At 36.6% G+C, this 72,089-nt stretch overlaps 2 protein-coding genes, 2 long non-coding RNA genes and 1 pseudogene across 4 annotated transcripts in view; 2 read left to right on the top strand and 3 right to left on the bottom strand.

Annotated features, from left to right (window-relative positions):
• Window positions 1–19,978: 19,978 nt before the first annotated feature.
• Window positions 19,979–20,374, bottom strand: LOC110887313. Its single transcript, XR_002563222.2, has 2 exons — window positions 20,296–20,374; window positions 19,979–20,213 (listed from the first exon to the last, which is right to left on the bottom strand). It is a non-coding gene; the product is annotated as an uncharacterized LOC110887313 (long non-coding RNA).
• A 13,725-nt stretch (window positions 20,375–34,099) lies between these two features.
• LOC110891053 lies at window positions 34,100–35,890 on the bottom strand. Its single transcript, XR_002564973.2, has 3 exons — window positions 35,729–35,890; window positions 34,855–35,041; window positions 34,100–34,605 (listed from the first exon to the last, which is right to left on the bottom strand). It is a non-coding gene; the product is annotated as an uncharacterized LOC110891053 (long non-coding RNA).
• A 19,259-nt stretch (window positions 35,891–55,149) lies between these two features.
• LOC110888755 (adenylate kinase 4) lies at window positions 55,150–55,784 on the bottom strand. The gene is made up of 3 exons (XM_022136263.1): window positions 55,599–55,784; window positions 55,387–55,506; window positions 55,150–55,287 (listed from the first exon to the last, which is right to left on the bottom strand). The coding sequence occupies exons 1-3, from the start codon at window positions 55,782–55,784 to the stop codon at window positions 55,165–55,167; spliced, it is 429 nt and encodes a 142-aa protein (XP_021991955.1). The 3' UTR covers window positions 55,150–55,164.
• Window positions 55,785–64,164: 8,380 nt separating this feature from the next.
• On the top strand, window positions 64,165–65,428 carry LOC110887312 (annotated as a pseudogene).
• Window positions 65,429–71,199: 5,771 nt separating this feature from the next.
• Window positions 71,200–72,089, top strand: part of LOC110887311 (E3 ubiquitin-protein ligase PUB23) — a 1,326-nt gene continuing 436 nt past the window's right edge. Inside the window, exon 1 of the mRNA XM_022135022.2 lies at window positions 71,200–72,089. This exon is cut by the window's right edge and continues 436 nt beyond it. Within this exon, the coding sequence (XP_021990714.1) occupies window positions 71,200–72,089 (890 nt within the window).

The following is a 72,089-nucleotide window of genomic DNA, read 5'->3' as shown; positions in this document are numbered from 1 at the left end:
TCGACCCATCGCCGTTGACGCATGTTCAAATCCTTCTGCTTAAGGATATGCTCGAGACTCCTGTGATCGGTGTAAATCGTGCACCTGGTACCGTACAGGTAGTGTCGCCATATCTTAAGCGCGAAAACAACAGCTCCCAGCTCTAAATCGTGCGTCGTGTAGTTGCGTTCATGAATCTTGAGTTGACGAGAGGCGTAAGCGATAACCTTGTCGCGCTGCATTAACACACATCCAAGTCCCCGAATGGATGCATCACAATAAACCACGAAGTCATCTGTGCCCTCTGGCAATGAGAGGATAGGTGCACTGCAAAGTCTATCCTTTAGGTGCTGAAAAGCAGTCTCCTGGGGCTCTCCCCAGCGATAGGTAACACCCTTCTGTGTCAGTAGCGTAAGCGGCTGAGCAATCTTCGAGAAGTCTCTAATAAACCGTCTGTAGTAACCTGCCAGACCCAAGAATTGGCGTATTTCTGTCGGTGTACGCGGTGCAGGCCAGTTCCTGATCGAATCTACCTTGGATGGATCGACATGGATCCCATCCTTGTTTACCACGTGGCCTAAGAAGTGGACTTCACGAAGCCAGAAGTCGCATTTAGAAAACTTAGCGTACAGCTGTTCCTTCCGAAGGAGTTCCAAAATCAGGCGAAGATGCTGCTCGTGCTCCTCCTGACTCTTGGAGTAAATCAGGATGTCGTCGATGAACACAATGACGAACTTGTCGAGATAGGGTTTGCACACCCTGTTCATAAGATCCATAAATACCGCAGGCGCGTTCGTTAACCCGAATGGCATGACGAGAAACTCGTAGTGACCGTAACGAGTTCTGAATGCAGTCTTGGAGACGTCCTCATCCCGGACTCTCAGCTGATGATAACCAGACCTCAAGTCTATCTTCGAGTAGTAGCACGACCCTTGCAACTGGTCGAATAAGTCGTCTATGCGTGGAAGAGGATAACGGTTCTTCACCGTCACCTTGTTCAGTTCCCTGTAGTCTATACACATCCTGAACGTACCATCCTTCTTCTTCACGAAAAGCACTGGAGCTCCCCAAGGCGAAGAGCTTGGTCGTATGAAACCCTTTTCCAAGAGTTCCTGCAGTTGCTTTGACAATTCCTCCAATTCTGATGGAGCCAGACGATATGGTGCGCGAGCTATGGGTGCTGCTCCTGGAGTGAGCTCGATCTGAAATTCGACCTGACGATGAGGCGGTAAGCCAGGTAAGTCTTCAGGAAACACCTGAGGGTAATCGCGTACAATTGGAATATCCTCCAATTTCTTTTCCTTTGCTGATGCGTCTGTAACGAGAGCCAGAATGGCTGCGTGACCTTTTCGTAAGCACTTCTGAGCCTTCAAGAAAGAGATGACGCCAACCACAGCACCACTCTTGTCGCCTTGAACTTCTAGAGGTTCCTGACCCGAACGAGGAATGCGAATAACCTTTTCGCTGCATAAGATTTCTGCCTGGTGTTGGGACAACCAATCCATCCCAATCACGACGTCGAAGCTACCCAAAACTATGGGAATGAGATCAATAGAGAAGGCTTGACCAGCTAAGATAAGATTACAACCTTGAACTACGTGCGTGGCTTCTAGACTTTTACCGTTAGCTAACTCTACTACGTGTTTGGTGGGTAAAAGTGTTGGTGCACGTTTTAGCAGTTGACACATTTTCACAGACATATAGCTTGTATCCACACCCGAATCAAACAAAACAATAACGTAAATATTGTCGAGGAGAAACTTACCCATAACAACGTTGGGATCGTTCACTGCGTCGCCCCGACCTAGTACGAATGCACGACCACGAGCTTCATTGCCGTTATTGTTGTTGTTCCCGCCGTTGTTATTCCCATTGCCCTGGTTATTGTTGTTGCGATTCTGGTTCAACTGAGGGCAATCGCGTTTGAAGTGACCTTCAGCCCCACACTGGAAACATCCTCGGTTCCCACGCTGTGGCTGCTGCCGCTGCTGCTGGTTTTGTGGAGCTGGTTGCTGAGGCTGCTGATTCTGATTCGCAGGACGAGGGCTCCTACAATCTTTGGCCTCGTGACCCATCTTGAGACACCTTTGACAGCGACCCTTGTTACATGGGCCGTGGTGATGCCTGTTGCAGTTGTGGCACCTGGGTTGACTACCCTGATATCTCCTCTGTCTGTGACCACTAGAGGATTGCTGACTGGGACTCTGATAGTGATCGATCTTCTGCTGCTGAGATTGTGGCTGAACAGATGCTGAACCTTTGCTGGAATCCCCATCCCATTTCCTTTTACTGTCACCAGATGTAGCAGGAGTAACTGAGGTGGTGACGTTAGCAGTAGCGTTAACACGCTTGGGCAGTTTATTCTGATCAACTGCCTGATCGGTGATACGGTGAGCGAGACGTTGAATTTCCTGTATGTTTTCGAGGTTAGCCGACGTCACGTGGCTCTGAATTTCTGGCGCCAATCCCTTGAGATACAACTCAATGCGCTTGTATGGAGGGTCCACCATAGTTGGACACAGAACGGCCAGCTCATTAGACCGTTTAGTATACGCCTCGATTTCCGATCCAACCATTTTCAGGTTATACAGCTCGTCTTCCAGTTTGTGAATATCTTCACGCGTGCAATACTCACGCTTGATGAGTTCCTTAAAATCGTTCCATGGGGTGGCGTTAGCAGCTGCCAACCCTAAGATCTGAACTTGGGCGTTCCACCAAGTCAGTGCTATTCCTTCCAAAGTACCGGTAGCAAACTTGACCTTGCGAGCCTCAGGGCACTCGCACATTTCGAATACTGATTCTAGCTTCTCGAACCAGTGGAGGAGTCCAACCGCTCCTTCTGTGCCGCTGAAAGAGTTCGGACGACAGTCCATGAAGTTCTTGAACGTGCAGACAGGCTGCTGCGCGTGTTGACCTATTGTGTACGAATAGGACGAGAGTTAAATACGAGCGTTAATGTAGGATCTAAAGATCCTAGTGTGTGCCTATACTGCAGGATATACTACCTGCTTGAGCTGCTGCAACTGCCGCAGCAACTTGAGCTTGAACAAGAGCCTCTAGCTGGGCTTGTGTCATATTGATTCGTCCAGACATGATCTTCATAGTAACAAGTAGCATACGTAAGAATGGTTCGCGAGGATGGCGATGACAGAAAAGCGTAGGCATATAGGTGTTCTCATGTAATCAAAGCATGTGTATCTAAGCGTAATGCGAGCAAAGTTCTAAGCAGTTCTAGCAAACAGGCAATAAACATAAACCTTATTACCTAAGATGTCGAGTCTTGCACGTGGGGCGAAGCGTCGTTGTGGATCGTTGAGAGCACTGTTCTGGTTATAGTCCGGTTTTAATAAAACGTTTTCCCCATATTAAAACCAAGTTCTCTATAACCAATGGCTCTGATACCAATCTGTCACACCCCCAAAATCCACCCGCGGAATACCACCACTCGGGAGCGTGACTGACCAGGATCAAGCCATCAATCATATCAAACCATAGCAATTAATAATAGAAGTAGTTAATATAAGTCACCATGACATGATTGATGTTTCAAAAAACCAAACATCGTTTAAATAGCGGAAGCATAGTATGAAATCTCAAAATAGTTATAAGTTCAAATATCGTTCATGATCCGTATCCCACAACGACCTGCTCCTCCCTGTGCAAGCTCCATAATGTACCTAAGGTCCTGCAAGGCATGCAGCAAATAATCAACAAACTAGTTGAGCGAGTTCACAGAAAGTAAGTTCATAATGTAATGCATAAGTATAGCTAGTGGGGGCTTCCCATACTAGTGTGTACTAAAGGTGGGGGTTTCCCATGTTCATCCTGGCTAATGAGGGCTTCTCATTAACGGTACTTACTAGACTAACTTCCGACCATGTGTTCTTCTTTACCGAGAACAGGAAAACGTACAGGGTCACGTAGGCTTTACGTGACGTGCCCTTCCCCGAGGACAGTGGTACGCGTGGGGGCTACGTAGGCTTTACGCAGCGTGGCCTTCCGACCTGGAAGCCAGTAGATGGTATTGGGTTACGTAGGCTTTACGTAACGTGTCCTCCCGACCCGGGAGACATATGGCAAATATACTGGGTTACGTAGGCTTTACGTAACGTGTCCTGACTAACCTGAGGACGATGGTCTATAGTCTGGTATATGCGTAAGTACGAGTAATCATTCCATATCCAACATATCCAACCCAATTCCCAACCCGGGAATCCCATGCCTTGGCTGTGTGAACTCACCTTGGTTTGCTCGGCAGATACACAAGGAATATAAGTAGCAAGTAAATGGTCACTCACGTCCTATCATGGTTATTATACGAGTCAGGTTCGTATATAGTACGTATATAGCAATCACGTATAGTCATGGCAAACATGTACGCACGTAAGCAGATAAGACATAGCATGTGAGGATCCAATTGTCTAAGTCCAACCATACCCGGCCCAATGACATAAGCAGCCCAATAACAAAACAGTCCAGATTCTCAATCGGCCCAAACAGTAAACGTATATCGGTCCAATAGCAAACAGTCCACAATTCAAATCGTTGGGCTCAATAGATTGGGCCCATGACAGTGAAGGCCCAACAGTGTGCGTGCAACGGTGGTCTCGAGTCGCAACGGAGATCTCGAGTCGTAACCAGAGATTACGAGTCGCAACAGCTGGTTGCGAGTCGCAATGATGGTCTCGGTTCATCATGGTCTGGTTACGAGTGGTCATGTGCTGGTTGCGAGTCGCAACGGGACTCGCAATCGTGGTCTCGGCTGGTGCTGTTGTGGTTTCGAGTCGTGACCACGAGGTTTCGACTCGCAATCTGAGTCGCAACCGTGTGACGTGTGTGTGTAACCGGTTTCCATAAATCCTGCATTGACTTATCCGTGATTTCAGCTAACAGTTTGGTCAGTTTGGTAACCAGATCAATTAACAAAATTCTCAACAAATCAATAGCATGATATCGATCAAACAGAACAATTGCAACACAAATTCATAAGAACCCTAATTATAACATGCATGAACAACCAACAATTCATCGACAAACCAACATTCAAGTTAACCCGATGCATACTATAGCCGATTACTTGTTCATTCGGTAATACTACCAGATCATCGATCCTTATGCAATTCATACATTCGCACATATATCCGGTTCATATCTAAGCCAATTACATGATCATCAAAACAGCCGATTTCTATATATCAATACATTCGGTTCTAAACTAATCACAACTACAAACTGATTATATAACAATACATTCAAGGACCAACATAACCACATAATCTAACCGGCCCTAGATCATCATCATGCAAATTCTAATCGGTTCGATTTAAGCATGTAATCAAAGCATCACTTAACACACAAGCATAAAACATCATACTAACCGATTACAAGAAGGAGAGTGTGATCCGAGCAAGGGTGTTCCTTGGTGCCGTCGGGTTCCAAACGAACGAGAGAGAGAGAGCAAAGCTTCTAGGGTTTGTGTGTGTGTTTGTGATTTGCAAAAGTGGTAAAACAAAACCCCTAAACTCAGTTTTGTGTGTTGCGAGTGGGGAGTGGGCCGAGCCCATACGGTTTTCTTCTAAGGATCCGTGAACAAAGATGTGGCCCAAAGGGCTCGTGTACTCGGTCCACAAACATACGACATACTTACACACATAATGCATAAAACATAACATATATCATGAAATCAATTAATCATTCGGGTTTATAAAATCACATATCGTGCACAAACGTTACATCAAAGTAAGCCTAAAGTTCGAGTTGTCACACCAGTATAGGTTTCTATTGGTGGGGGCTTCCCATGTCACTAATCCACTAGACTATGTGTAACCATAAGTGTTCTTCACAACCGAGAACAGTAATACGTACAAGTTTACGCAGGATTTACGTAAGTATCCTTCTCAACCGAGGATAGGGTACGTGGGGGTTTACGTAGGTTTTACGTAAGTGCCTGACACAACCGAGGCAGTAGTGAATATCCGTTCACGCAGGTTTTACGTGAGTATCCTTCACAACCGAGGACAGCGAGTAGCATATGTGTACATAGGTTTTACGTACGTGTCCTGCACAACCGAGGACGATGGTATGGTAGTCTAGTAATGGTATCCGAATGAATCTATTCAACCTTAATAATCCAACCCAATTCCCAACCCGGGAATCCCATGCCTTGGCTGTGTGAACTCACCTTGGGTTGCTTGGCAGATACACAAAGAGTACAGATAAGCTAATAAATGGTCAACCACGTCCTATCATGGTTATAATACAAGTCAGGTCTTGACTTAGATAATACACGTTTGTTTCACATAGTCTAGCACGTTACTAATCACGTATAAATCATGGCAACATTTGACAGTTAAGCAATACATACAACTTGTACGGTTTTTAAACAAGTAAGCCCAATACTAACCGGCCCAACCTGTTGTGCGAATTCCTATAAAGCCCGGTCCAAATAAGTATAGCAGTCCAATTAGCAGATATGTGAACAAGTCCAATTACTTGGCCCAATCAATTGGGCCCGTGACAATGTGAGTCCAAAACAGTGTGTGCGAAGTGGCGGGTTTCGAGTCGCAACTAACGATCTCGAGTCGCAACAGGGGGTTACGAGTCGCAACGGTGGTTTCGGCTCGTCATGGTCCAGTTACGAGTCGCAACCTGACTCGCAACCGTGTTTGCGGCTCGTGCTGCTGGGTGGTGTGAGGTTTCGAGTCGCAACGATCACCGGTCTCGACTCGCAACCGTGTGGTTAGTCAATGCAACAAACTTCCTGATTTCATGCAGAATTCTTTCAATCCGTTTCAAGGTTTCCAAACATAACCAAATCAATTAACAATTAACAATTAACAGTTTCACAATCCTGTTTCTAATCGATCAAACCAACATAATTAAGCAATTCATAGGAACCCTAATATGAATAACAAGAACATTCAAACTACCCGATTTACATGAACAACAACAACAGTCAAACATCATATCCGATTAGGCTAGAATATTATCAAATGACTACGATCTAAAACACATATCATGGCAGTCGATTAACACTAGTAAATAGCCGATTACTAGATCATGCATTCAAGAATCATATAAACATTATTTAGTTCATATTTACATCAAACCAATTACCCTAATCGTTCTAGTTTAAGCATAAGATTATGTGATCATCAATAAGCAAAACAATACAAGCACTAACCGGTTGAATTGAGACAAAGGAAAAGTGAGCCGAAGATGGTGGTTGTTCGCCGTCGGGTTCTAAGCAAGCCGAGAGAGAGAAAGGAAATCTAGGGTTCTTGTGTGTTGTGTGTTTTGTGACCAACTAACCATGAAATCAAAACCCTATACTTGGTTTTGTGTTTGCGAGTGGGGAGTGGGCCGAGCCCAACTCGGCTGCCCAATGGTATCCGATTTCAAGAAGTGGCCCGAATGGGCCTTGTGTGACCGGTTAAGCCTTGTGCGATCGGTTATGGTGTGTGATTTAGGCTCGTGCAACACATAACATACATACACACATAATGCACATAAACATAACATATCAAGTATTCATTCAATTAATAACGTTCTCGTAAACACGTATCGTTACACAAAGTAAGTCTAAGGTTCGAGTTGTCACACGATTCACTGGTTATACCGCATACAGATATACACATAGACGAGAGTCTGAAATTTGTGGAAAAACCTTTGTCGATTGAGGATCGACAGGTAAAGAAGCTTCGAAGGAAGCACGTGCCTATTGTTAAGGTCAAATGGGATGCCCGTAGAGGTCCCGAATACACGTGGGAAGTGGAATCCACGATGCAAGAGAAATATCCCCATTTGTTTCAGTAAATCTCGAGGTCGAGATTTCTTTTAAGGGGGTGAGGATGTAACACCTCGAAAAATTTCGTCCAATAATGTCTTGACACGTGTCATAAGGTTCCGGTATGTGAAAACAAACTTTAGAGGGACTAAAAGTGACAAACGGTGAAAACTATGGAACCTAAGGGTCCAAAGTGTCAACAATGGATAAATAGACTCTATGATAGCCCTACATAATGTTCATAACCTTAAACGGATGGTTCATGGATCATACGACGCGGAAATTGCACAAAAGTGAGGAATTACAAACTATAGGGGCCAAAAGTGTCAACATGTTGAATTTATACCTCTGAGTGAACTTTTGGCAGACCCGAAGCTTTTTAATGCTAAAATATACTCACTAGAATATGTGGTTAAAATTTCGTGAAGTTTCGATAACGTATGAGAAAGTTATGGCCAAAACCGTACTTGAGGGGTTAAAAGCGTCAACGTCGAATTTCATGGCTTTTCGGTTGAGCGCAAAGTTATCCGAGGACATTACCATGATGGTAAATGTCCCAAGATTCTTAAAAACCAGATTCGAGGGTTTACGAGTCAAGATTCATGGCCAAATCATCGCAACCAAAGTACAGGGACCAAAACTGCAACAAATGGGCAAAGTTTGGAACTGCAGACCCCAGGCGCCCGCCTGAGGCCCTACGCGGGCCGCGACCCAGCGCCCAGCTCCGGTTCTCGCGAACAGCAGCGATTTGGGTCCGAATTTGTGTGCATTCCAGCTGTTTTTCACCTCCTTTTGCTCCAATTAAATGTCTTGCATGGCTATGGTAACAGTGGCCTCTCTAAAACCTCTGAATCGCTCCTTAAATCAGATCCAAAGCTCATTTTACTAAACACTTGTGTTGTGAACAAGAACTTCCAAATTTGCAAAAGCTCTCAAGGACTTCTGGAGCATTTCTGGACATCAAGGCCGACTCCAAGTGTTAGCTAAGCATCAATAGGACCTTTGTAAGCTTCTAATTTAGTCCTTAATTCGTTCTTGCATCGATTATTAGTAAAAGTCAAACTGATTGTTCATATACTTTGACCTTCTGATTAAACGAGTTTCACTCAGTCATTTCTCAAATTGAAACCAGATATATGTTGGTATTTATGTGGGAAACAAACCCTCAAAAGGGTAATCTCTGATTCCCACTACATGCATGCTAATTGTCGAGTCAAACTTGTTTCTAAAAAGTCAACAGAAGTTGTTTTTGTGAAAAATAGCTTAAATGGTAATGTAAATGACATGCAATCTGTTTGATCATCATATATAGCTTTATAATGAATATAAGAATGTGTTTTACCACGATCAACTTGACAATCTTTAGTATAAATACGAATCGGAACCGAAAGTCTTGTAAAACGACTAGTTCGTAGACTATCGATTCGGATTCGTACATGCATGTTTGAGATCTGTATTTGAGAGTATTTTTTGACCATTTTTATTCTGGTAAAACTCTCTGGAATTTTGTTGCTTGAGTCTATACTTAGCCGATTCATTTGCATGTTTCCGATTATGCTTAAAAGTTGACTATTTTGCCCTTTTTGATATAAAACGTGATTTTTGGAAAAGTGAAAGAGTAGAAATCTTTATTTCTAATATATAAACTTGCACCGAAAATTTCGGATCAGTTGGTGGTCCAGATTTTGAGTTATGGCCATTAGCGTAAAACTATATTCTTAAGTTACATAAACGGCCCTTTTCGCGTATAACCCATTTCTGGCCACGTTTTGATACAAAACTTTTTACCCACTGATGTTATATAATATTTTGGGATTTTAGATGATTTTTATTTAATTTTTGGCTGATCGGATCTTAGAACGCTAAGCTATTTCGGTTTATATCGGTTTTGACCGTTTAGGCCATAAAATGAGTTTTATGCATTCTTTTGACCCGAAACCTTTTCCTACTGATTTTATATGTTAAATAAATTATTTTAAGTATTCTGGAAATATAAAAATCCCAGATTTATTTTGAAAACCCGGAAACGGCGTTAAATCGCATTTTAAGCATTTTTAGCGCATAGGAAGCGTTATACTCATTTTAAACATATAGGACTTATACCTACTGATGTAATTAGCATATTTTCACATAATAACAGTAAGTATAACTATATGAACTCAGATTTCCAGTTTTAGCCCTCGTGAAATTACTAAAATACCCCTACGGTGCATAGTTTGATTTTTAAATGTTAGGTTTGGTATATGGGTCATACCCTACTGATATAATATATTAAATGGAGTATATTTACTGTATAAACCAGACCCGAAACTCAGATTTCTAATTTGACTCTTTTATAATCTTTTAAATGACCAAAATGCCCTTCTAAGGCATAAATTGAGTTTAAAACTATTCGGGGCATAATAGAACATGACTTACTGATATTATATCATATTTAAAGCATATTATCTCAGGAAACTTGCATTTGACTCTTTTGGCTACCCGTAACGCCCTTTTTGCGTTCGGTTCGGTTTACGTAACTAGTTTGCGTAAATTGACCGAAACGGGTCAAACGTTATCATTTTTATCTCAAAATCCAGAATGTATTTAGTATACCCATATTATACAAGTATTCAGACTTGTCGGGTCTAAATCACATTCTATCCGGTCTTTCGCTTAATCGTGCGCTTGTACCGTATCGTCCTTAAACTAACCGGTCAAGCTTAGGCTTAAATAAAAGACCCGTTAGAAATCTAATAGGTTATTATAAACCTTTGTTCCAGATTAGGAGGCCCAGTAAAAGCTACCACACTTACCGTTTGTGTTACATACTTGCTCAGGTAAATACATTTTGACTTATTTTCCCTATACGGGCTTGGGGTACGGTATTTAAAATACCGCTTGATCGGGCGCACAAGTCCTGCACCTTATGGGTGTACAGTCTTGAATAGCTTGTGCGACTCGTTTAAACAGTCTTGTCTTACTTTAGGCTTTGGGGGGTTATTGACCGTGTCCCGGATATCCTTGGCATTATCTTACGAGATGGCCACGACCAGAGCACGGGGTGTAGGCGTACACCCAGCGTGTATAACTCTTTAATGTGGTGTGTCATTTAATCTTTAGCCCGGACAGCAGATCCCGGGCCACCATAAGTACGGGTACATGTAAATCGTTCACAAGTTTATATTGCATAATTATCCCAAGTTAATAAAAATATTTATGCCTTGTGCATTTAAATAAATTTTCAATCATTTTCAAAATGAGTCAGTCGATTTGTATTTACCAGTGTAAACTGACGTATTTTTCCCAAAAAGGTTAAGTGCAGGTACTATACGAAATAGGCTGGCTGTTTCCTAAGAGCGTCCACTATAGTCTCGCAAGCTCGGACGACAAATAACTGTTGAACAATTTATTCTTATTTTTATTTGATCCGCCTGTGGATCCGTTTCAACTACTTATGATGTTTATTATGTCATTTTAATTAAAGTTGAAATGTATCTATTCTGCTTCCGCGGTGCATTATTATATTGTGTTGATTGTCTATGACGATGCCAACTACGTCACTGTACCCCACACCGGGCCCACCGGTGACACGTGGAAATCGGGGTGTGACAGGTTGGTATCAGAGCCAACGCTGAGTGAATTAAACACTAGTCCCTTGTGTTTAATCTCAGTTACACAATTGCACAATCCTCGAATTTTCGAGTCTAGACAAAGAACTTAGGAAATGTTCGACATTTCGTTTATTTTATCATTTTTTTTTATTTAGCTTTGTCTTATATATTTTGTTGTGCAACTTGTTTAATTTTGACAGGTTCATCATGCCGCCACGTATGCGAGGACGAGGAGGATTCGCCACATCGCACGATCATGAGGCAGGACCCTCACACAGGCGAGCTTCATCAGCGTCGCACAACACCGCAGCCAACGATCTTTGGAGATCATTTGCCGAGCCAGCCAGGCACTCGGTATCTGCGAGCACTTCGCCATCACTACCCCAATCATTTGGGCCCCACTCGGAAAATGGGACCCATGGTTCCCATGGATCTTATATACCTCTTCATCAGTCACCTCACCACTACCCAGCACCAGCTTATCAGGGCCTATACAACCCCGACGCTTTCTTGGATGAGCCAGTGGGTCATAACCCACTAGGACCTGAAGACCACTTCTCTGGTGGTCACGAGATGGAAGTTGACGAGGACACGGACCCTTCACTGCCACCGTCAGGTACGCCCAACCATCCCATCGAGATATCGGATGGGTCACCATTTAGGGGATCACCCTACAATGGTGTTGATAGCTTTGAGGAGAAGTTCAGGCAGCACGATTGGTATTACACCCCCAGCCACCACAACTCTCCGATGCTCCAGTCTCGCCATGGTTCGCCGGTGCACTCGCAGCACCACTCTCAGAAGCAGCAGCTTCAGCAGCCGCCCTTGCAGCAGGACCTATCTGAGGCCCTCTGGCGCGACGTGATCACTCCGTCGCCACCGCCACCACCAGTTTTGCCTCCTCCGCCTCAGAAGCCACGGAGGAATGCGCGTATGTCTACGCGAGGAGGGATTCGCATTGGTACCCCTCCGCACATTGGTAGCAGCCGCTACTCACCTCTTCATGAGGAGTCCGAGATAGGGGAGTCTCCGCATCCCGTTTCGGAGGTCACTTCTGCGCCGATTCCGCCTCTGCCGCCGCAGAACTTCGGAGAGCCGATTCCGGCTTACGCCAGCGCAGCGCAGTTCAACCCGTTTGAGCCGACTTTCCCTCCCGGTTATGATTATACGGGAGATCCCTATTGGTTAGCCTCAGGCTACAACCCTCTCAACCAGGAGAGTACATTTGGAGGTCCCTGGGCTACGGGACCATCAGCTTTTGGTTTCCCACCGCAGGGCTACCAGCAGCCATCGCAGCCACAACAGTACCAGCCACCACCGCCGGCACCTATGATGTCGCCGCCGCAGGTTCAGGAAATCCTGCAAGGAATAAACAATGTACGACGTGATTTGCAACATGAGATGCGAGCTGATCGCCGACGCAACGATGGCATGTTCAAGAAGATGTTTGATTTGCTCAAGGGTAAGAGTAAGAAGGATCGTTGAATCCTTTGTTGTTAGCTCTTTTACTCATGTCCCTGCGTGGACATCTATTCCTGTATTCTACCCCTGCGTGGGTATATTTCTCTTATTCTACCCCTGCGTGGGTATGTTGTTCTGTTAACCCCTGCGTGGGTTTGTTTTATTTTATTTGTTGTTGTTGTTATTTGTTTAGCCCCTGCGCGGGCATGTTATTCATGTTATTTGAATTAAAGTCCCGTTTAGGGCAAAGATGTACTAGTTACTCTATTTAAAATTTGAAATGGTTAATTTGAATTTCTCATTTTATTTATGTGCATGAATATAATATTAAAATAAATGGAAAATATCAATTTTTATTGATTTGCTATTTTAATAAGAATCTTAGTAAGGTAGAACCTAGCTTGAATGCCTTATTTACAGGCCTAGCCAATATGGTAAAACCTGGTTGAAAGGATTCAAATCTCTGTTGACATCTGAAAACATGTTAACATTCCTGGCTAAGCGTGATCTGTAAAATCACACAAGCCACCCTTTTTAATAAATTATCTACAGATTATATCTGTACACAAGTCTGTTATGACTTGATACCTACGGGTTATGACTATGTCATATAGTGGCAGTTGTGATTTATGACTCCCTGCCTAGTAAAGGATTATTTGTATAATTATACAATGCTAATCCTATAAAAATCTAAATTTATAATTTAGTAATTGTCCGAAGTGACTAGGCCTATTGTGCCAATATACATTTCATTCCATAATATAGTTGCTATTAAAAGTGCTGAATGAAATTTAAATAAATTAACTATTATGGTTCTTAATACCATGGTTAATAAATCGTCTAAGAACGATAATACTGTTAGGTTTCTAAATAAGACCTTGTCCTTTTATGTAGCTTAAAGCTACAATGGCCAAATCGGAGGAGACCAACAGTCATTCTGGAGAACACCCAGATAATACCAGGATTCACGTCACTGGTGAAGAATTGCAAGCACTGATAGATAACGCTGTTGCCAAAGCTATGGATAGGCAATTCAGGGAATCTAGCGGTACTCGGAGTAGGACCCGAACAGTAACGCACGTAAAGCCCAAGACTCATTCTGAGGCTCATAGTAAGCCACCTTCTAAAAAAAGTGAGCCGAAGAAGGATGAGGATGATAATCACTCCTCCAACCACAGCAGTATTCCTAAGCAAGAAGTCAAGCTGAAGCATGATACGCACAGCAAGTCCTGTACGTACAAATATTTCGTATCTTGCAAACCCAGAGATTTTACTGGGGAAAAAGGAGCAGTTGATTGCATGACATGGATTGATGAGATGGATACTGTAGTTGATATCAGCGGGTGTGCTGATAGGGACGTCGTGAAGTACGTGTCCCAGTCGTTCAAGGGAGATGCGTTAGCATGGTGGAAGTCACTCCTACAAGCTGTCGGTAAGGCCACACTGTACGGGTTGTCATGGGAACAGTTTGTGGCCCTGATCAAGGAGAACTTCTGCCCGCAGCATGAGGTTGAAAGAATTGAATTGGATTTTGTATCTCTGGTTATGAAGAACCTCGATTGTCAAGCGTATCTTACTACGTTCAACACTTTATCCCGGTTAGTGCCTTATCTGGTGACCCCGGAGCCGCGAAGGATTGCTCGATTTATTGGGGGTCTGGCACCGGAGATAAAGGCAAGCGTCAAGGCTTCAAGGCCTACGACATTTAGATCCGTAGCTGATCTATCCCTCTCCCTCACTCAAGATGTAGTCAGACTGAGAGCTATGAAGAGCTCAGAGGAGAACAAGAGGAAACGTGAGGATGACACCTCATGAAGATCTGAGAAACGACACAAAGGAAACAACGACCATAGGAAAGGGTCGGGATCTAAGAAAGGAGATCATCAATCGGGTGATAGACCCAGATGCAAGACCTGCAAGAGACACCACTTTGGGAAGTGTCGTTTGGAAGCAAAATCCCAGTCTTCCGAAAAACGTTGTGGAATCTGCAAGTCCACAGATCATAAAGCTGTGGATTGCAAGAAAATGAAGGATGCAACTTGTTTTGGTTCCAACGAGAAAGGGCACATTCGGCCAAACTGCCCAAAGAATGCGAAGAAAGCTGATGATGGGAAGAAGACTAATGCGAGAGTCTTCAGAATGGACGCCAAGGAAGCAGTTCTAGACGACAACGTCATTAAGGGTACGTTTCTTGTAAATGATGTTTTTGCTAGAGTCTTGTTTGATTCAGGGGCTGATAAGTCGTTTGTAGATGATAAGTTTTGTAAATTGTTGAACCTTCCTGTTAAAACCTTAAGCATGAAATATGAGGTGGAATTAGCCGATGGAACCATAGAAACCGCCTCGACTGTTCTAGATGGATGTGTTATATCCATTAGGAATCATTCTTTCCCGTTATCCTTGCTTCCCTTTAAGTTAGCTGGATTCGACATAGTAATAGGCATGGATTGGTTGTCAAGTAACCAAGCCCAGATTCTGTGCAACAGAAAGCAAGTAATAGTGAAGACTCCGTCTGGTGAGTCACTTACTATCCAAGGAGATACTCAGCATGGATTGCCTGAGCAAGTGTCCATGCTCAAGGCATCCAGATGCATGCAGAAGGGATGTGTCATTTACATGGTACAAGTTACCATTGATGAGCCGAAGCCGAAGATTGAGGATATCCCTGTTATTTCGGAATATCCTGAGGTATTCCCTGAAGAACTACCCGGTTTGCCACCAGATAGGCAAGTGGAGTTTCGGATAGACATCATTCCAGGCGCTGCGCCTGTAGCAAGAGCACCATACAGATTGGCACCAACGGAGATGAAGGAGTTGAGGACGCAGTTGGATGATTTGTTAGCTAAAGGTTTTATTAGACCTAGCTCGTCTCCTTGGGGAGCACCAATCTTGTTCGTTAAAAAGAAGGATGGATCGATGCGTCTGTGCATCGATTACCGTGAGCTTAACAAAGTCACTATTAAGAATAGATATCCGTTACCCAGGATCGACGATCTGTTCGATCAGTTGCAAAGAGCAAGCTATTTCTCCAAGATCGACCTGAGGTCAGGTTATCATCAGTTGAAGGTCAAGGATGAAGACGTACACAAGACCGCGTTTAGGACTCGTTATGGACATTACGAGTTCCTAGTGATGCCGTTTGGGCTCACCAACGCACCAGCCGCATTCATGGATCTCATGAATCGCGTCTGCAAGCCTTATCTAGATAAGTTCGTCATCGTCTTTATTGACGACATCCTTATCTACTCGAAGAGCCAAGCTGACCATGAGAAACACCTTCGTTGTATTCTCAAACTTCTGCATCAAGAGAAGCTTTACTCGCAAAATTTTGAACGAAACGTAAAACAAAAAACTTTGAACCCCGCACGCACGTTGCGGCGTGTTTAATCGCAAAATTTTGAACGAAACGTAAAACAAAAAAACTTTCGATATGGGGGTCAAAGTTGAAAGTAAAAAAGTATTAGGGTTAAATTGCAAAAGATGAAAAGCTTTGTATTAAAAAGTAAAAAAAAAACCAAAGGGGTTAAATTGCAAAGATAAGATGTTTTGGGTTAGAAGTGAAAAATATTAAAATCTTTTTTGAAATACCTCCTAAACCTAGGGTACAACAACATAAAGCACATACATGTTGTTAATTTATAATATGGAAATATAGATTGAAATATTAATAAAAAGAAGAAATTACTTTACTAGGGGTTAGTTCTGGTACAAACCATATTTATCCTACAAACCGTAAGAACAGATCCTAGCACTTAAAAAAAGTTAAATTAGCACATACCAAACAATACATACTGAAGAGGTATGGTCCCAAATCCTTGCCTACATGGCAAGGACCATACCACTTTTACATCTTACGCGCACACATCAGCAAGCGAATCCAGAAACTTCTAGAAGCTTCTGGAATATAGCAAGGTGGCACCAAAGATGCTCCCTCCGACCAAAAGGACAAAACGTGTCACAATTCATCAAGCGCCATGTAAGCCTGTAACAAATCAAGGAGCAGACCGACATCAACAGTACGACGTTCCTAGCATGAGCAAATACAGGCGCGCCACGTGTACCACTACCTTGACCACGGCAGAGGAGACCAAGTGGATATTCCCCTTGGTCGGACAGCTGGCGCCCTATAACAGCTGGCAACACTGCTCCTCCTTCTTCCAGCATCCGGCTATAAATAGGACCCTTCATCATTCAGGTTGAATCTTCTTACCCTCTATACTCTCACACTCAACACACACTGTTTATTCCCCTCAGAACAGTACTTATTCTCACGCCGGAGCCTGGTTAAGAGAGAAACCCCCATATTCCCCTTTTAACGAGACTGACGGTGTTGCTGTTTTGCAGGATCGTAGCCAATTTCACGAGTAAAGAAGGAGATTGAACCCACAAAAGAGACAATCCCACAGATTAGCCTCAGTGTTAACCTGTGTTTCATCACATACACAAAAGTAGCACTTTTAAATTATATTAGCACATGAAAATTAATCAAGATAATTGATTTTAACACATATTTGAATGATATCAGCACTTTTCTTAATCAGCACATTGAAAAGAAAGGAAGATCCAAATAAAGAATTAATTACTTGTTAGCATATTTAGAGGGAATTCAACATAATTGATATTATTTAGGATATTATTTTATCATTTTTCTATAATTGGTTAGATGTCACGTGACACTTTTTAAATGGTTCTTACAGTTTGTATATGAAATGTGGTTTGTGTCTCTCGTCATAATCAAAAGGTCTGCAGGCTGGGAGAGGAACGATCATGTTAATGCTCTGGCTTCATTTATTCCATAGATGAATTTACTCTTCTACCCTTATGGTGTCTTAAAATATTATTATGCTATTTACTACTCTACCCTTTGTAAATACCTTGTACTCATTTGTACATGTTGCTTCAGAAGTTATACGCCATGTAAAATTACGTTTGTGTACGTCACTTTTCCTTTATATAGTATTATAGATAGTAAGTGTACTGTACAATATCCTTTAACAACAATGGTACGCGATGAGAATTCCGCATGTTGTAAACCCAAAGCTGGATGTTTGGTAAACCAATCCGCAAGTTGTAAAAACAATCTGCATATTGAAAACAAATTCGTATGTTGTAAACCTAAAGCCGCATGTTGTAAAACTAAATCAGCATGTTATATTTCTTATCGCGTACGTATCATACGTTAATGTCAATTGTACATTAACTAACTCCTATATATATACTAGGGGGAACACCCGTGCGATGCACGACATGCATAATAGTTATTGTTTTTTCCTGGAACGACGACTGATATAGATAGTGCGTGACACGGTACGAAAGTGCGAATATAGTATAGATTTTTAAAACAAAAACCGGTTTTTTTTAAAGTTAGCCGTTTGACCATGGTTATTTTGACCAAAGTCCACTCCTCGTTCGGCGCTTTGTGGTAGCACTACCAGTCAAAAAAAGGCCCAAAACGCCCGAGGGTACAGTGTTCCCCCGCGTTTTTAAGACGCTTTGAGAGAGGTTTGCGCCCCACCACATGTGGTCTCACAAAACTTCAATTCTATGGACGTGTGGTTTCTCAACCCTCTTCAAAAGACGTCACAGTTTTCAAATTTTTTTATTTTTATTTTTTCTTTTTCATTGTTTTAGATGGTGTAAAATAGATGTTAAATATATATATATTATACTACATACACATATACATATAAATTCAGTTTGACATCTAAAAGTCAAATTGCAGGTTTTGTTCCCTTTTATAGATAAGAAAGCAGTTTATTATTTATTACTAAAATGTTGTATTAACTTTATTCTGCAACATATTCTTTATAAACTATGCTTACCTTGACATAACCTAATAGCTATATTTCCTTATTAGAAGTCTCTTATAATTGAAAATTAGTACATATTATTACCTTGCTGGTGAACACATTTACTCTATGTTTAGGGAACAATTTGATTAGGTTGCTGATATTGAATTGAATATCACACCAAATTACAATAGCAGTTTATATTGCTACTATTCACCCAAATCAAGCACCTTAAATAAGTCAGTGTTTCTCTATATTCAAAAAACGAACTATAACTGACGATTATTAAATTGCAACAGTCAATTCAATCCAAATACTGCAATAGAAACATAAAATCTACCACAATTCGTTGGTTAATCACGTATAGTTCTTAATCGATTAGAATCAGAAAAAAGGAAATTGACTCACCGTAACTTAAAATCAGGAAGAAGCCGAACAAAGGGGCGGAGTTTTTCGAAATCAATGACCCCTGTCTTTCATTGTTATTCCTTGAATGAGGTAAGCAAGACCCCATACTACACACTACATACACATACATAAAAATTGGGTTCTATATTATTTGTATAAACACCGATTGGAAACCCTCACATTGCATTTGATGAAACCCTAATCAATATAAACACACACACTAACACTCACGAATCGAATCGAATTTATAAAAGGAAAAATTCGGGCTGTTTTTACCTCTTGCTGCTCCAAATCTTCATTACCATACATTATCTTTATCTTAGAGATATAGATATTGCACTTAAAGGTGTCAACCATCAAAATACGATCCAAGGGCTAAAAAGTGGTTCCTAATTATGCAATGGTTATCATTTGAACCTTATTCCATGAGACTTGAGGTAAGATGCAAAGAACATTCTTTTGAGTTTTAAACCATCTGTAATTAAGTTCATTATTTAATCATTATTGTTGCAATTATTAGGTATTATAGATAATAATACCCCATGAAATTACCTTTTAGTAATTTTCGTTTCTAATTGGTTAGTATCTTTTAAGTTTTAAAACCATTTATAGTTATAATTAAATTCATAATAACGTTGATTAAGTTTTTTTATATTTAATTATTATTATTATTATTATTATTTTTATTTCATATGATGTTCATCAACTATCTGATAAAATTGCAAAAAAGGTTGTAACCTTATTTGTATGATGTTTAGCAATTACTAAACCAAATAATAATGACTTAATTATAAAATTCAATCAAGTAATCGGTTACGGAGAACTTGAAATGGAAAAGCAATGTAAATATGAGGAAGGTGATGATGTTCAACTAAGTCAAATGATTTAATTCTTTATCAAGTATTTAACAATACTTAATTTATAAAGTTATCAATTTAATTGTATTTATCAATTTATACTCATGTAGAAAGACTAATTCCCTTTACTAACTTCATTGAGTTGTTGTACTATAAGCATAATATGTTGCAATTATTTAAATTTGGTTGGAACCCTTGTGAAATGCTTTATACGATAGTATAGATAAACGCAATCAATTTAAATCTTTTGCGCGGGTTGAAAACATCCGAGCCCTTAAAGTTTGCTGCCCAATCCTGTCAAACAATACCTCCTCAAATATTTCCTCTGCATCTATATTGCCTATATATAGTATCAATTAAATCACACAAAAGCATCATATGTTTAAAAAAAATAGTAAAGTAGAAATTAAAAAAGGAAATACCAATAGGCCAAATAAATGTCTATCTCCAAATGAATAACTTTTCTCGTACCCACCCTTTTACACCTCCATATACATGAAGCTGCAAAAAGGAAAAAGATTATAAATTTATGAACAATTAAACAATACATTGGTAAATGGTTCCAGATACTATAGTCATGCAAGGGTACCTTGATGAAGTATGAAGTGTCTGTCTTTTTGTATCCAATAACCTGTGTGTATACTTTATATGTAATATAAAATCATAATTTGAAAAAAAAAACCACTAAATCACCAAAAACATAATAAAACATCAATATAAACTCATAGATTATGTAAAAGAAAACTGTTATCCCATTTGAATATTTTAAGAAACAAACCAAAGTTTTTTCGAATAAATGTTGAAATAGGTATAAAAGAACACACCTTTCCACCAAGATAAATAAATTTCATATCAACTTATCTCTTTCTTATCTCTTTCTTTTCGACTCTAACTCGCACAATAGTAGACAAAGGAGTTGATGTTGAGTGAAATGGTGAATTTATAGCAATGATAGGAGATTCCTTAATCGGTCAAATTTATTACATATTGATTGAAATTGGACCTTTGGAGTGCTTTTGCGGTTTATCCCAATAGGTTTCGTTTATTAATTGCATTTAAGAACCGAACTTATTATTGTATTATTATAATTAATTGTGATTATATTCTCATTTAATTATTTTTTTATTTTTTAATATTAATGTAGAAAGACCATTTCACCCCTTACTAACATCATTAAGTTGTTGTACCATAAGTATAAAAGATTGTAATTACTTAAATTTGGTTGGTATCCTTATGAAATGCTTTATAATATAGTATAGATAGATAGATATAGATATAGATAATTATTTTTTTTATTTTTTAATATTAATGTAGAAAGACCATTTCACCCCTTACTAACATCATTAAGTTGTTGTACCATAAGTATAAAAGATTGTAATTACTTAAATTTGGTTGGTATCCTTATGAAATGCTTTATAATATAGTATAGATTAGGTTATAGCATTAATGTACTGTACTATATGTTAATATGGTGTTTCATGCATTGCTTTATTGCAAATTGTGTTGTTTTATTTGTAAATTATTATTATTATTTATAATAATCTAACTAATTTAGCCAAAATCTTGTTAATAATATATTAGAATATATATATATATATATATATAGTTATTTTAATACTTTTATTATTTTAATATTATAATAATAATTCCTTTTTTTACTGTTTAACTTTAATTTAATGATTTTTTAGTATCACGGGGTGGGATAAGCTTGGTGTCAACCGGTACTGGTATCGAAAATACCGGTACGGTCTTGTTTGGTATCGGTACAAATAGTAATTTTAATATTTTAATAATATATATAGTTTTTTATATATTTTTATTATTTTAATATTATAATAATAATTCTTTTCTTTACTTTTTAACTTTAATTTAATGATATTTTTATGATACTTATGATCTTTTGGTTTAAATTTTATCTTAATCTATTAAATTCTGATACTAATATCATGGATAAGTTCTTAATATTTGATATCATTTGGATCCCTTTACCTATTTTTTTTATTATATGTTTTCTTTGAAAATATATTGTTGTGTTTTTATTACGAATTATATTTGAGCTACTTTTAATATATTAGTTACTTCGAAATTTAAATTTATGGTTACCTTGTCAAAGATCATTTTATAGAATAATCATAAGTTTGGAATAATTATCTTTAAACCAATTATTAAAACAAATTAAGATCAAAGTTAACTTTAAACTAATCTACCTTTATCTATAATATATTATTTAGTATAATGTCTTATTGATGATATTAATTTTAATGATTATTGATATATAATTATTTTATTTTATTTTTTATCTTATCTCTTATTTATTTAATATAAATTAAATGCAATTAATAGGATTTTTATAGGATGATGCATTTAAAACAACCATAAATTTTGGTTTTAAAATAGAACATATAACTAAACTTTAGAATATATATAGATAACTAGACCCCTTATACTATCCAGTACTATTATCATAAAATACCTCCTACCACAAACGAATTACTGAAGATAATTGCTTTATCCTCTTCGTTTAACTCCCACCTTGATGTTTTCAAGATAAAAAAATCACCTTATTGAACTTGTTGACGACTTAACGTGATCTTGGTGTATAGATGCTTCTAGCTAGTTGTTATACAACCTATATGCAAGACTCTAAACGAGTCATGCTACTCATGAGCTATTCGAGGTGGGATGCATAAAAGCTTGAATAAACCTTAAAACAAGCTTATTTAACAAATGGGCATGAGCCCGAGCTTTAGTTATCAAGCTCGAGCTCGGTCGGAAGCTTATTATTTATACAAATTTTATTTAATATATTATATTTACTTTTAAATAATAATTAATTTTATATACAAAGTTATGATAAAAATATATCTAAGTAAAATGTATTATGTCATACATAACAAATAAAAAAGGATAATTAAAAAATTTTAAAAATTAAAATGTTATATATTAGTTATAGCTAAATGAGACGATTTAAGTTTAAAATTCTTATCACAACCCGAGCTTGAACTCTTATAAGTAAAATGAGGTGAGCTCAAGCCTAGTTGAGCTCGGGCTCTACTTGATTTAATTCGATTCTCTTACACCCCCAATACTAGAAATCAACATCTCTGGTCATGTACAGTTGTCGATGTCTTTCAGCAAACACAAACACAATTACAAGTAAAGGTAACCAAATTTCACGCACATGTACATGTAATAATGGTAAATGTAACATAGATCTATAAAAATGCACAAAAAGAATTGAACAAGTATACATACAGATGCGTTATACATATATACTTAAATAGTTAAATGATACACATTTATCATTTAAGACCCTACACAATTTAGTAGTGTAACAATTTTAGTAACTATATATATTATTTCAATAATAATTATCATAACTATTAATAATTTAAAATCTAAATTAGGAAACAATTGAACAAGAAGTACATTTAACTCGTATTAACATGTAAAAATGCAAATGTAACAAGTGAACACAATTTTAAAATTAAAATATCATGGATAAACAAGTTTAGAAGCTAACCAACGTATAGGTGAGACATTGATGCCTAAACCCTTTACTATTATTAAAAAAAGTGAAGGAAACTGACTAGTTTTGAGACGTAATAGTTTTGTTAAAGATGATTCGAACATAAGCATGACAATCGATATTAAAGACAATACAAAAGAAAAAAAAAAGGCGACTCGTCTTCATCTTTCGTTTAGATCACTTCGTCTTAGTATCAAACAACTAGGAGTGCAAACGAGCCGAGTGGCTCGCGAGCTACTCGAGATCGGCTCGAGAAAAACCTCGAAACGAGCCGAGCCTTATCGAGCCCGAGTCGAGCTTGAGCCTCAAAACAAAGCTCGTTTGTTTATCGAGCCCGAGCTCGAGCCTCACATGTGAAGCTCGTTAGGCTCGTCGAGCCTTATCGAGCCTTAGTGTAAACGAGCCGAGTCGAGCCGAGCTTATTTAAACTTGTTTACAAGTCGACCTCGAACCTAAAAATAAGCATATTTAGTAAACGAGCCTGAGCCCGAGCTTTACTTATCGAGCTCGCAAGCCTAAAAAGTCTATTATTTATATTATTTTTATTTAATACACTAATTAATAGATAATAAACGAGCCGAGCCCGAGCCGAGCTCGAGCTTGATAAAATACAAACGAGCCGAGCTCGAGCTTTGAAAACAAAGCTCGAATTGAGCCGAGCTCGAGCCCGAGCTCTCATAAGTTAATCGAGCTCGAGCTCGAGCCTGGCCGAGCTCGAGCTCGAGCCTGGCCGAGCTCGAGCTCGAGCCTGGCCGAGCTCGAGCTCGGCTCGACTCGTTTGCACCCCTACAAACAACTGACACCTTGCGGGAGATTTGTGATTGACTCGCGCACCCATTTATGTTCTGATTGTGCAATTTTTATTCCTTGTAGCTAACTACACGGTTAGCTTTCTCTTTTTGGTTGATCTTGTTGTGTACTCAAATTGACACAACAAATATATAATCAATAAGGAAGTAAGTAATTCCGATTCGAATGATTTAATAGAATAATTACACTAAGAAATCAAACAACTAACATAAAGAAGAGGAGATGAGAAGATTAGATGATACAGATTTGGGTTGGGAAGAGAAGTCACCACATTCATCAAATTAGTCATGCCCTAATTGCTCTCCTCTGCTCGTTATATCGCATGGCGTAGCTCGTACTTTCAGTTTGTTGGGCCTTCTTTATTGGGCTGGTTGGCTCAGGTCCAGTTCATAACAGATCTCATCTCCTTTAAAATTTAGAGTTAATTGTCATTTTAGTCCTTGTGGTTTGTGCCATTTTGTCAGTTTAGTCCAAAGGTTTTATTTTTAACATCTGGATCCAAAAAAGTTTCATCGTTGCCATTTTGGTCAAACTGACTTAACTCCATCCATATCTGTTAAGTCTGCCAAGGGCATTTTTGTCATTTCATTTTCTTTTTATTAACCCTTTTTTCTTTATTGCTTTTTCTTTTTAATGAAATGACAAAAATGCCCTTGGCAGACTTAACAGATATGGATGGAGTTAAGTCAGTTGGAACAAAATGGCAACGATGAAACCTTTTTGGATCCAGATGTTAAAAATGAAACCTTTGGACTAAACTGGCAAAATGGCACAAACCACAGGGACTAAAATGGCAATTAACTCTAAAATTTATGTATATCTTCTTCAATCACTTCATCACCTCAAGTAGTATGTTGGGCTTTTAAGAGCTATAACTTTCATTGCAATTGTTTCACGATTCTTGAACATTGGTTATGATAATAATTATGTCCAGAGCCAGACCCATACTTTAAGGCCATGTGTAGTCATAAAGCCCTTTTGTGGGCGTTATGCGACACGTGTCGTGCCACGTCACACAGGGGCTTTATGGGGCGTTATTTCACTAGAGCCCGTAGTCATAAAGCCCCTACCTCATCATAACCAAAGTGTAAAATGCAGGGACCAAAGTGTAAAATGCAGGGACCAAAGTGTTTTAATGCAGGGACCAAAGTGTAAAATGCAGGGACCAAAGTGGAAAATGCAGAACAATCACCACCATCTCGCGCCGCTATAAATATCACGCCTTTTATTTTTTTTGGGCATAGCGCCCAGGGGGATGGTGTGGGCGGCGCTATGTTGGCGCTATGGCCCCACTTCGCGCCCCACTACGTTCAACCTAATGAAACTATGATAACTGTCATTGCCTAGGTAGTGGTGGATCTAGCCTTGTTTTGTGGGTTTAAATGAAACCACTCAGTTTGGGAAAAAAAACTAGTGAGAACCTTATATGATTTGAAAAAAATAGTGAGAATCTAACCAAACGAACCCACTAAAAGAAGTTCTTAGATCCGCCACTATGCCTAAGTCCTTCGCAAGACTTGGGGCCTCCAAATTCTAACTAGTCTAGTTATAAGAAAATCATGGTGTCAGTACATGGAGATTGAATTCTACATCTAAAAAATCTAATTATTTTATTTAGAAAAAAATAATAATATGTTGAAAATAGCCCAGTTTTTCTTTTGCACCTAGGGGCTAGGGCCCACAAAATGATTGACCCTACCCTGATTATGTCTTACTCACTTCAAAAATTTGTAGTGTGAAAACGTTACTTTAACACTTCAATTTAATTGGATTATCACACGCACGTGCGTGCACACATACATGTGCGTGTGCAATACATAACTAAAATTATCTTGAGAACAAATACACTTGTATCTAGTGTTTTTTATTGTGATTATTTAATTACTCAATTTGTATTAAATTAAAATGATAAACTTAGAAAAATGGTTTATTTCTCGTTTCCTTAGTATTTTTTTTTCTTTGCATTAGAAACTTGATCTCGTTTCCTTAAGTGTTATAAAAATTATAACAATATACATGTGCATATAGTGTATATATATGCATCCTTTTGCATAATGTCTATAGGCGACGAGCCTTTTTATGGGGTTGAGTAGAGACTAATCTTCATTGGTTCAACGACATGGGGAATTGGTGTAATTTCATGAACGCTTGCGTAATTTGTGCTACAGAAGTAAATGAACTTCTCAATATTTTACTAATAAAAATGTAATCGAGCGTAACGAAAAGATAAAAACATGTAGAGGACATTATAATAAGAGATATTTCTATCATCTTGCTTATAGGCTTTAACACTTACCATGACCCTAGGAGCTTACCATGACCCTAGGAGCTTTGGTGCCGGTCTAAAGTGAAACTAGTGTATAGGCTGTATGGGACAAGAAAATGATGTTGAAACTCTAGCTCTTACTATGTTCAGGACGAGCAACATTTATAAGATCTTTAACGAGGTTTCAATTGTAAACAATTTTTGGATGTGAGCGGGATTAAATTTTTATTTTTTTTAACAAAAAATTTGGATCACTGATGGACCACTGGAGTATCATCGTGCCACTAGCGGAACCACCCGATCCCTACCCCTAACACTCACGCATAAGTATAACAAACAAAACAGAAAATATGCAGAATTTGTAAACGTGGGGTCATGCAGAAAAATAAACATGCAGCTGATTTAGTCCAGGAGTTTAGCGGGTCTCTTCGTAAATTTTCTGGGCCGGTTGAGAAGCCCATTATTCTGATCCATGGTGGGCCCAATCGGTTGTAGATTCTGGCCCGTATCAGCATGCAACACATTTCTTGAAATACAAAGTACATCTGTTGGTGGTGTAGATTATAAGCTTGCATAAGGAATAAAAGTACACTTGAGTTTCAACCCATTTAACTAGAGCTGGCAAAACAAGCCCATCCATTCTATTTTGGGTTGATATGGGTATTTTAAATTTTAAGATGGGTTAAGATGAGCCAAACAAAATTAGTCATTAGGTTAGGATGGTTTATGAAGTGGTGGATAAAAAAAAACAGTAGGTCAGGATGGGTATGAGATAAAATCCAAGGGGGTCAGGATGGGTATAAGATAAAATCACTAGACTAATTACTACTCGTAGATATCTCTCGTAGTACTCTTCCGTCGTTCTTCGTTTAAAAATAATAAAAATTTTAAAAATAATTAAAATTTTAAAAATAATAAAAAACCAAAGAAATTGTAAAAAATAAAAAAAATCCAAAAAATTCTAAAAAAATCCAAAAAATTCTAAAAAAAACAAAAAAATTCATAAAAAAATCTATAAAATCTTAAAAATTCTAAAAATTCTAAAAAATTAAAAAAAAATTAAAAATCAAAAAAATCCTAAAACATAAAAAAAAATCTAAAAAATCAAAAATATTCTAAAAAATCATAAAAATTCTAAAGAACCCAAAAAATTCTAAAAGATCAAAAAAATCATAAAAAGTAAAAAATCTAAAAAATCAACAAAATTCTACAAAAATAAAAAAATTCTAAAGAATCCAAAAAATTCAAATAAATCACAAAAAATTCTAAAAAAATCATAAAAATTCCAAAAAAAAAAAAACAAAAAATCCCAAAAAATAAAATAAACAAAAAAATAAAAAATTCTAAAAAATCATAAAAATCTAAAAAAATCAAAAAGGTTCTAAGAAATCAAAAAAATTCTAAAAAACAAAAAACTCATAAAAATAAAAAAAAATTATAAAAGATCAAATTATAAAAAATCAAAAAGTTCTAAAAACCAAAAAAATAAAAAAATTTCAAAAAAAAAACCCTAAAAATTCTAAAAAAAAATAAAAAACTTAAAAATTCTAAAAAAATATAAAAATTCTAGAAAATAAAAAATAGGATTTTTAGAATTCTTTTATTTTTTAGAATTTTGATGATTTTTTAGAATTTTTATGATTTTTTAGAATTTTTTGATTTTTTTTGAATTTTATGATTTTTATGATTTTTTTTAGTTTTTTAAGTTTTTTGGATTTTTTAGAATTTTTATGATTTTTATGGTAGAAAGTGTAGAACGCCCGTTTGTTGGGCAGAAGTTGGAGATGTCCAGATGACAGGACCTGATATAATTTTTGAAACAACGGACAAGATTGTCCAAATTCGCGATCGATTGAAAGCTGCCCGAGATAGGCAGAAAAGCTACGCAGATTTGAAGCGTAAGCCTTTCAATTTCGAAGTAGGCGACAAAGTATTACTTAAGGTATCACCCTGGAAAGGGGTGATGCGATTCGGTAAGAAAGGCAAGTTAAGCCCGAGATATATTGGACCTTTCGAGGTAATCGAACGTGTCGGATCGGTTGCCTACAAACTAAACTTACCGGAAGAGCTTAGTGGTATCCACAATGTGTTCCACATCTGTAACCTGAAGAAGTGTTTCGCTGACGAATCGCTGGTTATACCGCATACAGATGTACACATCGACGAGAGCTTAAAGTTCGTTGAGAAACCTGTGTCGATCGAGGATCGACAGGTTAAGAAACTTCGCAGGAAGTATATACCGATTGTGAAGGTAAAATGGGATGCCCGTAGAGGTCCCGAGTACACGTGGGAAGTAGAGTCCACAATGAAGGAAAAGTACCCTCATTTATTTCAATAAATCTCGAGGTCGAGATTTCTTTTAAGGGGGTGAGGATGTAACACCTCGAAATTTTGCGTCCAATAATGTAGTGACACGTGTCATAAGTATACACGTGGTATTAAATACTAATTAAAGGACTAACAGTTGACAAACATCGGAAGTATATAAATTCGAGGGTTAAAAATGTCAACGAGGGATAAATATACTGTACAGTAACCCTAAATGATGCTCGTACCTTTAAACGAATGAATCATGGATCGTACGGAACGAATTGTGAAAGAAAGTGAGGAATTACAAACTACAGGGGCCAAATGTGTCAACATGTTTAAATTAAACCTCTGAGTGACCTTTGGGCATACCCGAGGATTTGTAATGATAAATTATACTCACTAGGATGCGTGATTTAAATTTCGCGAAGTTCCGTTTTAAAACGAGAAAGTTATGATCGAATTCGTTAAAAAGGGTTAAAAGCGTCAAACCTTGAAAGTTATGACTTTTCGGGAAGTAATAAATTAACCAAGGGTTAATAAGATGGGTAAAGGTTCCGAGGCCCTTATTCGTAAATAAACGAGGCCCAAAACGCAAAGTTACCCCTTCGAAACCGAAAGGCCAGGGCAATAATTACAAAAGATTTGAAAATCTTGAAAAACAGGCCTCAGGCGGGCCGCGTAAAAGATCCAAGAGATCTTACGCGGGCCACGAGAGCAGGTAAGATATGGGTTCCTGACAATAGGATTCAGGCGACCCGCGTAAAGGTAGCCTGATCCTTAACGCGGGCCGCGTCAGCCCCCCAGTAACAGAAAAGTCGGGCAGGAGCACTGTTTGCTATTTTAAACGACTTGTAAGGCAATTATGAGAGCATGGGCGACCCCTAAACATCCCCTAGCACTTAGGGACAGTTGTTGATCATCAAGAAGCACTTGTAGGCCTTGTTGTGATGAACTTATGGATCTACATTGGCTCTAAAAGGCCACATTGTTGCAACAAGTTCCTCACACCTCAATCTACTTTCTTGATCACATCTGGAGCTCAAGAACACTCTCTACTCATCTCTGGTCGTGTACCAAGCTTCTGTAAGTATGCCTAACCCTTTGTGGTTTAGTTTTTACATAATTTTAGCTTAAAAGTCAATCCGTCGTAATTAACAATTGACTTTACGATAAATCACAAATGGTCCAATGGTTTGTCGAATCAAAGGTAGTTATATGTTGGTAATCATGTGGGCTTTAAACCCCTAAAAGAGCACCCTCTGATTCCCACTCTAACTAGTCCGAAAGTCGAGTCAAACTTGCTTAGAAAAAGTCAACAGAATGCTAATTTGCGATTTTATGCATAATCAGTAATGTAGATAGCGTGTAACCTGTTTCAACACTCATATAACATAATAATAAGTATATTAACTAGTCTAAGCTTGTTTGATCCGACCATTTACTGTTTTGACCCGGTTCGGAACCGAAAGTCGCAAAACTTTGACTTTTGCTTTGACTTCAGTTCTGACCAGTTTTGGTATGATTTAGATATGCCTTAGGACTCTCTTAGGACCAGGTTACATGATGGTATAACCCTCTGTGACCGGTTCGTGGTTTGTCCGACTCTTTAGCACATTTCCGTTAAAAGCTTAAAAGTTGACCGTAACGCCCTTTTTGCTTTAAAACGAGAATTTCGGATATGTGAAAGGACAGTAACCTTAGTTACTGATTTCTAAACATGTCCCTAAAATTTCACGTGAATCCGAGGTCTAGAATAGGAGTTATGCTAAATAGCGCAATTACGGAAACTTTAGTAATTAAACGGCGCATTTAGCGTAAAGCCTATCTAAACCCAAATTTCGACACCAAACCTTTTACACACTGATGTAAAATAATATTTTGATATTTTTAAAGATTTTTAATCATTTTTAACCTGCTCATAACCTGCGGTTATGGCATCGGTTCGGTAAATACCGAATATACCCTTTTTGGACATAACTTGAGTTCTACAAGGTATTTTGACCCGATTCCAATTGCTAGTGATTTTAAATAATAAATAGAGTATTTTGGACTTTATAAACTGTTCGGAAAACTCAGATTTCCTGTAGAACTCAGAAACCTCTTTTATAATCTTTAAAAGTGACCGAAATACCCCTACGGGGCATATAATGGATTTAAACTCGTTACGGGCATTATGGAAGGTATCCTACTGATACCACAACCTCTTTGAAGCATATTGACTAAGGAAACCTGTGTAGGACTCTTATGGTTACCCGTTACGCCTTTTGCGCACATGGTTCGGTTTATGTAACTAGTTTACATAAACTAGCCGAAACGGGTCAAACCTTATCGATTATACTTCAAAAATCCAGAGTGTGGTTATTATACCCATATAAAACAGGTCTTCAAACTTGTTGGGTCCAAACCGCATTCCATTCCCGGTTTTCGCCTTTCACGCGATTAAACCGTAGTTATCCTTTGAAACTGACCTGTCTAAGCTAAGGCTAAATTAAAGACCCGTTAGGATTCTAGTAGGTTGTTTAAACCTTCGTTCCAGAGTAGGAGACCAGTAAAAGAAACTTGCAATTGTTTATTAAGGATTATTAGTTGCTCAGGTAAATACTTTTAACTTATTTTCCTATACGGGCTTGGGTTACGGTATTTAAAATACCGCTTGGTCGGGCAATTGACCCCAACTCATTAGTAGTTGGGTATTATCAATGTGACCCGTTTAAAAACTTGTTTTGTTGGCTTTACGCCTTTGGGAGCTTAATGACCATGTCCCGGATATCCTTGACATCATTTTACGAAATGGCCACGACCCCGACACACGGGTGTAGGCGTACACCCTTAATGTGTCTATATTATTAAAAGTATAACCGTTGGTTTTCCCGCCACGGCTTTATGCTATGTGGCATGTCTATTAACCTTAAACCCGGCACGACCCGGGCGACCGAACGCATAGTGAACATGTAATTCTTTTACAAGATTTAATTATAAATTATCCCAAGTTATAAAGAATTTGTGCCCTGTGCATTCAAATCAATTTTATTAAACATTTTTACAAAAGTGTCGGTTGAATGTATTTACCAGTGTAAACTGACGTATTTTCCCCAAAAAGATTAATGCAGGTTCTACACGTAATACGCTGGCCACTCCTAGCATCGTTAGAGTCTCGCAAGCTTGGGATGCCAATATCTATTGAACGATTATTTTCTATCTTATTTTGATCCCCTGTGGATTATATTTCGACGATTGTGATACTTGGATATTACACTCGATAATTGAAATATATTTATCTTTATGCTTCCGCTGTGCATTTATATATTGTTTGGTTTGACTATATTGTTGTCAACTACGTCACGGTAATCCCCCACCGGTGATACACGTGGAAATCAGGGTGTAACAGTTTTTTTTATATTTTTTTATAAGTTTTATGATTTTTTTCATTTTTTTTTTGATATTTTAGAATATTTTGGATTTTTTAGAATTTTTATGATTTTTTATAGTTTTTTTTATTTTTTATAGTTTTTTTTTTTTTTGAATTTTTTGGATTTTTTATGATTTTTTAGATTTTTTGTTGATTTTTTAGAACCCATCTTAACCCAAACCCATCCAAACCCAAATCCATCTTGACCCATTACCCATCCAACCCTTCTTTTAAAATAACCATCCTGACCTATACCCATTCTAACCCAAACCCATCTTGACCTATTATCCAAACCATCCAACTTGCTCACTTTGCCTGTTTGCCACCACTACATTTAACCATATGACCCGTCTCATTTTAGACTATTCTTATTGGTGCCATTGGTTTAACCTAGGTTGGCAAAATAATAAAAATAAAAAGAAAAATTAATTTAAAATCACCAACCTGGTCGAAGGAACGACCTAGGTTGTAACATTCATACTAACAACTTTCTTGCCACATGTCCACATGGGAATGGATGGTATATCAATTCTACTTTTCTTTTTTCTTTTAACATAATTACTTATAACTATAATTAGAATATATCTAATAACTTATAAAATTTAACTGTTTTTAAAAATCTAAAATCACAGTTTTGTTTATTATTATTATTTTTTTTTTGTGAACATGCAGATATAAATTTTATATAAAAAAATGATATATTTTTTAATTGTTTTTTTATCTAATATTATCTTATTTGCCACATGTCAACATTCTATTGGTTAGGTTGGGTTGTTAATGAGTGTGAAAAGTTGGGTTGGGTTGAGTTGTATAAGTGAAAGAGAGAGAAATTAATTTTTTTTTTATTAAAAGTTGGGTTGGGTTGGTTGTGAATGGGGATAGTTAATTGGTTTGACCCATTTTAGATAAAAACACAAGGACACAACTTAAGAAGACCATTTCATAAGTAAACAAACTTTTGTGGGTCGACCCTCAACCATATTTTTAGGACAAAACTATATATAGTTAATCTGTTACTTCTGATTCACATGACACGTCTCTTTTACATTTGCATTTAAACAACAATCTATCTTAATCTTGTTAGCCTCCATATTTCTCTCATATTATGATGTCTTGTTACACATTTGTTCGCAATGTAGGTGCTTTGCCTGGTTTCGATGGAGAAGCCTGTTTCTATAACGCCTTAACATTTTCAAGATGAACCCAACAAGGCTATCTTTTTTTCAGCCCACTCTGTGCAGAAATTCTGGGTATTGTTACCTTTTCATCTAGCGTTTGATTATAATATTAGTCGTTGCTAATTGCTTTTTATGCGCGATTTGCATTGCATCATTAAAATCCTTGATGCCTAGATCACTACATAGAGGACTAATAAGTCAAAAGGAGCTGTAGTGGAGTGGTTCGTGACTTGTTTGTTGTCCGTGCAGACCCGGGTTCGAGTCACGCGGTCTACGTTTCTTTCCTTCTCTTTTTTTACCCAAAAAAAAAAAGAGGACTAATAAACTAACAAACTACTATAAAGTATATCCATATATTCACGGGAGGATTGATAAACTAACACAAAAAGAGTATTGCGTTGCAAATTTTCACAACCACAGTATCGCGCAGGTTTCCTATTAGTATATTTAATATATCGCGCGGGTTTCCAATAGGTAGACAACCAACCCAGCAAGCACAAAGATAACAATCGACATCTCTACGACACCCTTCTTGGCGTGACATACGAACACTAAAAGCGAATGTTAACATCAGCTTTTCGGGTAGAGTTTGCAGGAAATCAACAACAACCGTACCCCTTAAATCCCATAAATAGCAAGTTATTTGTAGGGTTTGCGAGGGTGTGATGTAGGCAAACCTTACCTCTATCCATGAGATAGATAGATTGCTTCCAGAGAGACCCTCGACTCCATATAACCCCTTTACAAACTACATGGAATAAAATTGCCATCTCCATGTGAGATTGTGAGTGAGGGCACACATATGTACAAGTCTAGATATTCAGAGTGCATACAAATAAAATGAACTCCTAGAAAAAATTACTATGCAAGTCGATTTAAATGATGATAAAATGGCAGCATACAAACTTTAGCCTTTTGCGCTTCTTCATATTCTTCAAGATGTAGCTAATAACTTCCTTTAATGTAGTTTTCCGACCGTCTTTGAAGTTCTAAAGTTCATTAACCACATATCTGCCGCTAGGGTTGTATTGATAGATGAGTTTGTATGAAATCACATTAGAAAACGAGATGTGTTGATAGATGAGAAGATGACAATCGAAGCGCACGACATCAAAAAAAGAAAGGTCATATGATGGATAACCATATCTTTTAACCATTTATCGCCTTGATCAACCAAATCTTTGTGTTTTTGCGTTCTCTATAAGTCTAAAGGGTCATAGCCTCAACTTCCTGCAACAAGAAATACAAATGTTAAAAGACTTCATACTCACATTGGTTTCATTATACATTTGTGAGTGAGTTCCTTATGTAGTGTATGGACTTTTGCTAGACATGTAATGACCTAACAATACAAAATTAAGTCTAACACGTAACGTAAATCAGGTTTAAAGATTTGAACGGATATTGACCTGAGATGATGGCTGTAACCATCACCTACTAAAAATTATAAATACATTGAAATTGTAAGCAGAAACATACCTGGGGAGGGAGGCTGGAGGGGGAGGCGAAAGTTAGTTTGAAATACTAAAGCATCAAGAACACATCATGAAAGTTCCACCAACTTGTATAAAGAAATCAAACGCCATGCAAGGTTGTGAATTTAAGCAGATCTGGTAATGAATCAATGCAGATTTGGTTGAATACAATGCGACGGTTCGATTTAGACCTATGGTTGATCAAATTGTATAAGATGTGTAATGTATTAGAAAAAAGATACTCAATTTATGTTGTATACATAGATATGATCAATTATATATGAACGATAAACCTCACATTATGGAAGAAGCAAACAATTGACATAATGAAAAATGCACAATAGTACACCCACTAAAAATGGTTATGGGTGTCCATTATCCGGTAAACTAAAAACCAAACCAAACCAAATTACAAATTCAGCTTCGGTTGAAGCCGAATTGGATGTTTGGTTATCGATTTCGAAAATTTTAAATGTGGTTCATTATGAGTAAACCAAATATAATAAAAGTCAAATCGATGAACACCACAACAAACAAATGGCAACTATAGCAATAGGTAAAAAAAGTGAAGAAATTCACAAATAAATACACTCATCCCAAAACTTATACAACATATAATTGCACTCAAATTTCCCACTTTGGCTTGCTGATATAAATTAATGTTTGAAACTGAAACCCAAATAACATATAATAACACTACTAATTCATGTTATGAATTGAACTTAGAAAAAATAATCAGCCCTACGATCCCAAAACCGGTAAACGTAACAAACTAAACATGAAATCTAACATATGTAACATCACTAATCGTGTTGGAGCATAAAATTAACAAGATATATGTACAATCTGAGTGATAATCAGTAACATTAATTCATTACCTGTTCAATAGATATCATATGAGATCAATGTGAGATCTGCAGCGTCCGCTATCAAAACCAAAGCGAAGGCGCTGGACGGTGGATGGCGACGGTGTTAAGGCTGTAGGAGTGTTGGGTCGGGTGGATAGTTGTGAGAGTTAGGGTTTTCTTTTGAGGCCGCAACAAAGTATTTGACTCCGGCCCTAAAGGTGGAGAGTGAATCATAGTGCTGATATTTCGAACGACACGTTATTTTTTTAAAAAACTTCAATATATATATGTAAAAATAAATAAATTAATAGGGTATATCCGTACAAACACCAACATTGGCTCACTTACAAAATTATTTTATGGTTTACATTAGTTATTAGCCCATTGGCATTAGGTTTAGACCTTTAAGGAGCTCAATACTCATTTTCGTTAAGGCCTAAAGGCACGTTTTTTCGAGCTCGAATAGGGTACATGAATTCTTAGAGCGAGCCCTGCTCGGGGCCGTGCAGAACCACCGCCCCCTCCAATTCAGGGTTGATGAAATCCGTCAAAATCAGGAACCACAACAAGAGTTGGAGAGATTCGTGAAGGTTACAAAGATAAAACCAAATGAATTTGAAGTCGCGCGAGAACACCAACCCAGTGGCGGTCTGGCAGAGGTATATATAAGGAGGGGTATCACGGACTACGACTCAACCTCGTGTTCGTAGTGTAATTTTTATTATTTATTTTCGGTTTTATATAAAGTATATCTTTGAACAAATACGGGGATAAACCTAAAAAAATTGATACTTTAGTTTATTAAAATTCCAAACTTTTATAAGCTCAAATCTTTACAACACCAAACTTATATTAATTGACAAAAATAGTCCAAGCCCCAAAACAATAAAATATCCTTTTGTTTTGTGTATGTGCAGAACGTAAGAAACAGAACGTCATAGAATTGCGATCATCCCAGACTACAACGCCACTGTTGCTACTACGTTGATCGGTAAAAAAAATTCAGGATACCCATAAATTAAAGGGCTAGCTCCGCCATTGAACCGTCCAAATTAAGGCCGGCAAAATGCTTTCCAATTCTTATAGCATACCGTGCACCCTAAGGGTCTGTTTAGTATGGGGTAATGGAATGGACGAAGGAATAGAATGGACGAGGTAATGGAATGGACGAGGAAATGCAATGGATCATTACCATTCCATATCTTGTTTGGTTACCATGTGTGAATGGAATAAATTATTATTGTGTATTGTTCCGTAGGCAAGAAAAACGAAGTAATAAAATCAGCGATGACTGGTGGTGGTGGTCGGTGGTAGTGATTGTGGGTGGTTATAGACTTATAGGTGGCGGTGGTGGGTGGAGACGGTGATGGGCGGTGGTGGTGGCGGTAAGGCGGTCGTTGGTGGTGGGTGGTGGCGGTTGGTAGCGGCAGCGGTGACGGTTGGTGGTGGCGGCGACGATGGTGGTGGGCGGCAGCGAGTGGCGTTAGCGGTTGGTCGCGGCTGTGGGTGATAATGGTGGCGGGTGGGTGGCGACGGTGGCTGTCGGGGTGAGGTGGTGGCGGGTGGCGACGATGGCGTCGATGGTGGGTGGGGGTGGTGGTAGGTTGTGGCGAAGGTGATGGGTTGTGGTGTTGATGAATGGTGCAAGAGAGGATTGAATGAAAAAAAAAAACAGGGGAGTGGATGAAATGATTTTGAGGAAATGGAATGTTTTTTGGAATGCGTGATTCAATTCCATTGACCAACCAAACACTCTTTTTTCCATTCTCTCGTAATTATCCATTTCATTCCACCTCATATTTCTTCATACCAAACACTACCTAATTCACCAAATTTCGCCCCAAAGGAGAGGGAGCGGTGATCCCTTTTGGGATCCCAGAGCTCATCCCATGTTCCCTTAAGAATTAAGCTGACTATTACTCAAGTCTAGATATCATATCATTTTGGGTATAAAATAATGTTAACTAGTAAAATTTTTCGCGCGCGTTGCGGCGCGGATACGTAGAAGAATTCTAAGTTGAATGTAAACTAATTTGAGTTTATAATGCCGATGTTCGTGATCCTTGTAAATATCAAACGGATGGGTTATCGTTTGCCTTATATGTGACGGTCTACACGCTTTCAAAGACATTGAAAAAACGTGTTACAGTAACGGTAATTATATGAAAATGATTATTTTTGGCATGAAAACTAAACTTAAAAATTGTTTCATAGTTAAAGTGTCCTAGGTTAGAATGTCTCATCTTTTAGTAATATTAAAAGTGTATATATATATATATATATATATTATCATAAGCAAATAGTTGTTTGAAACATAAATGCAATAAATGCAAAAAGAGGGATTGTTTATAAACTTCAAAGTATAAAGTAACATATAAATAGGGGACCAAATATGTAGTAAATAAATAAATAAAGGGTTATAGTAAAATCTAAAAGAAGGATTGATTTGGTAAATGTCACCGACATTTATCTTTCATATATAGTTAATAGTATGTATTATTTTTAGATAGATATGACATTAATAAACCTTTGGACTTGGGCCATTTCATGTTTATAATAGTTTATAACCGAGTCCCAAATCCAATCTTTTAGCTAACCGTGTCAATCTTAATGATGGTAGCTCGGTCCTAACCGGACCCACTCTCAACACCGGCGTAGACCAGCATGGTGAGTTTAAGATGCGCTAGGTCTAACTACTACTACCGGCATGGACCGGTTCTCAACTCTTTACAACTTGTCAAAATTTACTCCATATATTATAGATGTGGACAGTTGGGAAGTAGCATGTGTTAAGGGAATAATTAGGGCTGTAAACGAACTGAACGAACACGAACAAGGCCTTGTTCGTGTTCGTTCGTTAAGAATATTATCTGTTCACGAACGGTTCATGAACACTTACCGAACGAGATTTTTTGTTCGTGTTCGTTCGTTAAGGAAATGAACGTGTTCATGAACTGTTCACGAACACAGATAAAATCGACGAAGTTCAATTGTATTTTTCGATGTGAATAATAAGAAAGAAATGTGGAGGTAGGGTTTCCTATTTTATTTGTTTGGGTAATGAGATAAATAAGAATTAAGGAATATAAAAGGTTTAGATAAAATATATAAATGCTAAAAAATATTTAATGAACAGCATAAACAACGAGCATGAACGAATGTTCACGAACACGTTATCGAACGTTCATGAACGCAATTGAACGAACAAGACAGTTGTTCGTGTTCGTTCATTTAACTAATCGAACGGAATTTCTTGTTCATGTTCGTTCATTAACTAAACGAACGAACGTAAACGAACTTCCCACCGAACGGTTCACGAACGGTTCGCTGAACGTTCGGTTCGTTTACAGCCCTAGGAATAATCTATATATATTCTAAAGTTTAGTTATATGTTCTATTTTAAAACCAAAATTTATGGTTGTTTTAAATGAGGTCATTTACATATATCCCCCTTCTAAGATCATTTATTACATATATACCCAACCCATAAAATCAATTACATATTTCCCCCTTTTAAACCACACATATTACATATTTACCCATATATTTTATTAAAATCACTCCTATTGAATTACTATTTTACCCTTAATGAACTTATTAAATGATTATTACATTTTACCCTTTCTAATACCATTACTTACATATTTTATGATTTAATGTGTAATATAATTGTTTACAAATAAGATATTAACCTAATGATATGAATTCATTTTTTTATAAGCCCTGCCTATTTTTTTATAAGCTTCTGCCTCTGTTATGTGAAAATTGAAAGTTTTGGTTATATATAATACGTCATAGCTCTTAAGCATTATTTTTTTTAAAGAAAACAATCATGCGACCATGGTTTAAAAATTTACTTTTGCTGTAAAACAGTTTTTTCAATATTATTTTGAATGTTTAAAACATGACAATTAGATTTCTGAAATAGCATTACACAAGAAAAATGGAAATTTAGCTCCTGCTTCAAAACAATTAAAATGTTGATGATCGAACTAAGATTTAGGCTAAAGAAAAATTGATTACGACTTGAAAAAAACAAACGTATATTGTATAACAATATGTTTTTTTATATAAGATATTTTAGATAATCAATATTTTAACGTAAATTGTTAGTGTAGTTAACTAAAATTTAAATGTATAATGGGTCGGTTGTAAAAAATATGTAAACTTAAACTTAACCAGTAACTAGATATGTAAAAAGGTCACTTGTATAATCTAAAATTTAGTTACATGTTCTGTTTTAAAATCAACATTTATGATGTTTTAAATGCAGTACTTAAAATAATATTGATTAAAATAATATATTACAAAATCATAAGTATATTATAAAGCATTTTTTAGGGGCTTCTTAAAAATTAAGAAGTATAAGTAAAAATGCTTAGTATACAACACACAATGCATATATTAATTATGTTTGGGGGTTAAATTTGTCATTTTTCTACAAGGACTTCTTAAAAATTAAAAGGTACAAGTAGAAAGACTTAGTATACAACACACGATGCGTATATTAATTATGTTTTAGGGGTAAATTCGTCTTCCAACATGAATATTAAATTATTAATATCTTAATTCTAACCGATTATAATTAATTGAAATGGATCTCTGGGGACTATAATTAAGTGAATGTAATGACTCATCTTAAATTAACAATACAAAGAAAATAACATTAGTTTAAACATTTATAATGAAAATACATTGAAAAAGCAATTCCAAATTCCCAAATACTTCCAAGCTAGCTAATTAGATCGGGTTGATCCTAAATAATAACGCCAACAAGTTAATTACATATTTACATCCAGTTTTATCTATCTATACTATATTATAAAGCATTTCTGAAGGATACTGGCAAAATTTAAGTAATTACAATATTTTATGCTTATGATACAACAACTTAATGGGGTTAATAAATGGGCACAATGGTCTTTTAACATGGGTTAAATGATTTTTTAAATATAAATTAACAATTGAAGTATTTTTAAATACAATTAAATTGATAAAATAAATGTAGACAAAATGATAATAAAAATGAATTCGAAGAGTTAACTAAATGTAGACAAATGATAATAAAAAAGAATTCGAAGAGTTGTCTACATTGTGTCCTAACGATCTAATTTAATTTCAACAAATTAGCTGAAGAGTTGCGATCTTGATGCTTACTTATATTTAAACCCTTCCCTAAGTCATGCAAACCTCACAATATGGGTTCTCATTATTTCCCATCTCTTCTCCTAAACTAATAATCCAACTGTGTACTTTCGTTGTCCCTTCACCCCTCTCTCATTTTATAATGTTGAGCATCATGCATCTGTCTCATGTCTTACATTCATTTATTCACTCAACATCAACCAATGATGAACACCAATAGTCCTGCCCATATAACACCACGAGATCATGGTACATGTTTTGATAACTACTCAATCTCTACTGATTTATTGATTCATGATAATAACATGATATATCTTACATTACTTTAAATGGTTTTTACAATATTATGGTTTTTAAAATGCCAAGGTCTGTTAGCGATGATGTGGAGTGCTAATGTGACTGGAATTTAAGGATGGAAAGTGTTAGCTCTGAAGATGGTGTTGAGATATCGAAACGTGATCTGGTTCCGGGTACTTTCATGCTTTCGCAACCAATGGTTGTTTAAATCGGTTTCGCCTGAAAAGTTTATCAACAGATGGTCCACGTGGTTCTTTTTGTGTAATAAAGTCGTTTTCTCTCTTAAAAAACAGACTATTGCAACCAATATTTGCTAAATGCACATTAGCGACAAATTTGCAACTAAGAATTAAAACGATTGCAAAATTAGCTAATGCTTGCGACCAAAAACGATAATTGTTTTATTTAAAAACTAGCGAAGATGAAACCCAAATTATTGTCACTAAAAGCACTCACAAAATGTCCACTGGTCGCAAAGTAGTATCAAATTTGATTTGCGCATGAAGGTTTTAGCAACATTTTTTGAGTTATGAATGTCATCTTACCCTTTACTTTATTCTTCTTCTATTGTTTGGACAGAAATGGGACTCAGATTTGGTAGAAGCAAGGCACATCAAACATCTTGATGAAAACCTCAACATCATAAGATTAAGATTTGGGGAGCACAGGAAGCCGTTTTTTTGTAATTAACCGCGAGTTCATCGTGTACGAGAGAGAAGAAACAAAGGGTGTTGAACTCTTGTAAATGATCAAGGAATGGATTGTACTTATTTTTCGTTATAAAGGTGTTAGTATAGTTTGATCTCAAAGTTTGAAGGATATTGGTATGAAGGTGGTACCATTGGCCTCATTGCCAAAAGAAATGACATCAGAATATTCAATAAGAAATGATATTACAGCCTGTAAATCACAAGCACACCTGCTACGATTCGCCATCTAGGCACCGAATCCCTGTACTACCACATTGATGGGTTCAAATCTTTTAATTAGATAATCCAATTCATTTTTTATAAGAAGCGTCAAAGATAATTTATTTAAAGTTTAATATAAATTAAATTTTGTATAGTGGCACATATAGTCCGATTCGATCAGCCTTACTTTACCATTATCTTTGTATTTGGTCTTTGTTTAAATTTTATTCAATATCATTTAGTAATTCTTATTTGTTTTTTTTTTTTAATTTTAGTATTTAAAAACTTTGGGATATGAATGAGCCAGTTTTCATCTTAGACCCCTATGAGGTTTAACCATTTGAAATTTAAAACGTGTTGATATAATTGTGATTCGATTGGATATGTTTCTATTGCAGTATTTGGATTGAATTGACTGTTGCAATTTAATAATCGTCAGTTATAGTTCGTTTTTTGAATATAGAGAAACACTAACTTATTTAAGGTGCTTGATTTGGGTGAATAGTAGCAATATAAACTGCTATTGTAATTTGGTGTGATATTCAATTCAGTATCAGCAACCTAATCAAATTGTGCCCTAAACATAGAGTAAATGTGTTCACCAGCAAGGTAATAATATGTGTTAAAGTAAGGCTGATCTAACGATTATCCCTGTAATGTATGTTTTTAGACTTGGCATACATGTTTGTTCTTAAACAGATTCCGCAAACAAAGTTTCCTGTGCTATGCACGCCTTAAATTTTGTGTGACCGGCTTATGGTACAAGATCTTATCACGTTTTGTTTGGCTTCTCTTACATTGTCTTTTGGCTAATTATCTTTTATCCATACATAAACATTTTCCCCGAACGCACAACAAAATGAAGGACAGTAACTGTTGGTCATGCCGTGCATCGCACGGGCCTACCCTCTAGTATAAATAATATTTTAATTCGTATTTAATATGCATTTATTTCAAAAGGTTAATCTAACAAGTCAACAACTGAAGCCTAACTGGCTAAAATTAAACCTTTAGGCTCAACCTATCTCCATGTCTCAAGTGAACTTCTAGTTGAAAAAAGTTTCAAATATAAGGCTACTATTCTATATTAGTGAATAAGAAAACAAATGTCAGCTGGTGATTTGTCGAAACTTTAGTTTTTGAGTAAAGTGCAATTTTACCCTTTGGGGTTAGAGCTAATTGGCATTGTTAGCCTCTTTCAGGAAATAATTGCAATTTACCCCCCACCCCCCCCCCCAAGCATATGATGTTATGTTGCAATATTACCCCCTGCCGTCAAATAAGTTAACATATCTGTTAAATGGAATGTAAAATAACTATGTTACCCTTTCATATTACCACATATAGTTTGTTCTACTCTGTAATATTACCCCCTGGTGTAAAATGACTAAATTGTTCTTTCTTATTACCCCCTATGGTTTGTTGTACTCTGCAATATTACCCCCGGTGTTAAATAGTTCTTGCAAACCTTACCCCATGCAGAAAAAAAACCTTTCCCGCCTAAACCACCATCAGCCGCCATCACCCACCTCCACCACCATCAGCCGCCACTACCCACCTCCACCTCTATCGCCGCTACCCACCTCCACCTCATCTCCTCCACCACCCACCTCAACCACCAATTCACACTGAGTTAACTTGGAGCCTTAATTATATGTGACCCAACTCATACATAAAAAACGTAACGGGTATGAAGGAAAATATGCACATGTAATTGAAAAGGATTAATTAGAGCTTTGAAAAAAAGGGGAGAAAAAGAAACCATAATTTGATTAGCTATATAGTTAATCATGAAAAAGTGTACTCTTGAATGATCAAGGCTCCAAGTTAACTCTATGTGAATTGGTGGTTGAGGTGGGTGGTGGAGGAGATGAGGTGGAGGTGGGTAGCGGCGATGGAGGTGGAGGTGGGTAGCGGCGATGGAGGTGGAGGTGGGTGGTGGCGGCTGATGGTGGTGGAGGTGGGTGATGGCGGCGGATGGTGGTTTAGGCGGGAAAGGTTTTTTTCTGCAGGGGGTAAGGTTTGCAAGAACTATTTAACATCGGGGTGTAATATTGCAGAGTACAACAAACCATAGGGGGTAATAAGAAAGGACAATTTAGTCATTTTATACCAGGGGGTAATATTACAGAGAAGAACAAACCATAGAGGGTAATATGAAAGGGTAACATAGTCATTTCACATTCCATTTAACAGATCGTTAACTTATTTGACGGCAGGGGGTAATATTGCGACATAACATCATATGTTGGGAGGTATATTGCAACTATTTCCTGGGAAGGGATTACAGTGCTAATTAGCTTTAACTACAGTGGATAAAATTGCAGTTTACTCTTAATTTTTTCTTTCATAAAAATCATTATATAAAGGAACCTTATATTTTTAAAGCTCGTTGGTTACTCATGGTAATAACCGACTTGAATATGCTCATAACAGTATAACACACAGAGAAGATTATCTTTCAAGTCTTTTCATTATTTGTGGAATAAGAGCAAAACTGGGATGTATTATGTGGGTGACCCATTGCAAAATTTGAAGATAATTTTACTGGGACATGTCGCTGCTAAAGGTATTAGCAGCGACGATCACCATCTTTAGCCTCGTTTTCTTGTAGTGTACCCATGTAAGTATGGAGTAGGGCCGGTTCGATAGGCGTTTTAGGCTAGGCACGGGCCTAGGGCCTCTAAAAAATAAGGGCCTTCAATTTTTTTTAAAATTCTATTTAATAATTAGCAATTTCGATGGCACATTTTATATAAAATATATGCCATCTAATCTTAAAAGAATACCACCTCAACTTGGTAAATTCCTTTTCCTCTAAGCAATAGTTTAGTCGTTCGATTCCCATTCAGTATTTTACTTTTTGTTGTTTTCTCTCTTTTTCATTGAAGCATATTTACAGACTTGCATCTAATACACCTTGATTTCTTTTGAATAAGTTACTTTACCTAAACAATATACGCTTGGTTTGGACTTTTTGATCTACAAAACTATAAATTATTTTCTTTATTACAATTATAAATAATAATAATAACAATAAATCTTTATATAGTTTCAATTTGGAATTCGGTTAGAATATTTGTGTAATAATTAGTAAATGAAAAAAAATATTAATTTTATATATGGATTTTAAAATTACTAGTTTATATATTAATAAAACCATAGGCCGTTAGAGACTTAGAGATTCATTATTCACATAGTCATTTCAATATTTGTTTTAGCTTTTAATTTCACCCTATATACAAACATAATATACACCAAATAAAGAACAAGCTTTAGAAAAAAAAGACCCAACTCTAAGATTGTAAGTAAAATGCAAGTTCGGCCTAAATTAGGGTTGCCATCATCAACGTCTACCTTCATTCACCTCGTGAACCGTAAGTTGGTCAAGGTCTCAATGTTTTCTTTATACCAATTAGGGCCAAAATTATCTTAGTGCAACTCATACCAAAACCCAAGTCACAACTATCGAAATAGATATTTTCATTTATACCTATTCAAAAGGGTCTCAACTTTTTAGTTCACTTTGGGCCTCTAAAAATGTCGGAACGACCCTTCATAGCTAGATTGCCTATTTGCCCCACGTAAATTGCGCCTTCCAAACACTACAAGATTGAAACAAAAGTTTCGATAATCAATAATATTAAAAATCTACGAGTGGTTATGCACCAATTTTTCACTATTAAAAAGCATTTTAGTCATTTGATTAATGGTCTCGCGTTTAAGAAACCTATTATCTCAATCTCAACTTTTGTGGGATGTGTGTGACAGACTACTAGCTATCAAAGTTACTTCCTGTATCCTGAAGATCAACATCTACAAGACAAGCACGTTGAAGATTTGCACCCTTCAAATTGGCCTTACTCATTTTAGTGCCCTAAGAATGTACAACGAATGCAGAAAAACAAAAGTAATTATAATTTTCCCAGAATACTAAACCTTAAATATTTAACAAACCGTTAAATTGGCTCCTTCGAGATTGGTCCCCTCCAAATTCGCATATGTACGTCGAGCATGCTGAAAATATAGAAATTTTCCAAGAATTAGAACTAAGAATGATCAAAGAATAATTTGTGTATTTAACCCAGAGCTAAACATACCTCGAGACATGCAGATCTCAAGTCTGCATCACATAACTGAGAACCTATCACACACGCATTTGCAAATATATAATTTTTCGAAAAATGATGTAACAACGAAATATCCATTAACTACATGTTATAACTTTTGGGAAATTGGCCTGTAATAATCTCACCTAAACCTTATTGGCCATTAATAAAATCAACTTAGAATATTGCCCCCACCAGTCCCACCTTTCACCTATTTTTCCTACAATGGTCCCCCGTTAAAAAAACTTAACGGAGTTAAGCTTTTTTCCAAATTACAAACAAATTTTTAGGGTTTTTGATTAGCACGAGGATACGAGTCTATTGATGTAAAACTTGCCTCGAAACGGTGCTCCAAACGATGAAAACAACGCTTCAATTCGGATGTTTAAATTTCCAATTAACCAAAATCAAGTCACTCGGAGCACCATTTCGAAGTAAGTTTTACATCAATGGACTCGCATCATCGTTCTGATCAAAAGCCCTAAAAAATCTGTCTGTAATTTGGAAAAAAAGCTTAACTCCGTTAAGTTTTTTTTTTTTTTTTTTTTTTTAACGGGGGACCATTGTAGGAAAAATAGGTGAAAGATGGGACGGGTGGGGGGAATATTCTGAGGTGGGATTATTAATGGCCAATAAGGCTTACGTGGGATTATTATAGGCCAATTCCCCGTAACTTTTTGAGTGAATTGCAAAGATTGTCCTTTATCTTTATACACATTTGCAGGCGGTGTCCTTTCTGTTTTAAATTGACGAGTTTTGTACTTTATGTTTTAAAATCCTACACGCTATGTCCTTTAGGCCTAACCTAGTTAAATTTTTCAGTTAAATTTGATCATGTCCCTTGCACATGAGGGCATAGTTGTCTTTTTCATCCTAGTGTTTAAAAATCATCTTAAAAAAGAAAAAAAAATATTATACATCACCTCCACAGCTTTCTCTCTCTACACAAAACCACCCCCTCCCTCTCTACCACCACCACCGCAACCTCATTCAACTCCGGTGTAGCAGCTATCTCACAAAATTTTAAGAACCCATATAAAAAGCAAATGGGTCTAATAATATACTACACCACTCCGTTGCAACATTCACCACTATCTCCCCACACCCTTTTGTCATTACATCCCAAACCCGTCTGAAAACCCAAATTGAATGAAGTTTATCTCCATTATTTTGAAAATCAAATTTCAGTTCAATTTGAGTGCAGATTAAAGCAGTTTTTCAATCCAAAGCACAACAAGTTCCGATCATTAACAAAAATAGAACATATTTCATCAACAACACAACACATCACTTTCCCTAACTAGCAATGAAGCCATAACACATATCCATTTTTCATCTCAATGGCTACTCCACTTTAACTCTGTAAGTAAAAAAACTTCTAAACATTACCAAAGCACATCACCTCCGCCGTCTCCGCCATCACCGCCTCCGCCGTCTCCACCATCAAGGTGAAGATCCATTTATGGCTTTGCCTGTAAAATATAAAAAAAAAACCTCATGTAAAATGCATTTAACCATATTCGGAATATAAAAAGTTATTTGATACATCTTGTATTAGTTATAGATAATTATTAATTGAATTTGAAATTATATGTTTGATATCTAACTATTAATTAATATTATACTATATTATATTTTTTTATTTGATACATTTATATTAGTTATAGATATTTTAATTAAATTTGAATTTATATGTTTATCTCCAACTATATCAATTAATATTATACTATATATTATATTATATTATATTATATTATATTTTATTTTATTTTGTGTATAATAAACAAAACAACGAAATTCAATAAGACCTACTAAGATACTATTAATTATAACTGGTTAAATGTCTTTATTTTTAATAAACAAAATATACACATTTTTCTGTCCATTAAGTGCATAACAAATGCGTATGGTTTTCACTTCTTTTGGTTGAGCTTCATTGCTTGAAGAAGTTGTGCACACTGAAGTAAGTCTAGATAATTGGTGGATATGGATTGATGTCATGTAGGATTTGGAGGCTGAGACAAGGTTGCCGCGGGTGTTTGAGTTACGATGGTGGTTATGTAACGAAGCTTGGAGCGGCTTTGAACACACTTTACGAAGTTGAGCATGGCCTTAGCTTCTTTGAACTCAAGTGCAGCTTGACCATGGGTCGTGGCTGCAGCCTCGGCTGTCTCAAATGTACCTAACAATACACGGGTGCCTTCGTCATGATCGTGTATCTCGGCTTGCATTTTCCCATGGCCTTTATCTTGCACCTAGGGATAAGCATTTGGTATCGGGTACCGGTACCGAACTGGTACCATACTGGTACCAGGTATATTCGTACCGGTACCAATTTTCAAACCAGATGCCAACTTATACCAAAAAATGAAATTCGCTAAGTTCTTTTTTTTGCCAAAGATTTTGCTTCCTCTACATTTAGAACATCATTATTTGTTTCTCCAACTTGAAGTAAAGCTTCCCATACCTCGGCAAGTTTTAATTTGATAGCCTTAACACTCTCAAAATGACTTTCCCAATGAGTTTGAGACAATGACTCTAGACTCCAAGTTTTCACATTATCTTTCAAAATTTGCCAACGACTAATTGAATTTGCAAAAATGGTATAAATACGTTGGATGTGTCCGAAAAGCTCTTTTCTTTAAAAAACTATAATCCATATCACATAATGCAAAGTTAGAGAATAGCAACCACAAGGAGTATAAAATGCACTAGGATTTTCTTTTAAAAATATCATTTTCACTCATTGGCGTGACCTTTTCATGTTTGCCCCATTGTCATAGCTTTGACCACGCATGTCATCAATTTGAAGACCAAGATATTGTAACTCCTCAAAAATAGTATCAAATAGTCCTTTCACAGTGATATCATTAGCATTCAAAAACCCAAAAATGACTCCTCAACAATAACAGAATTAGATGAGAACTTTACATACCTCACAATTTATAGTTAATTGTTCTTGGTGACTTGAATTGAGAGTACAATCTGGTATAATTGAGAAGTACTTTGCTTCTTTATGTTCTTGATGATTTCTTTTTTAATCTCATTAGCAAGCATAAGCATTATCTCATTTTGGATTTTGTGTCCAGGATAATACACATGAATATTATTACTAGTGATCCCCCGCACATGCTTTTTGATAACCGGATCAAACTCTTTCAACATTTCAAAAAGATCAAAGAAATTTCTATTACCTTTTAAATACAATCAACAAATAAGAAGTGGACTCATTTATAAGAATTAAGTATGAATAAGTATTTGGTAGAACTAAAAGTAAACAATCTACCATTATCTTTTTCATATAACTTTTCCTTTGATCCACGAAATGCTAAATTATGTTTAACAACTTTCCCTTTGATCCACTAGTGAATTGATTCTCAAAGGGACATGATTCCAATAATTTGTTTCTTTCTTGAATAGCTCGTATTGAACTTTATCAATTGTTTCGTTCAATTTCAACCTTTTAGGATATCAAACCAATTTTTGATATTTATGAGATGATCCAACGAAACTTCATGTGCTCTCACTCTACTGGTAGCATGGTGCCAATCATCATAACCTTCACCTTCCAGTCTACCTTTTGGAATCCCTTTTTAAACACTTTACAACAAAAACAAAATATCTTGTCCAGCTCTTTCGAATATACTAGTCATTCTCTATCGCACTTCTCCAAATTTGATTATGTTCTTGTATAAATAATTGTCAAAAATCATCTACTATTGTTATCAGATTGACCAAATTCTGTATTAGTATCTCTTTTAGGACCCTTCTCAACCAAATGTTTAATCTCATCGGAATTAAGTCATTCCAACCTTCTTGGATCAAATATATCAACATGTTCTTGTTGCTCTTCAACATATTCTTCCACTTCATTGTCTTCTAGTTCCACATGTTCTTGCTATTCAACATGTTCTTGCTAGTCCTCATGTTCTAGTTCTACTTCTACATGCCTCTTGCTTTTCAACATTAACTATAGGCGCCAAAAACTTTTGTATAGAACCAGTTTGAGACTTGACCATTTCTTCAACTCGTTTTCTCTTTTGACATTTTTGCCATTCGTATGCTTGTTTGGGAGCCATTATTTTTGAAAATTAACATTAACAAGTGTCAAGTAACAAAAAGTCCAAATTAACAAGAGTGGTAACAAGAGTATTAACAAAATTGCAAACCCCAATTTCTAACAAAGTTTCTAACAAATTAACGCCCAAATAATCGAGAATTAATTCGAAATAACACCAAAGTAATCGACAATTAACGCCAAAAAACACCTAACTAATCGACAATTAATGACAAATAACACCCAAATAATTGATAATCATACGCCAAATAACACCTAATAATCATATCTGATTAGTGCCGCAGAGCCTTGCGATGATAGTTGTGAGTCGTTGAGTCGTAGTTGTGAGTCGTTGAGTCGTAGTTGTGTGGAGAGCAAGAAGATGATAGTGGGTGGAATGTGAATTCCACATTGCTATCAGACAATACTCAGTTGACGGTGGTGGTCGTGGTGCCTTCGTGTCCATATATCGTGCCTTGGCAGCCAAATAATTTTCGGAATTGCGATCAGAATATTGGTGCGTGGTGGGCTGGTGCCTTGTCGTCGCTGTTGTTTGCGTCATTTCAATCTTCCCAGTTGTTTGCCAATTGTCGCTCAAAGAAAGGATATTGTTTTATTTATTTATCTTTTGAAAATCAAATGGGTTTTGGGCTAAACTAATAGGTTAACTTATAAAACATAAGATTGATTTATAAATAAGCCTATCAATATTTTGGTGTTTTATATGGTTATACTATTTAACAAAAAGATATTACATATATCAAATTTTTTTTATATGCTCCTTGGAAAACACATGCCTTGGTGCTAGTCCTCCCCGCCCAACCAGGGTTGCCCCTTTAAGTTTCACAATTTGTTGTTGAAAACGAGATTAAACACTTCAAAACATTCATGTCCCTAAGTTGAGACAACATGTATTTATTTAAGGGTCCTAATATTAATACAAGGCAAAAACTTATTTACACATGGTGTATACGGGTCGTATACAGTTATACGGCCCGTATAGAATGAAATAAAACTAACAAAGTCTGTGCCAGCAGACTTTGTCAGTTTTTTACATTCCATACGGGTCGTATAACTGTATACGGCCCGTATACACCATTTGTAAATAATTTGCCTGGTCGTATACAATGTATACGAACAATGTATACGGGCCGTATAACCGTATACGGCTCGTATAAAACGAAAATTAGATTTTATCCAAAGTATTTAAGGGATTTAAGGTGTCAATCACACGAGACATTTTATAGTCGTTAGGTGGTCAAATCTTTCTAAAAGTAGAAAAAAATAAAACATTAACAAGTAACAAAGATTGAAGAACAAAAAAACGTGTTGTATGACTGTAATACAAAGGAAGGGTGAGGCATTTGATGAGAGTTGTAAGGAGAAGCGTTTTAATCACTTGTTTTCAAGGGGGATGTAATGCAATGATTCTGCTAGTGGTCGGGCTTCTAATGCTTACACAGGGTGATAAACAACGTTGATATGAACACAAACCAACTGCTTTGTCTTGAGTCGTCGGGAAAACTTTTTCCTCAGGGGAGGGTGAGTAGTATGAGTCTGAGTCCATTGTGGTTCGTGAATGCTTCGAATCATCATAGAAGACGTGTCGGGTTCTGCTAGAAGAGTATCAGGATTTTGTTGGTTTGTTTCCAGGTAGGGTTTAGAATGTTTGAAGTATTCTTGGTTCAATACCAACTCTTCTGAAAGACAAGAATAACTAGCAGAACCCGACATGTCTTCATAGCCATATTCCCACTCACAAGTTGTTGATCTTTGGGTGGTGATTTACTCCCGAACAAACCATGCCCACCTTGACAAGAATAGATAAGCGTATCACTCGATCCACTTACATTCGAATAACGCTGAGAATCCACAACGCTTATGGCCAGATTCTTTCCTTCAATCTTGGCAAAATCAATGCCTGCTTGATTTATTATCACGAAAGTACTGAACAACCGAGATAACAGCTCCGGTATTTATCACCAACTCAACTTTAGTAGTGTTTGTTTGAGAACCTGATTCAGATACACAACGGTCTCTTTGCTTCGTCAACTAGAACTATTTGTGTATGCATTCTTTTGGTAGTTAACAACGCTAATTAGGAAAAATTCTGTAAAATTAATCATATCGATTGCTGTCACAGTTGTCAAGACTGTTTTGTCGGGTTTCCAATGCTCAAACAGGGTGATAAACAATGCTGATGCGAACACATGTGTTTCGAAATAGGCTTTGTTCTTGGTTTCCCATAGTCACAAAAGATTACGGTTTGTATTTCGCATAGCCATCGTTTCCGTAGTAAAAAACGGTTGGGTTTGCACATTCAATCTTCAATACTTCCTTAAAAATACCACTAGTAGAAGAACCCGACACGTCTTCATGGTTTCGAATTTGACAATCGAAAAGATTTGACAGCTTATTAAAAGTAGCAATCACCTCCAATCATTTCCTGGTCAAATCACACACTATAAAGTTTAAAGTTATCGTGTGTTGTAGTTTGGAAAGATGGCTGAATAGAGATTTGAATAACAAACTGTGGAGAACTTGTTTGTGTCGGGTTCTTCTGCTAGTTACTCGATCAACAGACTGATCGGTAACGTTACTCTACTTGTGCTCTGATTTAAGCGGTGTGTTCCGATCAATGTTGTTAAAGGTGATGAAGAGTTTCAACATAGTTTCAACATGTTTCAATTGTTTCAACAGTACATAGCATTCAAACACAAATATGAATAAAATCATGCATTTCCATTATGATTTCAAGTCTCGAGTACAAAAATAGAATCAAATACCACAAATGTACAACTTACAAAAATAGAAAGTACAAGCAGACTTGCCAAAAATGGAAAGATCGAAAATACGAGGTGTCACACGCCACCACCACCACCATTGTCACCTCTCTCCCTCCCTTTCTCTATCTCACTAACCTAATGTGACTAGCAAGCGGTGGTGTAACTGCTCCGACAGATCCAGATCTCAGACCTACAATCACATTAGCTACTACAAATCATCAAATCAAATTATCAAACAACAATTTGAATCAGATCAAGATCGTATACTGGCATCTTATAAATCATAAATTTACTCTTAAGATTGAACTATATTCACACGTTAGGTTTACAATTCAGATCAGAAATTTGAGTAACAAAAATCATAAGTTAACTTTACAATTTAACTACAATCACAAGCTTTTTATAAACACCAATAACAAAAATCTTAAGTTAACCATCAGAGTCGGATCTTCACATGCTTTTTATATACACCAGCAACGAGAACGAAGAATCAATGCGCTATGACGGATCCGACGACATCCAGTTCAGATCCGCTTACGTTGTTCAGATCATGGGTTCAAGATGGATGTCGGCGAGCCGGCGGCCCTGTTTTTTGGGGTCAAAGAATCAATACTGGTGGTGGTGACCGGATGTCGCCGGAAATGGTGGTGGTGACTGGATATCGCCAGAAATGGTTGGTGGTGCTTAGGATTGCAAACAGAGGAAGTAGGAGTGGTGTGGCAGATGAGGTGGGTTAGGGTGGCTGAGGTGGTGGTTGCTGCTGGTTAGTTTAGAGAGAGAAGGGGAGAGAGAGAGAGAGATAACCGGGTTTTGTTTAATTCGGGTAAAACATGTTAGAAATAACCCGTTGATGTGGCGTTAGGGATCATTTGGTAACATTACCAATATGACATAACTAGTCCCCGACAATTACTTGATGGTAGTAATTGTAATTATTGATTAGTATTAAGGGGCAATTATGATTTCCCTTTAGGTACCATTAATAGAGAAAACATAGAGTTTTATAACGGATCACCATTCATGATCTTTGTATATTGATAACAAGTGGTGATCAAAACTCTAGAGAAGAACACCAATACTAAAATACTAAAAAAATCTCTCTAAGGTGATCCATCAACCTAAGGTACCATAACGGGAATCATGGCCTTATCTTCGTCTTCAAAGATGACCACTCCCACAAGTAAGTGTCTCTAACTTGGTATCTATATTTACGTTATGATTGAATAAACATGATTAGGTTCTATATTTTGACCCATGTTTATAGATATAATCAACATATGGTATCAGAGCAATGTTGATTATATCAAATTCGATCATGAAATCCGATATTGATGATTCGCTGTTGATGATGGAGTTGAGTTCCTTAGTCGTAAAAAAAATCAACTAAAAACATTTTAATATGATAATCAATTCAAATTTTTTTTAGCAAATGATTTTGACATCATCGTAAATTAATTTTTGTTTGCCGGTGATATTTATCCAAGTTTTTCCATAAGTTGTACTTACAATTTAAAGCCTTGCTCATAAGAAATTATTTTAATATTATGTTTGGTAAACTTGGATGGAACAATCTAGTTTGCTGAATTCTTTCTATCAATTAATCCATTCATGAATATTTTATTTCAAGTATAGGTTCCATGAGTTACAAATTTGATTATGTATTCATGAATATTTTAGAGTTGTATTTAATACAATTTGCGAATGCTATTTAGAATTTATTAGGCTAGAGGGTATGGTGATGGTCCTCCAAGGGAGGATGATCCGCCACGTAGGCGCCACATCATAGTCCTCCCAAGGATGGTCCATCCCACAAAACTAGAGGGTACGGGAGGATGGTCCTAGATGATCCTACCCCACCATTTTTATATTTTTTATTTTTTTAATCTCTATGCACTATGTACAAGTAGTAATGCCTAATGAACAAATCATTAAAGCTGCATAAATCTTTATTTTGAAATTCAAACAGTACAAGTAGTAATGCCAAAAAAAGGTATGTTTATGCTATGCGCCCTTTGCACTTGGAGTGCGCATTACGCCTTTGATAGCTATGATATTTATGCTGCATGAGAAGCCTAAAATTCTGCAGATGTCGTGCTATTTGATGTTACATTTCAACAAAACCACTATAAATCTCTTACTCTACGTAGTTAAAGGCGCGCGCCTAGGCGAGACGCAGCAAAACCGCCTTGAGTGCACTGAACCAGAAAAAAACCCAGCCAAAAGTGGTTGCAAAGTTGAGCACTTTGTCAACTTTTACCCCTCTCCTTGCAAGCATCTCATCAAGCTGCATAAACATAGAATTATATATATTTTTTTTAAATCAACATAAAGAGATTTGACACAGAAAATAAAACGATCATCTTGATGTCGAAAAAGAAAATACCTTTTCTGCCTGGACAACTGTTCTTGGAAATCCGTCAAGAATGAAGCCTTTTTGACATGAAGGCTTCTTCAGTGCTTCATCAATTATTCCAACAACTAAGTCATCAGAAACAAGTTGTCCCTAGAGAACGACACAAACATAACAGGAACTACGTAAAAATAGTGTTTTTAAATATATAATACGCATGTGTAGTGCATACGGAAAAAGTTTACATTGTCCATAGCTTCTTTTGCTTTGATTCCGAGAGGAGTTTTAGCAGCAACAGCGGCTCGTAGCATATCACCAGTAGCCAAGTGGCACAAACAGTACTCATCTTTGATAATCGGTGACTGGGTGCCTTTTCCCGATCCAGGGGGTCCTGCAAAATAATGTATATATAAAAAACAATGCATAAACATTTTCACAAAAAATCCGATGCATAAACATTTTCACAAAAAATACGATGCATAAACATTCACAAAAAATACGATGCATAAACATTTTCACTCCAATGCTTCAGAGAGTCCAAAGATAATTTAAATAATAATTCAAACGAGTTTTAAGTCCGTAACTTTAAAAATTACCAAACTTCACAATAACAATTCTTTCGTCACAGTTCCAAAACGTGTTCAGTTGTTCACTGACCACGTCTAGAGAGAGTGATTAACATGATAACAGCTTGTAACTATAGCACTCGGCTTTAAATTTCAAATAAAACCCCATAGTGGTTGCAAAAATCCCAAAAAAAACATCATACTTGGAAGAAAAGAAGATCTTATCCCCAATTCATGAAACCGATATTGATTCCTTTACTAAAGTTAAAGCCAAGTACAGTGATTCTTTTTTCCCTTCATATAAAAGTAAAAAAAACTATGTGCAAAACCTACAAAAATTAAATCACTCTTTCATATCAGCCAAAAACACATATTTTTGTTAACTGCTTAGTTATCATGTTAAATAAGATTAAAAATAAATTGCACTCAAATAACTACCAAAAAAGCAAGCCAAACGACACACCAATTTTCCTCAAACAATGCTAATCTGTTACATAATTCAAATCAATAAACTCCAAGCAAAAGTCTATATTTCATACTTTAATAGGAATTGGGAGAGATGGTGTGATTTTAACATTAGGAATGTAAGTGTGTAACACTTGCTATGCAGTCAATAGCGTGTTATAGCGGTGCCAATGACAATCATATTTTCCTCATCATCACCATTCAATTAAAGTACTAAACAGAATTCAAACACAAATCTCAGTACCATACTCAACTTAAATCTCTGTTTTCGGATCAGAAACAAACAATTAAGCTTCATTACGCTCGATTCATCTTCAAATACAGAAACTACAGCACAACATGTAACCCTAACTTGTGTTTTCTAACCAGAATCAGTTCATTACTGCACAAAATCAGTTCATTACTGCAATGAATCAACCTAAATCGAGATCTAACAGGACATCAATAGAATCAAAATCTTCACAAAATATCTAAAAACACTAACAGATACACAACTACAGTAGATAATCTCAACAAAATTAATTGCAGAAGCAAATTAAGAACAATTAAAGCTTGAATAAACACATACCGGAGATCGGTAGTTGATCGGAAACGGAAGTAGGGCACGGAGGTGTAGATGAGAGTTCCGATTGAGCTATAGAAGGTGATGATGATAGGGACTGAACACGGCCGGTGATGAAACACATACCGGAGATTGGTGAAACCCTAACCTTTTTGTCCTTTTGTGAGCGTCTCAAACGTCCTTACCTCGACGTTGGCGACGCGGAAGGAACGACGACGGAGGGCCAGGAATGGAGAGGTGAACGACGACGAATGGAGGACGATGCTGGACGGTCCCCATACCGTCCAGCCTTATGATGATTAATGGATGAACTTATAATACATGATTTTGCAATCAGTTACAAACTTGATTATGTATTCATGCATTCTTGAATTAATCGGTTACAAAGTCCTCATGAATTAATGTTTGAATTTAATGATTGCAATTAATGAATTGATTATAGAAATTCTAGACTGTAATCCATGAACTGAATAGTTGATTTTGTGCCTAAATGTTTGTACACTTAAAGCCCTTTATATGCAACTTTTATGTGAGATTCTTATTTTGCGAATGACCCAACTTTAATTTATACCATTTCATGTGATTATGTGTATTGTTGGATAATGAAACCAACAACGAATTGTTTGATGATGCACATAATAAATTATCAGCCTAATTTACATAAATATTTCATTTCTGGCCCAAAGGTGTTATGTTATATTTATGTGCTATACTTTATTATTTGTGTGTGTTCATAATACATGAATTTTGGTCAAAGCCAAAGTGAAGCTAGAGTTCATGTAGAACATTGAGACAGTCTATATTTATGTGTGTTCATAATATGTGAATTATGGTCAAAGCCAAAGTGAAGCCAGAGTTCATGTAGAACACTAAAGACAGTCTATTATTTATATCGTTCATAGTGCTGAATTTTGGTCAAAGCCAAAGCGAAGCCAAAATTTAGGTAGAACATTAAGCCGAGGTTTATTATTTTATATGGTTCATAATGCGTGAATTTTGGTCAAAGCTAAAGCGAAGCCAAAATTCAGGCAGAACATTAAGTTGGTTTTATTTATTTATGATCATAATACATGTAATTTGGTCAAAGCCAAAGCGAAGCCAAATTTCATGTAGAACAATAAGTCAGTCTATTATGTATGTTCATAATGCATAAATTTTGGTCAAAGCCAAAGAGAAGCCAAATTTATTTAGAACATCAAGACAATCTGTTATTTATGTACGTTTATAATGTCTGAATTTTGGTCAAAGCCAAAGCGAAGCCAAAATTCAGGTAGAACCTTAAATTAGTCTGTTATTTTGGTGTTATAGTAGACTATATATTCAATATAATAATTTGTGTCTGCCTTACTTGATTACCCCATAATGTAAATCACTCCAAACTTTTTCTTAAGTTTGTATCTCATCTATTTTATCCAATCTAATTTCAAAAACTAAAATGTTTTGCTTACTAAAGATTTTCTACAAAATTTGCTCTTGTTGGATTGTTGATTATTTCTTAAGATATGATAATCCTACTGCTCATTTCTGATAAGACTTTTACAGAAGAAAACTAGAGCATGACTAGTGGGATAAGTCAAACATTATATCTCTTATGATAATCAAGAACCCACTTAATTATTGCTATCATGTGAGCCATTCTAGATTCTAAATTTCCTAACACTAATTTATTTTCGTTGGAAGAATCAAAATAACTCTTAAGACGCATGCATTACTCTATATTCTTACTATAAAGATTAGTGGCATATGTGAATACATCATGATGTACAATACCATGACCCATAATTTAAAGGTTTACACATGAAAATCAGTACACTTTTCTGGTGCATTACATATAACTTTTCCACTAATATCATAAGTTGCCTTAAGAATCAACTATTACACTCAAGAGTACCAAAAGAAAATGAGTGTGTTGATTAGCAGCATATGTACAGGAAAAGGAATGCATGAAACTGGAAAATTAGATGTTGTTCATCTCATCGCCACTAAACCTGAAAGGATTTTTGAACATTTGTATTACATAAATCTCGTAAGCTTGGGGTAAAAGGAAAAAAATCGAAACAATACGCAGCGTATAGGGCCATGAGCGCGTATATGCGGATCATCTTTTCAGCCTTTTCAGTCTGAACTCCGCTGTCATGTCAGCAATATACCTTAAATTCAGATATTATAGTACCAATGAGCAGTGTATAAAGCAATGAGAGGCGTATAGGGTTTAATGCTCCAACTACCACCTTTCTAATACAACGCTCATAGGGCAATGAGGGTCGTATAACTTTACTTTTTCTGACATAATTAATGCACTCAAACCCTATACAACCCTCATTGCCTTATACGGGGCTGCTGGGGGGGGGTGTCATTACTTTTGGGGGATGTACCAATATCCTCACCCTAACAAAAAGCCAGATGTATGAAGAAACCGAGCACTTTAAAAACTATTTAAAAGTTTATAGTCTCCATTTTCACACATCCCAAATCTGTATTTCTAAAAGAAAATTCATAATTAGCTAAAATTATCAACTTTCTTTTTAACAAGTGAGATTATTTGAAATGAACAAAAAACCCTAACGGCACCTGTCATTAAGAAAACCCAAATGGGTATAAAGGAATTGAGCATTTTGAAAAGTCTTAAAAAACCCTATAATCTCTATTTTAAAACTCCCTAATTCTGTATATAGCTAAAACAAAGTTGATAATTTTAGTCATCAAAGAAGCGACGCACCTGAAATCCCGTCGTTTTTAGCCTGATTATTTCCGGCGGTGACCGTTGAAATTATCCGGTGATTGTTGAATATCTTCGGCGATCTTTGATATTCTACGGCGATTTTGAAGATCTTAAGCGATTTTTGGCCGGTGATTGTGGGTATAGTTGAACATCTTCGTTGATTTGGGTATAGATCAAGAATGTTTGATGAAGATTTTTGGAAGAGAGAGAATTTGTTTTGATGTTTTGAAGTTTTGAAATGAGAGGTTTGTGCATATGCAGACTTTTTTCTTTCTTGTAAGAGATGAAAATATGTTCCCCATATTACCCTTAATGTACAATCAATGTATTAAAAAATACTGAAAATTGTAACTAAAGAAAGACATGACCCAAACTTAATCTCACCCATTTATTTAGTTTGATCAATGGTGATTAATGGGTTTTCAGGGTTTATTCAACTCAACTGGGTTTTCAATTTATCCTCGCCCTATACGTATATATATATATATATATATATATATATATATATATATATATATATATATTTAATCTTAAACTATACATATGTGTATATTACAAAAAACTTAGAGAAAATGTGTGATTCAAAATGTTTCTTAAGTTTTCTCAAATATAGTATACTTCTCTTAGGATTCATACCTTATATATATATGTAACTAATTAATGTTTCTAGCTAAGGCATAACTTGATGCTAAGAGAGAAAGGTGTACCACCTCAAGTTTAGATATTGAGAGTTCATATCTTGAAAGGTGTATGTATAAGGGTGGATTAGGATAAAAGGCGTTATAAAAAATAAACTAATTAGTGGATGATAAGATAAAAAGAAATCTATATGAGTAAACCTTATTAGCTTAGTTTAGGGTTGTTCACGAGTCGAGCCGAACTGAGCGGATCTTTGCTCGTGCTTGGCTCGTTTACAAACCGAACCGAGCGGAGCGGTTCATTTAGAACCGAGCCTCAAATCAAGCGAGTATTTTTCAAGTGGTAAAAATTCCGAGCAAGCGTCGAGCGAAGTTCGAGCGATTTGAACAACCGTGTCGCCCAATGTTCTGAGAGTGATAGTGACAATGTTGGGTAGCAAGTTCTAATGTCTTTAAATACATGCACATTTCATGGCATAATATTTTTCTTATGAATAACAATGTTGAGGCCGACGAGCCGATGATTATATTGCACGAACAATTATGTTGAGAGCAGAAGACGATCGACTTAGGGTAACGACATGAAACATTGAGGCGATGAGCAGACTATCGTTTAACTTTTAGATTTGATATTAATTTTTTATTGGTGTGGTTGGGCTAGTACGTATAGATATACTTGTATATTTGTATATAGTGGACCAAAATTTAATAGACTGGTACATTAAAACTCTAAATTTAATTTATTTTTAAGTATAGAGTAGGGATCCTGCAGAAAGTGTGTTTTTCCTAGAAAGTCTAGGAAGCGATCTGGGCCATCCAATGGGTGTGTTTAATGGTTGAGATAAGTCAATGGCAATCTTGTAATTTTTTTAGTTTATTTAATTTATTGTTTTAAAAGACTAGGGGCAATTTTGTCAATGTACCGTCAATCAAACCCCCACCCCTTCTAATCTACGATTTTCCCCCTCTCTCTCTCTCTCTCCATTATTCATGTGATTCTCTCTCTCTCTCTCTCTCTCTCTCTCTCTCCAAAAAACCCACTTCTGTTAAACCTAAATCATACCAAAATTAGCTTGAATCCATGGATGTAGATAAGAAATATGGACTCCACTACAAGCGTAAGATGCTTTTTAACTTGATAATTGTGTTTTAGATCTCGATTATTCATCATCAATGTGTTTTTTTTTGTGATTTCTTTTATAGGAACAAGATTCAAGAATCTTGAAAATAATGGAGAAGAATTACACTCTGATCTATAAAAAAAAAAAAAAACCTTAAAAGAAGGAATCGACTGGGAAAGGTGTGTTTTTTGTATATATTTCAAGTCTAGATTTCATAACTTTGTTTTTTCAGCTATAAACACTCTTTATCCAAGTGTGTTATACGAGAACTTGAACGGTGTCTTTGTCGTTACATTTTTGTTTAAAAGGTGTTGTATTTTACATTATAGGTAAGATATTCAAAAAGCATGATGGTAAAACACGGCGTCAAGGAATATGCTGCTGTTAAAACACAGCGTTAAGAAATCTGTTGCTGTTAAAACACAGCGTCAAGAAATCTGCTGCTATTACGTCAAGAAATCTGCTGCTGTTAAAACATAGCGACAAGAAATCTGCTTGCTGTTAAAACACAACGTCAAGAAATCTGCTTGATGTTAAAACACAGCGTCAAGAAATCTGCTTGCTGTTAAAACAGAATGTCGAGAAATCTGTTTGCTGTTAAAACACAACGTCAAGAAATCTGCTTGTTGTTATAACACAGCTTCAAGAAATATGCTTGCTATTAAAACACAATGTCAAGAATCCTCCAGCAATCTGCTTGCTGTTAAAACACAACATCAAGAAATCTGCTTGCTGTTAAAACACAACATGTCTGTTTGCTGGTAAAACACAATGCCGATTAGTCTGTTTGCTGGTAAAACACAATGTCAAGAAAATAAGAAATCCTGCATCAAAAATCATTGCTGAAAAGATGTTGTATGATTTAAACTGAAACTGTCAATTTGAATTAAATGGGATATTTAGTTTCCATAATTTTCTAATTAGTTAGTTATCCTAATAATATAATCCATAATTAAAATAATATTCAAATTACACAAATGCTCTTTTAGTTAAAATCCTTCAATGCCACATTTCGCGTTCTTATTGCTTCCTAGACTTTCTAGGAAAAACACACTTTCTACCCAACTCTTACTCTTTAAGTATATATGTATGTGTAATGTGTGTATATACCTAGGTGTGTGTATATATATATATAATTTATATTTGTGTGTGTATATATATATATGTGTGTGTGTGTATATATACATGTTTATTAGGGTCTGTTTGGTATCAGGTAATGGAATAGATGAGAGAATGGAATGGACGAGATAATGGAATGGACAACGGAATGAAATGGATCATTCCATTCCATTGTGATGTTTGGTTACTCATATGTGAATATAATGAATCATTACTTTGTACAATTTGATAAACAAAAAAGATGAAGTAACGAAACACAACTGTATTAAAAACAACAAAAATATAATTGCCTCAATAATAATAATAATAATAATAATAATATATTAATGTTATAGATTTTTTATATATTAATATTAGTATGAATATTAATAAATATAAATATAAATACAAATAAAAGTATAAGTATATATATTTATATAGAATAATAATAATAATATATTAATGTTATAGATTTTTTATATATATTAATATTAGTATGAATATTAATAAATATAAATATAAATATAATAATAGTAATAATAATAATAATAATAATAATAATAATAAGAACATATTTCTTTCCATTCCTTGAATGAATGGAAAAAAACACCTATATACCAAGGAATGAAAACTATTATATTTAGAAAGTGTTACATTCCTTTGAAATGCTCCATTCCATTACCACATGATAACCAAACATGTTTCTTTTCATTCCATCAGAATGATCCATTCCTTCATACCAAACGCTACCTTGTATATTTAAGTGTAAATGTATATATACTAATTAAAAATAATAATTCGAGCCGAACCGAGCCGAGCGAACCTTTGCTCATGTTTGGCTCATTTACAAACCAAACCGAACCGAGCAGAGCGACTCGTTTACAACTGAGCGTCAAACTGAATGACTATTTTCCGAGCAATTTTCGAACGAGCGTCGAGCGAGCGACAAGCGACGAGCAATTTGAACGGCCTTAATTTAATTATGAAGAATAGTATTTAATATTAAGGAATAATACCTATTCATTTGTCCAACCATGGAAAATAAAACTATTAATTATTCATAGAATAACTTATTTTGAAAAGCCGCAACCCTTTTCTCAAAGAAAGTTTGATACTTAGGGGCTGTTTGGCTAAGCTTATTTTAGTGACTTATTTACTTTTTAAAAGTTAAAAGGTGTTTGGGTTAGTTTATTATGTGAGAGGAATAAGTAAATAAGTCATTCCATTATGACTTATTTGCTTTTCAAATAAGCAAATAAGTAAATAAGTCATTCCAATAAGCTTAGCCAAACAGCCCCTTATATAGTCAAAATCACACATTTTTTTTATTTCTAAGAAAGTTGGATATATTAATTCACCATAGTCAAAATCACACATTTTTAACAAAGATTGTTTATTCTTGACACACTGTCACAGTCCATGCATGAACACAACTTGCCCACACAGTTGTCGGTTGTATTGTATGTATTATCCACATGCATTTATGACCAAATTAAAGTTTAGAAGGACCTCATAACTCTTATAAAGTCAAACCTTTTACGTGTTTTAACTTTCTCATTTTCAATACTAATTTCCAACTCTGGTATATATAAATAACAAGGGACCAAATCATATCATTCATAAACCAACATTCACCAATTCAAAAACCTCTCAACTTTCTTACAATTTTCATCTTGTTTTTCAACATCTTGATTAAGTATAAATGGCAGATCTTGAAAATGAAGTTGAAGTTCCTCGCTTTTTCTTGTGCCCGATTTCACTCGAGATGATGAAAGACCCGGTTACGCTCTCCACAGGAATCACCTACGATCGAGACACCATCGAAAACTAGTTGTTTTCACGAAAGAACGTCTGTCCAGTAACCAAACAAGTCGTTGCGGATATCGACCTCACCCCAAACCACACTCTTCGCCGGTTAATCCAATCGTGGTGCACCCTCAACGCGTCATCTGGGGTCGAAAGGTACCCCACACCACGCCCTCCAATCTCCAAAACCGAAATCACCAAACTCCTAAAAGACTTAAACTCCCCTAACCATCAAATGAAGAGTTTAACAAGACTGAAATCTATCGTTTTAGAGAGCGAAAAGAACAAACGATTGATGGAATCCGTTGGTGCAGCTGATTATTTATCAAACATCATAACTAACATAAATAGTGGAATAACATCATCTTCACATGACGAAGCTTTGTATATTCTTTACCACATTAAACTGTCACCAATCGGTCTTAAAACACTAGGAAAGACCGGAGGTCTCTTTGACGCACTTACGTGCGTCATGCAACGCGCCTGGAGTTATGAGGCGCGTGCTTACGCGGTCATGTTACTGAAATCAATGTCTGAGGTGGCCGAGCCAATGCAAGTAACATCATTAAAGGTTAAGTTCTTTAAAGAGCTTGTAAACATATTGAAGGATCAAATCTCAGAAAAAGCCACAAAAGCAACGCTTAAGTTGCTAATTAGCGTGTGTCCATGGGGACGGAACCGAATAAAAGCGGTGGAGGCTGGAATAGTTTCAGTGTTGATTGACGCACTATTGGATTGTTCAGAAAAAAGAGTAATTGAGTTGATTAGCATGGTTTTGGTTCAGGTCTGTCAGGCTGCGGATGGGCGGGCAGAGCTGTTGAAGCATGGTGGTGGTTTGGCGGTTGTTTCGGGGATGGTATTTGGTGTGTCCGCGGTGGCGAGTGAGAGGGCGGTGAGGATATTGTACTCGGTGGCGATGTTTTCGGGTAGTGGGCGTGTTTTGCAAGAGATGACTGAGTTGGGGGTGGTTGAGAAGCTTGTGTTGGTGTTGCAAGTGGACTGTGGGAGAAAGATGAAGGAGAAAGCTAGGGAGATATTAAAGTTTCATTCTAGGGTTTGGAAGAAATCTCATTGTGTAAATTATGATTTGATTTAGAAAGAATAGGGTAGAGTGATTGGCGCAAATTTGTAATTAATCCTATTTTTTTTGGGCCACCTCGTTTTTAGGGTTTGGCGCTGTTTTTAATGATGTTCACTTTTCAAAAAAATAAAATAAAACGCTTTCTGAAAGAGTCATGTACTTGTAACCCAAGGTCCCAGTCCCGACCATACCCGATTGTAAAACTATGTCCCATATATATACTAAAAGTAAAGATAACTTTATCATCAATATCAAGAACACTACTTGTTCTTTTGTCCGTCTTAACATGGAAAAATAATACTATTAAAAGAAAATTACGAAATTGTTGGTTGAACAAGAGGGTTGCCAATTTTGTCACTCTCCTGCGTCCTTGGAAGGACCACTTAGCTTCGGAAGAGTCCGCATACTATGTTGATGTGTCCATGTCCCTAGAAGCTCACACGTGTCCCACATGTTTATGGGAATTAAGAGTCGGTGGACTCTTCCGAAGCGTCGGTGACTCTTCCGAAGCGTCGGTGACTCTTCCGAAGCGTCGGTGGACTCTTCCGAAGCATGGTTGGACTCTTCCGAAGGAGCGTGATACATGAACTCTTCAACATGATATGCCGACTCATCTCATGCTCAGTGGTTCTTTCAAGGACGCAGGAGAGTGACAAAATTGAAAACCATTTTGATCAACCAACATTTTCGTAATTTCCCCTGCTATTAATGTATTCATAAAATAGTCGACTTTGAGAAGCTTCAAACCTCATTCTTAGAAAGTTGAATATTTAATTCACAAAGGTCAAAATCACCAATTTTTTTAACAAGGAAACTGTTGATTCTTGAATCGATCTTGACACACTGGCACACATCAACACCACTTGCCCAAACAGTTGTCGGCTGAATTATATCTCACATGCATTTATGACCAAATTAAAGGTTGCCAACTCTTTTATAAAGTCAAACCTTTTACGTGTGTTTTGACTTTCTCATTTTCAAACCCAATTTCATCTTACAGCATATATAAATAAGAAGGACCTTATGAAATTTTGCTCAAAAAACCACCCAATTATGAGCATATGCGAGTTTTTGGTTGTTTGGTTTATTATTGGAACACTGACACAAAGGGAAATAAGTTTGAACCGAGAGGCCGAAGAGGAGTCTTCCTCGGTTATCCTTATGGGACCAAAGGATACCATATTTATGATTTTGAACAAAGGAAACTTATCATCTCTAGGCATGTGAGGTTTGTAGAGGAAGTTTTTCCCTATGCAGAAAATGAGTCCAACTCCCAAGCAGAAGAGCCAAAAATTATTAAAGAGAATAAAGAAAAGGAAAGGGAACATGATGATTGGTCAAAAGGGAGAGTTACACCCACTGTTGTTGATGACACCCATGTGCATGAGACTTCTTCTACTCCAAATAAAACTATGCAACATGAATATGATATGGGCCCACGAGAAGAACATATGCATGGTGAACCTGATGTAAACCTACTCGACGAACCAGTTGATGAAAGTATCAATGAACCCCATGACCCGGTCATAGAACACACTCGGTAAACAAGGGTACGTTCACAACCACAACGGCTGAAAGATTACGATGTGAAACTCCCACCTTCGATAAACCATGCAAACCTGGCTCACGATCAAGCGACCTCTACGGTACATCCCTTAGCTCATTACATTTCATACAACAATTTTAGTGCTAATCATAAAGCTTTTCTCGCTGCCATCGACTCACTCGATGAGCCGAAAACTTTTAAACAAGCGTCACAGGATTCTAAATGGCGAGAGGCAATGGAGAAGGAGATTCGCGCCTTAGAACAGAACGGTACCTGGACCCTTGAGGAGCTTCCGGCCGGAAAGAAGCCGATTGATTCCAAATGGGTTTACAAGATCAAGTATAAACCCAATGGGAAGTTGAAAAGTACAAAGCCCGCCTTATTGCGAAGGGATTCTCGCAAATGGAGGGCATTGATTATCATGACACATTTGCTCCCGTTGCTAAGTTGGTGACCGTGAGAACCCTACTGGCCTTGGCAGTGAAACGCGAATGGCACATACACCAACTCGACGTCAATAATGCATTCTTGCATGGCAACTTAGAAGAAGAAGTGTACATGAAAGTTCCCCCAGGTTTTAAAAGGGAGAATGAAACCGTGTATGTCGTCTACAAAAGTCACTTTATGGACTCAAACAAGCCTCCCGCAATTGGTACCATAAATTTACAAGTACATTATGTGAGATGGGTTACAAGCAACCTGTGGCAGACCCATCCTTATTCATCTACAAAACTGATGTAGTGCATGTGGCGGCACTAATATACGTAGATGATGTCATCATTGTCGGTGATGACATGAACAAGATTAAGGCTACCAAAACCGAATTGCATCGTCGTTTTAGCATTAAGGACCTTGGCATTCTAAAGTATTTTCTCGAAATCGAAGTGGCTCGAACAAAAGATGGTATTGTACTCAGTCAAAGGAAATACACGTTGGATATTTTACGAGACATGGGGCTAGAAGGGTGTCGACCCAGTGCATTTCTTATGGAACAAGGTTTAAAATTAGACAAAGGAGACAACGAGGAACGAGTAGATGCTGGACAATATCGACGATTGGTTGGTCGCCTTTTATACTTGCAGGAAACTCGCCCTGACATTGCTTATTCTGTTAATGTGTTGAGTCAGTTTGTGGCCGATCCTAGACAACCGCATCTCGATGCGGCACTTCGAGTGGTTCGGTATCTAAAGACAACATTGGGACAAGGCATTATGTTATATAATGAAGGTGGTTCGCAACTTGTTGCTTACAGTGGCTCGGATTGGATGGGTTGCCCTTTCACAAGACGGTCTCGTACAGGTTATATCCTTCTGTTTAGTGGGGCTCCTATGTCTTGGAAATCAAAGAAACAATCGATCATTTCCCGATCTTCAGCCGAAGCCGAATATCGAGCTATGGCAACTACGGTTAGTGAGATCTTGTGGTTTTGGTGGCTGCTCACAGAACTCGACACACCACAAGACGGTCATACTACTCTCTTTTGTGACAATGAAGCTGCACGTCATTTCGCCAACAACCCCGTCTTTCATGAAAGGACCAAACATGTGGAAATGGACTGCCATTTTGTACGAGAAAGAGTCGAATCCAAAGAAATCACCCCAGCTTATATTCAGTCACATTTGCAAATGGCTGATCTGTATACCAAACCATTAGGCAGACATCAGCTCCGTTTCTTACTTCACAAGTTGGGCATTACGAACCTCCATGCTCCAACTAGAGGGGGAGTATTAGAGTTTGTTATTTTATGTTTATCCTTTTTCTTTATCTCCTGTTTTCTAGGTCTGTTTATTAGCAGTTTAGTTTGGCTTTTTTCTCTATTTATTTGGATCTGTAATCAGTGGATGAATGTATGAAAATAAGAACAAGTTTTGTACTTTTCAATTGCCCATCTGGTTACCTTTTCTTCATATTCATAAGCATGTGGTATACTCGTAAGTGTCTTATATATGTCAGGATTTTCAAGTATATTTTTTATTAACATTCTAATTTTTATATAAGGATATGTTTTAAACAACCTCAATAAATTAAAACATAATAAACTACATACTTATTATATGTAACATCCCGAATATCGCTGCTAAACTATTTGATGGATTTCATTGACGAGTTTTAGTCTACAAAGTGATGAAGAATTGTTTAAAATTTTACGGGACCCAATTGCCATTTATTAAATCTGTTTTTGTGGAGCTTTGGGAATAAGTTGCAACATGTGAGATTGTAGGGGCCTTAATGCAAATTATGGGATTAAAACACCAAGGGAAACCCTAGATCGACCATTTAGCTTGTGCGAGCGGAAAAGGGTACGAGGGGGAGAGCTTGAGCTTGGTTGATCATTGGATCTCTAGATCGATTTCTAGGTAACTCCTATTATGCTTAATCACGATTTATGAGTTCTTTGGTGTTCGTGAATCATCTTGGGTAGGTTATGGATGGGTCATCAGCAGCGCGTTCCTATCTCATCCACGTTTTTTCGATAGTGAACGTCCGTCCACTTCTCTCCCCACATGTTTTTTGTGTGTGTTTTGTTACAACATTAAACATATGATAGTAATCGAAACACTAACAATAACGACGACCAGGGCCGAACCTACCTTATAATAAGGGGTAGCCCCCGCTACCCCTTGAACTCCGGCGGTAATATAAATTTTTGTAAAATTTGACATTTTTTGACGTTTTTTCGATTTCGTTATCCCCTTTATTTAAACGTTAACCCTGTATGAATTTTCTAAATCCGTCACTAACGACAACACAACAACAATAATGTTATTATGATTATGATGAAGTTTATATAAAGTTCTTATTCACGACATATCATTGATGCCAACTTGTGTGGAATTCGTCTTTTAATTTTGTATGGCTAATCAATATGAGTGTGACACAACGACTGACATGGCCTTTCTTTTAACTCTTAAATGAGTAATAATTTGTATTGGTCGACCATTTGTATAGGGATCAATTTCAAAATAATTAAATAAGACTACCTAAATGAATAAATTAAGACACTAATTATAGACAATAGCCCTATGAAAGTAAAAAAATCTCACGTTAGACTACCAACTCAAATGCATTATAATATTAACCGTTTATCTAATATAATAATTATATAATTATATTTAAGATTAATAATGTACATGAGTCACTTTAATAGGTACGCTCATCTTTTCCTTGAAAGTGGTAGATTTGCCACATGATTTATTTTAATACACAGTTGTTTCAAAGAAAAGTTAGCATTTTAGCTAGTTATTTATCATGTATTATACATATATAGGGTTAGGATCGTATGAGAAGCACTAGGCTAATTGATATACACACATATGTATAGTTTAAAATTTACTATATACATGTGTATAAATTAAGATTTGACAATGCATATATATGTATATATATAGTCAATTTTAAACTATACATATGTGTATATTGCAAAAAAAAACTTAAAGAAAGTGTGTGATTCAAAATACTTCTTAAGTTTTCTCAAATATAGTATACTTATCTTAGGATTTATACCCTATATATATCTAACTAATTATGTTTCTAGCTAAGGCATAACTTGATGCTAAGACAGTAAGGTGTATCACCTCAAGTTTAGATATTGAGAGTTCATATCTTGAAGTATAAGGGTGGATTAGGATTAAAAGGTGTTATAAAAAATAAACTAATTAGTGGATGATAAGATAAAAAAAAAGAAGAGTAAACATTATAAGTTTAGTTATGAAAATAGTATTTAATATTAAGGAATAATACCTATTCATTTGTCCAACCATGAAAAATAATACTATTAATGTATTCATAGAATAACTTATTTTGAAAAGCCGCAACCCTTATCTCTAAGAAAGTTTGATATTATATAGTCAAAATCACACATTTTTTTATTTCTAAGAAAGTTGGATATTTAATTCACCATAGTCAAAAATCACACATTTTTAACAAAGATTGTTTATTGTTGACACACTGTCACAGTCCATCAACACAACTTGCCCACACAGTTATCGGTTGTATTGTATTGTATTATCCACATGCATTTATGACCAAATTAAAGTTTAGAAGGCCTCATAACTCTTTTATAAAGTCAAACCTTTTACGTGTTTTAACTTTCTCATTTTCAATACTAATTTCCAACTCCGGTATATATAAATAACAAGGGACCAAACCATACCATTCATAAACCAACATTCACCAATTCAAAAACCTCTCAACTTTCTTACCATTTTCATCTTGTTTTTCAACATCTTAATTAAGTATAAATGGCAGATCTTGAAAATGAAGTTGAAGTTCCTCGCTTTTTCTTGTGCCCGATTTCACTCGAGATCATGAAAGACCCGGTTACACTCTCCACAGGAATCACCTACGATCGAGACACCATCGAAAACTGGTTATTTTCACGAAAGAATAACGTCTGTCCCGTAACCAAACAAGTCGTTGCGGATATCGACCTCACCCCAAACCACACCCTTCGCCGGTTAATCCAATCATGGTGCACACTCAACGCGTCATCTGGGGTCGAAAGGTACCCCACACCACGCCCTCCAATCTCCAAAACCGAAATCACCAAACTCCTAAAAGACTTAAACTCCCCTAACCATCAAATGAAGAGTTTAACAAGATTGAAATCTATCGTTTTAGAGAGCGAAAAGAACAAGCGGTTGATGGAATCAGTTGGTGCAGCTGATTATTTATCAAACATCATAACTAACATAAATAGTGGAATAACATCGTCTTCACGTGACGAAGCTTTGTATATTCTTTACCACATTAAACTGTCACCAATCGGTCTTAAAACACTAGGAAAGACCGGAGGTCTCTTTGACGCACTTAGGTGCATCATGCAACGCGCCTGGAGTTATGAGGCGCGTGCTTACGCGGTCATGTTACTGAAATCAATGTCTGAGGTGGCGGAGCCAATGCAAGTAACGTCATTAAACGTTGAGTTCTTTAAAGAGCTTGTAAACATATTGACGGATCAAATCTCCGAAAAAGCCACAAAAGCAACGCTTAAGTTGCTAATTAGCGTGTGTCCATGGGGACGGAACCGAATAAAAGCGGTGGAGGCTGGAATAGTTTCAGTGTTGATTGACGCACTATTGGATTGTTCAGAAAAAAGAGTCACTGAGTTGATTAGCATGGTTTTGGTTCA

This window comes from Helianthus annuus, chromosome 11 (genome assembly GCF_002127325.2).
Source record: "Helianthus annuus cultivar XRQ/B chromosome 11, HanXRQr2.0-SUNRISE, whole genome shotgun sequence".
NCBI lineage: Eukaryota > Viridiplantae > Streptophyta > Magnoliopsida > Asterales > Asteraceae > Helianthus > Helianthus annuus.
The sequence above is the reverse complement of the archived record's forward strand: the minus strand, read 5'-3'. Positions and strand labels throughout refer to the sequence as shown.

Coding starts and splice junctions, on each gene's coding strand:
- LOC110888755 (XM_022136263.1), bottom strand. CDS start 55,784: ATGTTTATGCATTGTTTTTTATATATACATTATTTTGCAGGACCCCCT. Junction 55,507..55,598: donor CAAAAGAAGCTATGGACAAT/GTAAACTTTTTC, acceptor GTCGTTCTCTAG/GGACAACTTGTTTCTGATGA. Junction 55,288..55,386: donor CAGTTGTCCAGGCAGAAAAG/GTATTTTCTTTT, acceptor ATGTTTATGCAG/CTTGATGAGATGCTTGCAAG.